The sequence below is a fragment of the Diadema antillarum genome, unplaced genomic scaffold (assembly GCF_040938485.1).
Source record: "Diadema antillarum isolate AM-2024a unplaced genomic scaffold, OU_Dant_1.0 seq00000550_RagTag, whole genome shotgun sequence".
In the NCBI taxonomy this organism is placed as follows: domain Eukaryota; kingdom Metazoa; phylum Echinodermata; class Echinoidea; order Diadematoida; family Diadematidae; genus Diadema; species Diadema antillarum.
In genome coordinates, this window is record NW_027271495.1 from 3555514 (window position 1) to 3627602 (window position 72089).

A 72089-nucleotide genomic window follows, 5' to 3' on the forward strand; every position below is an offset into this window, starting at 1 on the left:
ATATTCTTGCGCATGCATGCAGATATATTCTTATTCAAAATACATGTACTAATGTACCATCCAACGGTGTAGTATTAAGAATTCCACCATGAACTGCAAAGACGCCAAAAGTGACGAAAAGTAAGAACCTAACAAAACATGTACAACATTGGTGCGTCTACTGCTACGCTACGTCCGAGAACTGCACTAAAGAGTTACAATACTCCAAGGCAGTCGATCTCGTAAGTCACCTGAAGGGGCGGAGCTTTAGCGATGACTGGCGCGTGCGGTGCATAGAATTACTTCGCGGATGTATATTCAACCTCAAACATTAGGGTGATGCGGCGGCGCACGCAATATGTATAACCGGCCAGGCAGCACGTTGAACTTGTATTTACTATTTTAGTTCGTCAGATGGGTCGTGTGAATCGTCCATTCAGTTTTTACCCTCACTAGACTACTCGCGCATATTTTGGTTTGTACAATATTAGTCTACTAGCTTATGTTATTTTCTTTTTCTTTTTTTTTTGGTAATCGTAGGAAGTCTTATCCTTTTAAACGGTATTTTATCAAGAGCATCATCACAACCGTCTAGTTCTGCCGTCGCGACGTTACGTTATCATCTCTCTCTTTGCTCTCTCACGCGGAGTTGGAGGTTAATGTAGACTCGATCCCTCAACGCTGACCGACCGAATACTCCTCCACGTTTGCCCCATCAGCGTATGGTCGAGGATATTTGCTTCGAAGTCAAAAGGATTTATTCTCTTCCTTACCGTTTGATTGTGCGTAGCCCTCTTCCTACATTTTCAGATGATCAACGTAATTGGTAAGTGTTCCCAACATTGTTTGATACTATTCTACACGCCAAAATTTTTATTCGAACTAAATTTAACGTTTGCTTGAAAACGTGTCCAAGGACAAGCAGCGCCTAACGACGTAACGTTTTTATACAACCTGAAGTCAGTGAAGATGTACTAAAATCTCGACACTGATATTGCATAAGTTGGTGTGTCTCCAGTTCATGTTTGACCATTTCTACTGAATGAACTGTAATTTAGATATCTAATGCATTAGAAAATCCACCTGTTCACTCAGTTCAGTACAATCGAATCTGATTTTCCTTTTATTATTATTCATGACTCCTGAAGTTGTAAATTTAATCGAAATCGCACCCTACCCAGACAGCAACGACTTGACTGAAGTTTGAGGTCGATTTGAGAACGACTTCTGAACTTGATTGACAGTCGCCGGTTCAGAAATTTTGTACCCCTAACAATACATGTTGGGTCCTAGAAGACGCTTCACTTGTGTAGAGAGTAAGTTTAGGCCTACTTTCGACGTGGTGATCGACATGGTCAGGATGTGGAATGTCAGCTCATCTTAACTGATTTATCAAAACAATTGATTGAAAACAGATTTGATAAACTCACTCACGTCTAATGTTTGAACGTGAATAAATAACGTAACGTTAGAATCCTTCTTTAGAACCTAGAAAATGCCATGCAGTCAGATAACGACGTGGAGTGCGAGGTCGAAATAGATTCTCAATCTGACAGCCTCCATTTTAACGTGTTCTAGAGACTATTAAAACGTTAGAACGAGGATCTAATGGAGATGATAATCATGCAAGTTGCCTTTTTAGATCTGAATGAATGACTATGAGAACACTCCATTCTGAATCTAATATGTAAAAGAGCCTGCAAAACGCAGAGTAGGCCTATTCGGAACAATGTCGGCCTGGTTCTTCGTGTTTTCCTGTCCCGAGCATCAAGCGTTGACGGATTCCAGTTTCCCGCCTAGCTTTGTCAACGTGCGCTTATATGCCGGTTCTTGTGCGGCAACGGAGCTTTCCCGCTGGCTGTGCTCCGCGGAGTCGGTATGGCTTGTTGAGCTGTGCGGCTCCCACACACATAGTACATCAAGGTGTAACTGTTAGAAGGCCGTGGCTCGTCGCACGACTCGCGAGTCCAGCACGCGTATCGGCGGCACAGCCACGCGAACACGCACTGCCACACTCGCCGTTACATACACGGCATGCGAATGCTGCATGCCAGTGTCGCGTGCCACGGCTTCTGTTTACCCTTCGTGAGATTACCGCTGTGGCTTACGTTATGACTGAGCAGGAAGAAAGGCGACCCTTTCTTCTCTACACCAGTGACCCTTTTTTGTCTGCTCTTTTTTCCTCAAAATTTTCCTGCTGTCTAACTGTTAGAATCTGGGTTAAAATAGTTATTGTGCTCTGACTGCAGGTTTATTGTGCAGTTTCTACTGGGACATTAGGATCTGTGGCAGTCTGTTGGGGCCAATTCTTGCACGCCTAGTGCACTGAATAAGCTTTGTGCTTTATAAAACAGAAAAACTTTGACTTGACAGTTGACTCTTTAAATAGGAAATCATAAAATCATTGTATAATATGTGTAATATTTTATATCTTGCACTTGAACTAGAGTCTAGTAGATTTCTACTAGTTTAGAATATAGACTAACTCACAACTGGTAACTTTTGGTTGACAAAGGTAGATTAGACAACTCTAACTGTTACTTGTTAGTAACTGTGAAGACATCAAATTAGTTTGACTTGGAACATTAAAAAAAAAGCAAGCAACCAATAATTCAACCATATATAACGCTGTCCAAAATTTAACCGCCGACTACATGTAACACCTATGCTTTTGCGCATGGTTGAATTTTGGCATGGGAGGTCAAAAACCTTGGTGCATTTTTTTTTTTTTTAAATTGCTGGAGATGGAATAAATGCAATATGGGAATTTGCTACTTTATGCTAGGCAAGTTTTGCAGATGTGCTAACTCGAAATTTATTGCTAACTAACAATGATACAAGTCCGAGATATCTAATGTTGAGTATAATTTGGCAATGACACTGTCCAAATTCAGCCCCTTGCTACATGTAGAAATTTGTGCATTTGCATGTGGTTGAAATTTGGCATGGGAGGTTGAACCCTAGTGCAGGTTTTTTTAATGTATGTAGATGCAGAGGCTATAATCATCCAGCACAGCTCTTGGGCCAACAACGACCAAATCAAACTTGGGATTCCATTTGATTTAGTCACCACCCCCTCGTACTCGACAGCTTCAGAAATGGATTGTCAAATTGATTTCCAATCAAGATTGCAAGAGATGTAGTGTTACCATGTCTTGTACTGTTCAATGATCTAATTGTTGAATGAATCTATTAAAAATGAAACGTCAATAGTTCATATTGGAATAAGATTCACATTGCTTCATGATAAGAAAATTCTAGAAGGTAGAAGTACAATTGTATGTGATAGTTAACACTGGAGAAAACAAAATATTAAACAGGATGTTTCAAAGGTTTAGCATCGACAAGATACAGGCTCGAAACGGAGGATCCTTTACACTGTTGAACTGAACTATTTGGTAGTTGTAAACCTGTTAATCCGATATACATTTTAGACTTGACTACAAAAGTTTGCAAAACTATGCAGATTTCTCAATAAGGGAACTTGATTTCTTTGTACTCCACATATAAAATTTGCATAAGCAAAATGTAATCTGCTGCTGCATACATCCTTTGTCAGTATCTATGGCGGGGTAAGCTTCACATGTGAAACATGCTATGAGGAAACTCTTTGCATGAAAGTTATTCCCGACCAGTGTGTCCCAGGGGAAATTAAGTAGGTAATTGCACTGTCGACATGGATATGTTTAAACATGCCTGAAATGTGTTCCTTGCATGCAATTACTGGACTGTGCATTGTCCCTCTTTTCACAACAAACTGTCAGAATGAGATAACACAGAATTACCTCAATACAATTGGGAGATGATAATGAGATACACTGCTTGATGCTTCCCATAGTATTCATATGTATAAATTGAATATGGTCTATTGGGACACGAAGTCCAGGTAATATTTCACATTTATTGGACTGATTTAGTCGTAACAGTGTGGTAGTGAGAATCATTTAGACAATTTGTGAAAGGGAAATGGGCAAACTACTACGCATATTTACTGTATTTCATGGCTGGTGGTAGAATGGCTACTTCTGGTATAGGACGTGGACAATTTTGTGTTATTGAACAAAAAATGGTACAATTCTGTTTAAAAACTTCTATGCCCAATGCTGCAAGACTTGTGTGGTTATGCTATGTGTTAGGGGTGTGTGTGTGTGGGGGGGGGGGGGGGGGGGGGAGATGGGGGAATGGCAGGGGTGATGGGGTGGGGGAGTGGTTCATATCAACCAAGACCTACTTGCAGTTTTCTCGAGACTAGATGAATCACTTTAGACATGAGGGAAAGAGTGCTGCTGTCCTGTAGTACAAGCCTACCAGCAAATGGGGACCAGTTTTCCGGCTACATGTAGATCATGTTACACATGTGCCCAATTTGCTGGTGGGATCTGTGTCAGATCTAGGGTTTCCCCCTTTAGACCCAGTCTTGTTTTCATTCGGATAGCACCATCTTAATTCCCCACATTAAAACTCAAGCCATGACGGCACTAAAAGTTTATTATATCTATGGCATTTGTAAAATGATATCAAAGCAGTTGGGGTCGACAAAAGGATGCAATTGAATGCTTTCTGGAGCAGCATTGCAACTGCAGTACCTCAATGTAACATTTAGAAACTTCCCAAGTAGCCTTTCAATTAGAAGTGCCTGACGCGAGTAGGCCTCCGGATATTTTAATCTGAATGACATACACGTGTCCATGGTGCTAAAATATAATCTTGCAAGGTTTTCAGAAACAAGGGCATTTTCCCAAAGATATTTCTACACCATGGGCAAGTCTCCTGTTGGGAGGACATGTGTAACTTGAGCTGGTGTTTGGAAAAACTGTTATCACAAATAGCTAAAAGCAGGGCGACTGTACAAACAACATGTGGTTGCAGCGGTAGTGTTAACAATAGGCAACCCCAAATATGTCTCTACTAAACCTTCCACGTACGAGACAAAGAACGAGTCTTACTTTAGCCCCCATCCCCATCCCCCCCCCCCCCCCCCCGAATTCTATCCATTTCCGAGTGTGCAATGTCATGGCTGCTTTTAGCAAGTTCGTGTATTCCAAACCCAAGGCACGCTCATGCCCACATTGGGTAAGCATGAACGTATTATGATTAGCCCCCAAGCACTCATGTAAAGAATAGCAGGTGCCTTTCAAGTTTGTAGGGATCAAACATGGCATCATTGCAAGCTTACTGAGAATGGCTGAGAAGTAAATTCGTTTCTGCACATGTCTAAACTGTAGCCCTGAACTGGTTATTCCAGAGACTTTCCACCATCCCACCAAGTAACGAATGGATATTTTGCTGTAACTAATTGACATTTCATTAATTTGGGTATTTTGCTATAGGCCTAGAGCACATTTTCTGACGAATAAAAAAGATTTATGACCCCTGAAGGCTCAACTGAAAGACACATTTTCTGTTTTTCTTTGTTATACTGCAGAATATTAGACTTGAAATACATGTATGTTCATGTTTGAAGGAATTCAGTACACACAGAACAAAAGTCAGCACTTTTTATTTGCTAGCAAAAGCTATATGATTTTATACTGGAATCTCTGGAGAGATTTTATATGAATACCCAGATCTTGTGCATGCTCATCAATTTAGAGAATTTGCGCCAAGTGTGTCATATCAAAGCCGAAATTTGGGATCTTAATATTCGCCTTGGTTTTAGAATTACTCCCGTTCTATCTTAATATTACTAAAACTCTTTTCACATTATGGCATTTACTTAGCCTGGCAAACTTTGGTACAGTGCACTCCTGTCATAACGAACACGGTTATAGCAGAATTCCAGTTACAACGAAATAGAAATTCAGGCTGCAACAATTATCCTCTTTTCTTATTCTTTATTTGTTTGGTTACAGCAAAATTTCAATATAATGAAAGAAAACTGCCGGTCCCAAGGACTTCATTATAATGGGAATGCACTGTGCAGTGTAATTGTGAAAACCTTTTTGAGAGAAGCGTGTATGATGCCAACATTGGCAGGGTGGTACACACTGCATTACTTATTTATAAAATCTTGTGAAACATATAAAAAATATCAGCTCTTTTAACCTGACTCAAAGCAGAAAAATCAAATCTTCCTTAGATGTAAACACATTATATGAAGGTAGATTAACTGGAGTCAGATGTATTTCTTGTGGCATAGGATACTGTATCCAACAGGGATGAAATGTAGAATGACATCACTATACACTTTTAATTATGTCGGCGAGGTGCAAAAGATGTGTAAAACCAGTGTTTATGTTGTGTGCATGAAGAACGCTTCGCTCGGGATGTGCCCTGCATTACTGATGCATGTAGATGTTGAGATGTAAGATTCCTTCTTGGTTGGGGCAATTTCCATTGTTGGCCACATCTCCTTCCACACACGACATCTGCCCATCCTCCATCTCTGATCACAATCGCCTCGACTACACAATAAATCATTGGGGCCAGACATATGTGGCAGACCGAGGAAGCTACTGTTGGCTGTGTATGCCTTCTTGACCTCCTGCCATTGCCGTCAATCTATTGTTGGGTGCTCCTTGAATAGGAATGGTGAGAATATACAGGGAATGGAGCCTACATTCAGTCTACAATAGACACTTGTGTACATGAAAATTGTATGATGCTAGACAGATGTTCCTTTTCACTTGTACGAATAAGAGCAACTTTGCTGCTTTCCCCAAAGAAGTTGGTTGTCGGCTTTTCCATTGCAGCATCAATTAGGTAGTATGTAGTACACTGGACAAAAGACACTTAAGCAGAGGTGTTTGAAAATGGTACTAATGTAAATAACATAGTCTTTGTCTTGTCTGATATGCAACGAGCTTACTGGAAACGTGTTGTAAGCCATGTGTAATGAATAAAATATGCTACACAAATTGGCAATACTTGCTAGAAGTGCAGCTAATAAAGCTGTGGGTGTGCACACGTATCGCCATCATACATCAGACGTTCGGGTGTAGTGGGGCAGAAACTATGCAGGCTGGTATGTTGGCGTGGTTCATGACCTACATAGGTGTCTGGTGAAGAAGGGGGGAGAATTGGCGATGGTGGACACGAAGGCGTGAATGCACACAGGGCAAACGATCAATAAGAAATGCTGTAGAAGAAGACTAGGGTAGAGGTAGGGCTGACAGACGCAGCGTGATTCCATTTCTGTCATCTGTGCAAGTGGCATTACTTGAATAATGAAACAATTTCTCTCTCAACTGGGATTACTCATCCCAGAGCAATTTGACGGTCAAATTTCCGAGATTGGGAAGTAGGTTTTATCTCTGATCAAACTATCCCTTGATGTGATTAGCAGAGGTTCAGATAGATAATTACTCAAATGTTTATGTAATGTTTACACAATCCCTACACGACTTTTCATAGTAATACTGTACCTGGTACATTGTTCTGTTGAATTTAGATATCATCAATTTTCTTTGCGCCTTTGAAATGTAGATATTGAAATTCGGGGAATAAAATATTTCTAAGCAAGTATCTTTTTTCCTATATTTTGATTTCATGATATGCTAACTTGACATTCTAGATAAACAGTTTGCATAACGCCATTGCACAATTCAGGTAAAATTGCACTAGACTAAATCCTGCCATGCACATTCACTCCCTTTATATCCAGACCTTCTCCATAGCGACACATTACTCGCATGTCATCTTGCATTTTCCTCCAGACATAGCAGGAATTGGCCTCTCTCACTCGATGTTATCTCCGAAGTCTGCCATCTCATCCCCCCCCCCCCTGCAAGATTTATTGCATCCAATATGTCCCTTTTGTGTCTAACACAGATTTACTTGCACGTGTCCACCATGTTTGTATGGTGCACAATTGGGGGTTTTCTACAGGAAGAGTCTCGTAACAAAAGCAGTGTTGTATAACATGGTCAATAGAACATGTTTATGCCCCCCCTCCCCCCCCCCCCCCCCCTATTGGGGGATTTTTCTTGAACATTAAAAATATTGTTGGTCAGCAGGCTCTCCTGCTGCAAGCAACATTGTGTTCAAGGGGAAGTAAATCTGAAAATGAACTATATAAACTGCAAATTGCTACAAATATTCAATTTACTGTCAAGTTCATGAAATATCTTGGACAAAAAATAGATTATTCGAATTGCAAGTATTTGCCTTTTTGGTTTGTCAATTCTAAGGACATGTATGTTTACATGATTTCTCAAAGCACCCCACTTGTAAACGGAACACTGTTTGGTTTTGCGGGTGTTGAAGTGTAAATAGAAAATATTGATTTTTGTTTTGATCCATCTACAGCAGCTGTAGCCCATAATCAAACGTGCCATGGCATGTGCACTTCTGCACACTGGGCATTTTTTTTTTTCCTACCAGGATGGGTGGCCCTGGATAAAAATCAATCTGGAAAGTCGTTAGATAATTGTAGCAACATAATTGGCTTCAGTTATTGAAATATCAACCATTGAATGGCATGTTGATATGAAAAGTAATGGAGCGTTACTGTGATGTAAGCCAAGTAAAAGTACTTTTTTGTCCCCTTGCACATCCAATTTTGGCAATCCATCCAACTTTTCTATTTACTATTTTCAAAGTGCTGATGAAAATACACAGTCTCGCATCCCTCTCTGCATCCTTTTTGAGTTGCCACATCAACTTTTTTGAATTTTTCTACTTTTGGACAGAAAAAAAGGAAATTCACATCTAAGGCCTACTGATTGTAATGTTGTCCATGCATTGCATTGGAATCTCCTGATAGTGTGTTTACACTATTGTACTCCGCAAAAATGAGAAAACAGCCCTGTTACAATGTACAAATGTATGTAGTGTGCTACTGTGCACTGGACAATGTTGAGAACATCAGCACTGGTACTCTGTAGGTAGTGAAGGGACAAGTTGTCTCTACATTGTATACATTCATGTTCATTGTATGCACATTATGAGCCGGGCTTGGTTTCAAAGAATATTCACATGTACATGTTGTACTAGGGTCCGCTAGGACGTTATAATGTGGTTTCGCACTGCCCCATACGCGATTTTCAAACGTGTCCAAACTCGCCCTAAATATTTCAAAACCTAACACTTGCATCGGAGTCTGCAAGGGAGTATGCAAAGTCTGGTGGAAGACACTAAGATACTTTTACATATTACGGAATAACTTGATTGCTCGACTTGAAGTTCTGCTGGCTATACTTGGCAGTCGGTCATGGTATGATACCTGCAAGGTAACGCAGCCATCGGTACGATATATGTACAAGTTACACAGCAGCATTGTAAAGTCATCCCAAAATTGTTTATAGTGTAAAGTAACGGCAAATATTCAACTTTTACTTGACTTTGGAGAATTGGATGCAAGTATTTTGGGCTGTGAAATGTTTAGCATTTATGCACGATTGAAAATCATTGTGCAGGCGGTGCCTAACTACACCAGTGCTTTGCGCTAGCTTGCAATTGCACATGGGTGCAGTGGCTTCTGATCAATATAGTAAGATAGCAATACGGTACTGTATTTGCTAGATATTTCGCGAGGTTTTCGTTTTCACAGATTTTGCGAGTCGGGTGCTTTTTGCAAACAGAAATAACGCAAAAATATTAACTCTATTCCCAACATGAATGTGACATGCATGCATACATTTCTCCGTTCAATACTATACTCCACAATCGCAAATTTAATCGCTTGGGAAATTGTCAGGAAGTTGCGATTCACGAAAAATTAGACTTGTCAAATATAAGGCGTATATAGTAGCAAAGACCTCCATCTCCTCTCTCTTGGCAAATCCGGATGAGAAACTACTGGTACTTTCTTTTTTTAATACTGGCCACATTTTTTTTTTTTTGAAATCGCAATGTTTTTGTAAAGGGGGGAGGGTGGGTATGAACTTGTATGTTGTGAATGAACGAACATCTTTACCAAATGAAGAGCATTATATTATAGTATTTCCGTTTTCTTCTATTTACTGCAGACAACATGGAAGCTCAGACTGTCCAGCCTGCGATGCAAAATGGTGGGATCATGAAGCCGGTAGTGACAAACGTTCCTGACGAAGACAGCAAGACGAATCTCATCGTCAACTACTTGCCACAGAACATGGCCCAGGATGAGATGAAGTCTCTGTTTGGGAAGTTTGGGGAGATTGAATCCTGCAAACTTGTGCGCGACAAGCTGACAGGTGAGTGACCAGCTAAATTTCTAACTTCCCAGACTGCCAATCAGTCCACTGAATTGTGAAATCATAAACATATCTGGCCAAGCGTAAATGGTTCGGTCTTTTGTTTTAAGTTGATTATCCAAGTTTATCAAATTTGCTGGTCAAGTAGGGTACGGAGGAATTTGTCTGTAAATTTCTTTGTTTTTGTATTGGTTCAGGTCTCGCACTAAAATGTCTTTAGAGAAAATACTTTTCAGGGGTACCTTTACTTTACCATGAAAAGTGTTTTTTGTGTTTTTTTTTTTGCCTTGGAGTGCAAAATAATTTCTAAATGTTTCACACCCAAAGGGGAGTTCTCCCATGTCAGTCGTGACACCTGAAAGGAACCATTTAATACCACAGCAACTGCATCTCTACTGTGCAGCCTTGCTTTGGTAATGATTGGAGGAAATCTGTTGGAGCTTTCCCTTCAAACTGGCATCTTCAGCCCCCTATGATTACAACGCAATGGGACATGTATACTTTCTGTGTCATTGTTTGCTTGATGAACGAGGCATGCCAGCCTCATGTCATGCTTCATAAACTTATCTGCATGAGAGCACCCTTACCCATTTCACATCACAAACTAATTGCACAATTACTAATTGCTTGTGAAAAGGATGATATGTCATTTTCCCATTCTAGACTTCTGGATGCCTAGATGAGTATGCCTGATCCAGTAATGGGGGTGGGGGATTAGAAATTGGAAGCATACGGTTGGTCGTATATATTTGATCGTACTGTGTATGCCCATCATACACTTGTACATTTCATTAACGGTCAGCAACAGAAGCAGTTCATAGAACCACATGCATTTGACATTCGTAGGTATGACAGAATTTGATGCATGTTTACATCAAGATAACTTGCACAATAAACAAAATTCATGTATTCTACAATCGACACTTATTCATAAAAGATACATACACAGTGTGTAATGTATCATGTACATGTACAATGCATCAGGCATGCTTCGCGTTAAATGTCAAACCAAATGACTCCTTTTGTATTTCAGTTGTTTCAAACAAGTGAACAGTACTGTGGTTGAATTGATGAAACGAGGCTTCTCGCTGAAGCATCTATATGCAGGTGATATTGCCATACAATGTACATGTGCTAGTGGTGCAGAGTGCGTGTCCCCTGTATATCATGCATGCAGGGATTAGGAGTCGAAGCGAGTGCTTCTGTCGGACTGTAATGAATCCACAGCCAAAAAGGCACAACTGCTCCTGTGTGCACTTGACTTCTATGCCCATCTACTTCCCGACGTCTCGTGTCCTTCATTTTGGGAATTTATGAAGGGGTTTATCTAGTTTGTACTACGTCAATATACATGATTTATGGAACTGGCAAACTGTTTCATTTTCCAATGCTAGAAAATACCAGTCATAGAAGTGATGAAATTGTGCTGTACATGAAAACATTTATATAGAAACAAAAAAAGTGAAATAAAACGCAACAAACAAATTGGTGGGGGGGGGGGGGGATGGGGAGGGACGGGGAGATGGTTTTCTGAGAAGAATATTTCAAGCATTGTAGCACGCAAATGCGATAAAGTTTCATCTTTTTAATACACAAAAACTATTTACCATTCATTGGCAGAGTAAATCTTTTAAAAGATCCATGTACAATTAAACAGTAAAACAAATAAATGCCAATGAGATTGTTTGAAGGGATCATCTTATAGGGATCAAGATTCCCCCTTGGTAGATGAAAATGTATTTTAGTCTCCAGGAATTTACTTTCTCTTTAGAATGGATTGATCAAATTGCTGATCACCTCCTGTTCATGAGATGCCTCCTTTATGTGATTTTTAGATTATTCCATTAGCTGGAAGGCAGGTCCAAAAAGGCAGCAGGCAGTATGACAGACATTTGGACAATAGTTGCAATGGTTCAAGATGCCTCCTGTGCTTAAAGTGATTTATGTGATGTTTTGATGAAAAGACAGCAGGGAATTCGAGCAGAATTCAAGTAGGTGGTTGGACATGTGCAGCATTGCTCCGTGAATGCTTGGGCACCGTCACATGCGATATGGATCCTGCATATCAGACTTGGCATATTTACCAAAACAAGAAAATTGGCTGATGGATATTCATAATCACCATATCCTGGTGTGGCCGAGAGAGAAAGGAATGTAGGCATTGTGTGCGTTTGCATTTGTATTTTTGTCGTACAGCTACCCGTCAAAGAGCCATTATCATAATTGATCCACAAATGGAGTGCTTGTATACTTGTAAGATACAGATGCATCCACTGTCAACTTGCTGTGAACAGAGAAGCATGTATTTATAACCTCAACCCTCCGTGACCTTATTTTGGACTGCCGAGGACTGGCTGCTATTTAATTAAAATGGCTACAAAATTTGTCGAGGCAAACCCTTGCTATAATCTTGATACACTACACTGGTGTCTGACCTGATGTTGATAGTGCACCAGGTTACAAGTATTGTGAGCATTTTGGTTTTGAATAATCTTATGCACAAGGGTGTTTGAATCTGCTAATATGCCAGGGTAAACCAAAACATTGGAGGTAAATGTTTTTGCCATTCAAACTAGCGGTAAATGTATCACACTTTGCATAAAGAATTTACCATTTCTCTGTAAACAAAGAAGCATGAATTGTGCAAATCTGAGAAACTTGTACAAAAATATGAGAACAATGCAACAACTACAAAATGTAAAACCATTACAAGTGTGTACCAAATGTAGAACATACTGCACTTGTAAATTTTGATAAAATCAGATGGGACAAAATGAGAATCAGATGGCAGTTCTTCAACATAACCAGAAACCTTGCGCTATATTAAATTTCAGATGCATATCATATGCAGCTGCAGGAGCATGCAACAATGTACATTATACGTGTACATGGTATGCATGCTACAAATACACCTAAGCTGTCCTGTGCTTGCAGTCTGCGGGACAAGAGGTCTCGATTGATCTCCATGCATAACTGATGCAGATGCACATGTAAAATGTCCTGCTTGTAGTATGCAGTTATCCGTTTCCCTTCAAATCTCCCTTTCAACATGATTGATGCTATGCTCTGGCCAGAAAGAGGAGAAAGAAGTGAGGGAAAAGGGAAGAGAAGAGAATGGCAAAGTGCAAGCATTACCGCATTAGAGAGCACAGATGTCACATTTTCTGATTTTACTCGTTGTCTGACTGCGCTTGCAGGGACATCCCGTCTACTCTATCGCCGAGATAATAAAAGCGAGCTTGAGTTACTATAAGGAGCAAGCAACATGTAGCGGAGGATGTCATTTTGTATGCAACTGTTCATCGGTATAAAGCAACGAGAAAGGGCAAAAGGTGTATACAGTGGATGGAAATGCCAAGCTGTTTATCCTTTTCACTCAATGTGCCACAGATTTTTTGACAGCTGTGCAATATGACACAAAATTCAGAAAATGACATGAATAAAATAAAGATGTGCAAAAGACTGTACTACTTTATATGATACACATACAATTCTTAACAGATCATTAAAATGGCAACGACATTGTGGCTATTCACAAATATCTAAGATCGTCAAGTTGAACTTTGGCACGAATGCATAGTAGAGTAATTCTGATGGGCATGTGGATTTTCAATTTGACCTGGCATGGCTGGAAATTGCGTCTCCTTTCAATGACAATTCCATTGAAAAATTCCCTTAAGTGATAAACATGTCTTATAGTAACTGGCACTGATGGTTTGAGAACACAGCAGATTTCTATCAGGGGGAAAATGGCTGTGTAACTATGAAGGAAATTTTCCAGGTGTGATGAATCTCTACATTTCACACATGTAGGACCCACTTACATTGGCATATGGCGTGCTTTATAAACAAAAGGAAATGGGTCTTGTTCTCAAATTGATTGCATAAGGGATCAAAATAAGAATATTAACTCGTTTATTGCACCAATGGTAGTTCTTAGAGTATGGCACACACTAACCCTCTCTGTTCCCCATTACATTCAGCATGCAGTTATGCTTAATCATCTGCAGTGGAGATGGTTGTTGAATAAAATTGTCATGAAAGTGAGGGCCAAATGTAAATTTACTTTACTATCTGAAGATGAACAACCTGTACAATTTATTTGCTATATTACACCGATCCACGATGAACATTCCAGCTGGATGTAAATGGATTTGCTCATAGTCGAAGTAAAGCTGTATGCACAAAACAAATGATCCAGACATAGGGGACTTTGTGCATTGCCACCCTTTCACTGATGTGCTTTGGTGCAATTGATTCTTTGTTTTAGGCCTTTTACCTAGTGTGCGATATTAGAGGCAGGTCATATGATTAGCCACTTCCTGCTGTGCACGTGTGTTGCTGCTTGATAATGATCCAAGGGGAAAAGAAAAATTGACCCAATAGTGGTGGTAAACATGTACATGTATACATGGTATGAATAATCAAACACATTTTGCTTTGTAGAACACACTACACTCCTATAAAGCACTTGAAGGCATTTCCACTTGCTGTTGCATTAAAACCTTGTAACCCTTTTGAGGACTATCCCAATCTGGGATATGAAACTGGTAATTGTTTGAGTATTGAAATTTTGAATGTACCTTGTATGCAACCTCAGTGTCACTTTCTGTGCGACTGAAAATGAGTTTATATATCTCTACAGGCAAAATGTAGACATTTCTTCATGTTTAGAACAAAGGACTTCATACAGTGTACGGGTATCTTAGAATCCAAATCCTCCTTACACTGAAAATGAAGTGGAGGAAGCAAACTACACTGTATAGGTGTCATCTGTCCAATGTATACAGCAGTGCTACTGTCTCTGACCACATCCAATGTGTTTACCTCCACTGAATGTTACACCATATGCTTCTGAATGATTTTGGTGATTGAACCAGGGAAATCCCATGAAAGACTTGAGACTGTCGGAGAAAAGCTCCAATTTTCGGAATGACAAAACGGCTTAAGTACAGTATGTTGACTGGAAGTAGATTTTCAGTATTAATTTCTGTCTTTTATGCTATCGAAATGTATTTTGAAAGGTTAAAGAATGATCCAAAGCTGATGTGCCTTGTTTGATAGAATTGCTTTTAATATACCAAAATTAAATGGGGCCTGTAATTGTCTGTGTTTCGTGGATAGTGAACTTTATACACATGTATGGCACAGGGGAGGCTTACAAATTCGCCGAGCAGCAGCACAGTACCAACACTTGTTCCCCAAATGGATATTCTTTGAACAGTTTTAGTGATAGCTACTTTTAGAATATTGGTAACAAAATCATCAGAGTGGGTTGAATTATTTGAACTATTTGCAGAGAGTCACTTTCTACCTCAAATTTGGGTAGCAATTTGTGCAGATGAATAATAGTTCAAATGGTATCCTGTATACCTCTAGTAAAGGAAACTGCTTCTGCAGCAGTGGTATGAGAAATGTATCTAGCAATTTGATACCAGGAAAAATTTTCCCCGATTTGTACACGCGAGATACTTTTGATTAAAAAAAAAAAAATCTGTATGAAATGATTTATTTGTATGATAATTGTTTGTATTGGGACAATTTATGAACAATATATTGCAACAACATTTCTACTTGCCTACATTGGAACATAAACACGACTGTTGTAGCAAACGGGTGCCACAATGCTAGGGTGTGTATTGATAGTACAGTGAAAGAGGTACATTGTAATGTCATTTCACACAGATTGCCATCAGTGCCATAGTCTGTAGTAAAGTGTGAGCCAGTAATGAACTAATGTTTACATAATTTTACTAACATTGCCATTGATATTTATTTTGTATGTTTTGTATGTTTGCAATTCTGTAGTTTCTAGATGATCTATGATTTATGTCCATGACATGTATATAGATATTAGTCTTGGCCCTATTATTTATCATTTCTATTTCTTTTTGATTTATTTTACATTTTACAGGCCAGTCCCTTGGTTATGGTTTCGTAAATTATCTGAAACCTGCTGATGCTCTGAAGGCCGTCAAAACGTTAAATGGTCTTAGACTGCAGTGTAAGACCATAAAGGTACTTATAACTATTTTTTAATTTACTTTGTTTTGTTTGTTTGCATGCCAGTGCCACTTTATTTTGAGTGTTCAGTTTTTAACATTTTAATGTTTTATCTTAACATTTGGTGTGCTGCTCCTCTGCCTATTTGTATGATCTATATGCACAGGTCATCTTGCGTGGCCAACACTTGCAACGATGCGGACAAGCTGTCTGAAGAGTTTTTTTATTTCCCTGTTTAAGACAACTATTTTTTATGCAATCCCCTGCAGTGTCTGAAAAAAGGTGTTTGTTGTGCATCATTATTAGTTTTTGCTTAAATTGAACTGCAGATATCCATGTAATCTTTGTTTTATATGGGATGGCTCAAGCAAGTGGCAACATTTTGCTTTCCAAAAATATGTTCAAAATTTACCATGCATCCACACAGGCTTACCAGAGGGACCTTGAATGCATGATTACAAAATTTTGTACACTATGGAGTTGCATCAAGCAATTTTTCATAGACTTGTTTATAAATGAAGTCCAAGTGGCAGGAAAGTAATTGATAAAAAAGATGTTGCTTACATTATAATATGGATGGATTAAAATCATTTATATAGACAAAGATTGAACCTGCAAAGTTGAACCTGCAAAATCTATGCAATATCCTCTCATCCTATTTATGTGTGCTTTCACAATTACATTTTCCTTTAGAATTGCTACAAGAATTGAGCACCATTTTGGTTGTGATTCGGTTCTTTTATTTTTCTTTGTACTGTATCACAAATGTACACCACTTGCAAGCTTTTCTGCATCTGGTTTTTCTTGTCAAAAATCCTTGTTTCTCTTGGCTCATATAGGAAAGTTCAGGAGAAAGTTTCAAAAGACAATTTCCCTTTTTGATAATCGTCATTACAAATGACAAAATCTGTGCTATATAAGTCAGCTGTGTAGATACATGAAGTGTGCCACGAATCTTCTGGCCATTATCAAAGCCAATTCCTCACATTCAGTCTTTGTACACAACCATATTCAATTTTGTACAGGCTGTGGCAATCGAATATCGACTTCAAATTGAGACATGTAAGATCCCCCCCCCCCCCTTCCCAACAATATAGAAATCTACCCATGTTATGAAAAAAAGATCAATAGACACTCTATGAAAGTGCCAAGAGTACAAATATTTCTAAATCCTTGTCAATTGGAAATTCCAAATTATATTCTTGACCTTCAACTTGGAACATCTTGTGCTTTAATGTGGTCTCCTTTTCCCTCCCTAATGCCCTAATGCACAAGACGGGTCGACTGTAGAAACACCGCATGCATTTATGTGAGACTGTAGCATTTAGGAGGGGTTGAAAGGATGTCTAATATGAATGTCTGAAAAATTGCATTACTCACCAAACCACATGGGAAGGAGCACTAGATTTAATTTCCTGCAGCTTTCGGGACCTCCATTTTCTTTTAATAGAATATGTTGCAGATGTTATTATTTGTAGCATTTGTGCCTATGTATCCCTGTGTTTGTGTGTGTGTGTCTGTGTGTATGCGTACAGCTGTATGTGTGCTCATACATACTTCCATATGACAAAGTGAATAAGGAGTAACGAGACTAGACATCCATCTTCAAAATAGGTGGTAGAACACATTTCTCAGATTTTTAGAGCTGTTCTAGTAATAAATTAATGGAATCGGACATTTGTCTCTACAGTGGTGAGGTGGTGAAACATTTTCCTTTAAGCATCGATGTGTTATACATGAGCATATTTGCAGTGACAAAAATAAGGGGAAAATATGTCTAGAGGTTTTTGCTCACAGGAAGATTACAAAGATGACTAGATATCTAGATGATACATTGCCTAAGCATACTCGGGACAGACAGCTCATGCATGTGGTGTTTTTGCAACAACTACCCAAGTGAACTGGAAAGCAGGAAGGAATAGGCTATTGCTCAATATTTGGGGGCATGTCAACTCTGAATTTGACTTCCTCTAAGGAATGGTACCCAGCACCCAGATAAGAGTGAGAGATAAAATAAGAAAGGTAATTGGCAGCATACAGGTTCTGCAGCTGTTCCAGTCTTCAGACTGATCCCCTCAGGTGATGACTGAGCCTTTCTTCCCTCCTGTAATCGGAGATAGCAAAGTGCTTCGGCGAGAATTGTCTGCAAACACGGCAGATCTGAAAGGGAAATCTAGTGTAGCATTTGCAACATATTCTTACACATTGGTAGTGGGATGTGTTGACAATGCCTGCTATGTTTGGTCTTGATGCTTATGAAGTGGGTTTTCAGTATCGTCCCATATGTACAATCCTTTCTGCACTGGGATTATGGATTTTCAAATGACTTGGTTGGTCAGATGCATTAATGCATGTACTTTGATCTAATATAAATAGCATGCACACCAACACCTATGATGTGTAATGGCTCCAAGTTTTCTTTGTAGTGTATACTATACTTGAGAATAATTTCCTCACCACTCCCCCCCCCAAAAAAAAAAAAAAGAATAAAATTGAGTAGAGAACAGGATGTTATATTCACATGAACAGTGTTTCATCATCTTCAGAAGATAAAAGACCACATCTAATTATAAAGTACATCTTCCTAGTCAATGGAATACACCATCTACAATGCATTTTCGTGGCAGCACCAACCAGCCTACTTTATGAATTAGTCATGAATAAGCCCCTCGCCTACTTATGATAGCCAACACTGTTTATTGATGCACGCTCTGTCTATAAACACAGGAGGAAGGAAATTGGCTCCCTTCCTGTATAATCTCTGGGTGTACATGATTATTCACCATCCTATGACTGTGTTCTGTGGCTAATTCAAAGGAAGCTCTTTGTTTCGAGTGACGCAAGCTTTCTCCAAGACCATGTGGCTTACAGGTGCTTTCGTAGTAGTGTGTAGGATATTTGAAGTAGAGGAAATGTATTGTTTACATATCCATCGACTTCATAATTTCAAACATAGCATATAGAACGGAAACAGGAACTTGCAAAGATTTGAGTTAAAGCTTCAATTCCTATAGCAGGATTATAATGCAAGCCTCTGATAGCATTGCTATGTCTAATAAGTTAAAATCTGTTTTTATGAAGTGTCTGTACATGACACATTGCAGGTATTGCTACAGTCTGATTACCATCAAAATTTGTTTCTTATATTTCACCATCAAATGAACCTCATCTGGTGGCTCACATCCAATCTCCACCTCCCAGACAATTTTTCTGCTGATCGCCACACTGCCTTTGCTTTGTGAGCCATAAAAATGGCAGGCGGGAAGTCTCGACCGATCTGCCATTGTTTGGCTGCACATTTGAGATTGCGGGGAGAGGTGCTTCAAAACTGCAATATGCGGTGGATTTGGTCGGGGTTGATTGCCAGACGTGTTGATGTATTGGAATTGGAGGAAGAAGGCTTGCTTTGCTGCTTTATACTTTTGCCTGCATCTGTTCAAATAAACTGTCAATCTGAATTGGACCATTCAATCAACTCTTGTACCCAGTGACTGAGTGCTAGGGATTTGCTGTCAAGCTGCACAAGGACACTCGCCATGATTGTTTCAAAATAAGTCGTCAGTAGATGGTTGTAAAATTCCATTCCATGCTCCTGTTAATTAATTTTCTCGATTGCTTGCACTTCTTCGGTCTGCAAGATTGGTCAAAAGGTTTAGGTGTGTTACATTAATGTATTGAGCCTGGATGTTTTGATATTTGCTGGAAATCGGTGATTTTGTTGGTTTTGCTGTGCAAGGAAACTACCATTCATTTTTTTCATAAAGTGTAACAAATGATTTCCTTTATGATGTAAATGATATAACAACACTGCTTTTAGAAATCAAAGCTATTTGGAAACTTTGTATTCCAAATGCCGTCATTTCCTCATCTGCATGAGCTGTCTGTATGCTTTTTGTCACCGCAGATTAATGTAGCTATTACAGAGGACATACCACAAGGCATAATCAGTATGCTTACATGCACATTTGTTTTACAAGACCATAAAAATGGCTCAGATGACCATGCGCTGAAAACTATGATCAATTTAAAAAAAAAAAATCAGTGTCAAGATTGTAAATTGTTGACACTTAAAGTGTAATATATCAAGTCTTTCACTCGAAAAGATATAAGAAGCATTATGTATTTGAAGCTACACATAATCTTATCAAACTGTCTCCGCTTATATACTGAACCTGTAAACGCCTAGAATTGACCAACTCGTAACTACCAAATATTCATTGTGACAGATTATTTTTCTAGTGTTTGACCTTGATGTAATTTTTCTCCCATTTTTGCAGGTTTCCTTTGCCAGACCTTCCAGTCAGGCCATCAAGGATGCTAATCTGTACATCAGTGGCATACCAAAACACTACACACAGTGCGATTTGGACAACTTGTTCACATCTTATGGCCGCATCATTTGTTCGCGCCTCCTTCTGGACCATGAGTGTGGTGAGCATTATTGTCTTGTCTGACCTTTTAAACTCTTGTTCAGATAACAAGGCCAACATGAAAAATCTTTAGCCTGTATGTTATTGTTTTAAGACCTATATAGATGTAAACATATTAGTTACACAATTTGTCAAGTGTCCATTGCAAATATAGTTGGCAGCCAGTACTGTAAACATAAGGCACACACCGACTTTGGACATTGGGTGAAAAAAACAAAAAAACAAACATAGACATGGTACTCGCATTTGTGGATAACGCGCACCCCCAACTTTGGATATTTTTCAGGACACGCACAGAAAAAATGTGTGCCTTGTTCATGTGTTTATGTTAGCTTGTTCATGGTTTGATTCCTGCCCGTTAGACAGGAGTCAAACATTGATCAACTTAGATTTTATAATGTAAAAGCTGTTTGATATTTTCATGTACAGATATTTTCGCAAATAGGTCAGACATTTTTGCGAGATGTTTTTCATGATTTCACACTGAGGTTTTTGTTCGCTCCACAACTTTCCTGTACATGGCAATATTTTTTTTTTTGTGTTAAATTCTTGGTTTAACAGCGATTCCTTAAATTCATGAAAATGAAACCCTTGCAAAAATAACGGCTTTTACCAGTATATTCAAGGCATAAAAGGAAATGAAAATCTACATCCAGTGAACTATGATGCGAGGTGAATTTCATGTAAACAAATCCATTGTCCAAAAAACAGCTTTGCAAATCGATGCATTACAGAAATCTTGGTAAATCCTATCACACGTGTGGTTAGTTCGTGAACATGCTAGAGTCAAATTTCAGTGACTTTCCTATTTTCCTGGGAAAATCGGAGCACATGTGGCAAGAGGCTGCTGGGCACAGCATGCTGCTGCTCTCCACAGCAGCATCACAAAGCAAGTCGCACAATGCAATTATGAATGGTCTATTAGAGCTACACAGCAGCACTAATGCTGATGTGATCAGAGGAACATTATATACTTCACTGCTGTCAAGATGCTCGGGCTAGAGTCGAGCAGAGGTTGGAAACTTGTCATTGATATTTTGATGGGCAGTTGGCATGACCTAGAATTTGATTTACCTTTTTTCTTTGAAAGTTGATTGGACAATTAGCTTCTTGTGCTATATAAAGATTACAAATACTTCCCAAGTTTTCATCTCTTGCTGACAAGGGTATGAAACACTTTGTTTCCACCTGCACAGGACGCCCCCGTGGTGTTGGATTTGTTCGTTTCGACAGGCGCACAGAGGCTGAGAAGGCTATCGAAGGCCTGAATGGTACCGTTCCACATGGGGGAAAAGACCCTCTTGTTGTTAAATTCGCGAACAATCCTGGACAGCACTACCAAAAGTGTTTACAGCAGATGTACCAGCAGATGCCCATTATCTCCCCTACACTCTCCCCTCGGCGGGTTGGAGGTGCTTCAACAGCGGGGACCCAAAACTTCATTGGACCAATGAGACACATGGCTCACTGCTTCCGGTAAGACAAATTCTGTCAAAATATCCTTTCTATTCCTTACATGTATTTCAAGGAATGCCAGATTGGAATGTATCACTGCCATTTATTTTTTCTTTCCTTCACCTGATGGTGTGGAGTGTGACTATCTGAATATCTCCGCCGGTCTATTGTCGGTCATCGCTGATGCATGCAATTTACCGTGCGGAATATTTTCCGTCTTGATGTAGCGACTGTACTCCCAGTTGCTGCAAGGGTGTTGTGAACAAAAAGGTGCATTATCTTTCGAATAATCCAATGTGTGATTTACGTTTGGGAGTTAAAAATCAATAATATTTGGACTGGAATTATATCGCCAATGTTTCACTGGAGGAGCAAATTCATTACCTGGTTGAAGTATTCCCAGAAGACTCACATCTGTATGCATAACAAACGGGCTTGCTTATTTTTATTTTTTCGTTTTTTCTAACAATTTGCAAAATGCATCCAGTGCACACCGATGGTGTATTTGTGCACAGCGAGCAGTGTGCAATATCCCCATCCAGACATTGTTTAGAATACACCTGACAGAGTGTTTACCGTCCCATTAGCATGCGGTGCAGACGTGAAGCAGGCCATCGGTAGTTTCAATGGATGGTGTAACGGATCTCTCAGCCTTACCATGGTTGTCTTGGATACATTTTCTGATGCAATTTAGCAGGTTTCGGGCATCCTGTGCTGTTGGTAGGGAAAAACATGTGAATAGAGCAGCATAATAGTATATGCGGCGTTTGATCATTGCATATCACAACCTGCATTGTGACAGTGAAATTCCAGTTTGCTAAAATAGGTTTTTTAAAAAAGGATCTTTAGTAAAGGTGCATTTGTATCTAAACCTTTTCTATATAATATGTAAGAACCTTGTAAACAGTTTACTAGCAAGGTGATTGCTGCAGTTTAGTTCTCGTCCATCTACATTGTACAATGTACACTGAAATAGAAAATGTTCATGGGTTTCACTTCATAACCAAGAATGGACTACCTGTTGGTGGCAGATGATGCATAAATCTTGTATGACCCATTTTCCAAATGACCGCCATTTTTTCATCCTGACTTTTAGATATCTTGACAACAGGAGAAACCCCAAAATCAACAAAATATAATTTCTGGCATGGTTACAAGCAATATCCAAACAATTTCCATTTGAGAAGAAACTAGAGAGATATTAGATATTGAAAGCTGCCTTTGACTTTTATACTAACATTGTAGACATTTCCATTTGTTCGTCAGTGAAATTATGTCCGCGTTACCAACATGTACATGTATTAAAACTACTATGCTCGATTGCATTTTATCAAACTTTGGAAAGCCAGATATAATCCAACCAGCGCAATCACATGTCTTGTTTCACTGGATCCAGTGATAGCTCACTTCAAATGGCTTTCGTCAAAGCTTTACACTGGCATCGCATCAAAAGAAAAAAAAAAATACTACCATGCGAGCTGTATGAGATAAGATCATCAAGCAAAAGAAAAGCCTGCACAAACAACACTTTGTGAAGACATTTCTCTCTCTCTCTCTTTTTTTTTTTTTTTTTTTTTGGGGGGGGGGGGGGGGTAAATTGGGAGTTGGTGACTCTTGATCACCCAGTGGCAACTAGTTTGCAGTTTTCACATGTGTGCAAACTACATCACCATAGTGATTACCTGTACATCTTTGGCAATGGGTCTTCGTAGTCGTTGATGTCTCTTTAGGAACATATGGTCAGGTTTTTGTCTTGCCTCGGATCATGTTCAAGGAACTTGTGCAAGTGTGTCTTCAAAAAAGATAACCCAGTGCTTTACTTCCAAGAAGCCTCTATTCGAAAGACTTTATTCGTACAACAGTCCCCCAAGTTAAAAACAAAAACAAAAAATTCAAGCAAAAACCAAGAAAAAAGCCAAATATCCTTTCACCTCCAGTCCATTCCCTTGTGTGTCTGTCCTTTCAATTTGTGTGTTTACTTTGACAACTGGGTGATATGCAGTTCTGATAATCATTGACATGCGAGAGGTGTGGTGTGCTTTGTTGTCATCAAGTTCTTTGAAGTGTGTGAGCAGCTCTTGAACAGAAAAGGAATCAAGTTTTAGAAAGCAATTTACTGTGCAAAGAAATTCCAACTCCCCCAACTTTGTATTTAGGTGGCAGCAAATGGGTACCAAGATGCAGGGCTTGATTGGCAAACTTTTGCCAAAGAACTTCATGTGAGTACTCCAGTTATTGAACACAACAGAACAAAACGAAAATGTTTTCAACGTTGAGTTTTACGTTCACCGTTTTCCAACAGCCTTGTGTATCATTGGCTGGTTTGTTGTGTGCATGTTCATATTACAAAGATGGAAAAAAGCCCTTTTTAAGTTTTGATGCCTTTCAGTTCCTTGAGCCATGCTGTATTTGTAAGTTTATTTCAATTGTTTGATAGTTGTGTTTTGAGTTGTGTGTTTTATGTGAGTGCAAGCTGAAGGACATGTAAAATAGTCTTGAGCAAATTGATCCGTTGCCAAATAAAACATCCTGTGAATTGTGAAATATTACAGTAATACTCTTGATTTGCTAACAGAAATGGTGTGTACTAACAAATCTACCTGTTTGGAAGTATCCTTATTCCCAAAACTGGATGTGTAATCACTGTAGATAAAATGTCCTACCTTGTTTTCAAATAATTCTTTGCTCTGTTACCATGGTATTCCTGCATTGTGTCTGCATCCATTTTCCTTTTATAATTTTGTTGTCTGCCAAGACACTGGCAGGTGAAAGGATATATTAGTAACCCAATTACATACATTTGTTGATTTCCACCTCCATCTATACTTTACATATGTATTTTATTTTTGAAGCAAACACACTCATTGTCTAAACTTCTGGTTGTGACTGTTTTGATGTTTATACATGTATAGTATTTTTTTAACAGTTCCTTTGCAGCATCACTGTGACCTGTACATCTTTGCAATTATGTTTTCATTTATTTCAGGTTTTTCTGCTTCCCTGTTACATGTACTAATGCATTGATGATTAGATTTCAACATCTGTTTACAATTTTGTTCCTATGTCTCAGTTCAATGTTGAATATATATGTACTGCCAAGACTTGCAACCAAACTGCTGGTTTTTCAATCTTTGAACCGAGTATGAATAGGTTTTGAGATCCTTAAACTTTAAGGTAGATACACATTTTTATACATATTCCAATATGAATGCAAGTCGTGATAAAGAAACCTGATGAAAGACGTAGACTATGCCCAGTTTTGTCTTTTTTTTTCTTTTCTTTTTTTTCGTGTGTGAGGGGAATCCTAATGTATCCATTTTATCTTGGCTCTAGGTTCAACCCACTGACCAGCACAGATGTCATCTCCCACATGAACCTGCAAGCCATGACAAACAATGGCCAGGGATGGTGCATCTTTGTGTACAACCTTCCAGCTGACTGCGAGGATGGTCTGCTGTGGCAGTTATTCGGGCCGTATGGCGCTGTCACCAATGTCAAAGTTGTCCGAGACCAGCCAAACCAGAGGTGCAAAGGCTATGGATTTGTCAACATGCTCAACTATGACGAGGCACTGAGTGCCATTCAGGCGCTGAATGGATATCAGCTGAATGGCAAGCGTACACTGCAAGTCAGTTTCAAAAGCAACAAGCAGAAGTCATAGACTCTTGATTTGGCGGAAGGAAGATGTTGGCATATGAAGAAAAGAGCCTGCAACAACTTGGGCATTGTAAGGGACGTTGAACAAGCTGCAAGGATTTTTTTTTAAATCCTGGAGAGTGATATCTTCTGATATGATTGCTTTTATGTATTTGATGATAGATTTTTAAAGTCAGTTAAGATGCAAGTTGAGATTTACATGTTTGCATCACTACAGTTAAATTGTTTCTAGACTAGACAAATGTATCTTCTAGACATTTATTGATGTTTTATTCTTTTCAAAATCATTATTGGTGTTTGCATGTTTTTAAAACACAACTGTTGCGTTAATTATTAAGTAGAAAAGTTGTAGGATGGTAGTCTGTTTTTAAGACATTTATTGATTCTTCATATCACAATTTGATTTAAGGAGATGAATTGTTCATTTGTAGTAGAGTAAGTTGATTTCAAAAGCAAGGTAAAAGAACTTTAACCTTGTACATTGACATTGATTTGAATTTCTTTGTGGATTTGTGAATTTGGTTGCTTATGTATCTTTCTTTTCTCTCAAGAAATCATTCCATACAAAATTAGCAAAGGCAGGGTATGCCAGATATGCTTCAATTATTGAATAGAAAATATTATGTCTATTAATATATTGACATTAACATTGTGCAATGGGAACACATTGCACATGAAGAAAATATTTGATTGTAAAATAATGCAGAGTGATTGAGAGAAAAAAAGGTATTGTATAGAGAATATAACAAAAAATGCTATATGATAGCCAATGAGCAATGCGAACTTCATAGATTCTCATAAAAAAGAAAACTTCCTTTCTTCCTAAAACAACTTGTTTGAAAAATGTTCAGAATCGACAATATCCAATTGAGCTTTCAATTGATCTGGATATAGGCTCTATGTAATTTGTATATTTATGGTCCCAACTAAGATTGTCAGTGTAAATATCCAACTGAGGAGTTGCGTGTGTGATATTGTGAACTTGGAAAAAAAAAGAAAACTTAATGTCAATTGGAAAAGTTAAGTTATTGACGGATGAAATATCAAGAGTATTTGATATTCTCTTGAGATTATCATTTCACTTAGTACATTTCAGTTCAAGACAACGTTGATAAAAGGCTGAGTTTTAAGGTACAAGAACATAATTTGAAGTTTTGACATTTGTGTTTAATATGTTCTGTGATGTTTGTGTTTCCACAATGCTGTGTTTTAGATTTTAACTGTTGCAATATGTAGTAAACGGGTGCTACAATGAAACTGTTATTGGTAGTACTTTTTTTGTTTTACATTCAAGGTTAAGACAAATTGCAAACTTGTGGTGCAGTATCTTAAAATGTTGCTTTCTTCAAACTGCAAAGAAGTATGTACAATTGTTGTCATGCATGTTAGACTACATGTACAAGATTAACAAAAAGTTATTTATAGAACAGCTAGCATCTGTAGCACCTGTAGGGCATTTCTTTGGCGAGGCAGATTTGCTGAAAAGGGAGTTGATTTATTGCAAGAAGTGCAAATGATTTGACGTTTCAGTGTCTCTTTGTGTTAGGTTCCAGTTAAATACACACCACTTCAACAATTATTAAATTCTTTTTTGGCTTCAAGTTACAAAAGCATTGAGCAGCAGTTGAAATTAAGTGTGTACAGTGTTTGTAAACAGTCATTCTTGAGGAAAATGCCTGCAGATTTGTCAAAGTGTACTGTGATTACTGACATCCAATTTCCAAAGGTGCATTTTTATAAGTAAAAAAGAGACTGGTGAAAACTTTGATAACAAGTGTGGTTTGTAAACATGTACAACTAGGAAACTGTCTAATGTCCGTCTTGTGGCTCTTTGAACTGAGTAAGATGCAAGGCTTCGTAAGTAAGTTCATTTCTACATACTTCCCACTATGCAACAGCACCACTCTGCTGCCATCAAAGTCTCCCCAATTTTCTTGATCATGGTCAGTTTCTCTGGCCACAAACGACCAATGCCTTGACATTCGTGTGTACAGAAAAAGACGGATAGATGTATGAAATCTTGTATAAATAACTAAAACCATCTATTGAACAATTTTTCTAAGAAAAGAATTTACAGAGACCGTGATGGTACTTAAACTAAGAAACCTTTCCCCAATCTGCAGCTATAGAAGAGCTTTTGATCTACCGAGTATTTGTATGTGAGGTATTTTGTACAAAAGATTTGTACATAAGAGCTAAAGATTCAGTGTCTACAATTGTGCCACTCATGGTACAAATGTAGTATCTAGATTCACTTGAACAAATGGATCAAATCATTGTAGTAATTCAGGGGAAGTATGCATGTGTGGCTTCTTCCAATCAAACTTGAAAATGGAGGTGAAACCTCCTCTAGACCTTAAACCCCCTGAATTTTTCATTTAAAGAGTTAAATAAATACAACAAAAGGTTGCATTAGGTTAAGTAGAATGGTTTGACATAGGATTGTTGTCATCCAACATATTTCTTTCTTTTTGTTTTTCCTTCGGACACTTTTCTGTAAACTTTAAAAAGTGACAGAATTTGAACCATGTAGATGCAATTCACTGCAACCTTATTGCGTTGAAATTGATGGCTCTGGTGCCTGCTGTTTTCACATAAAAAAAGGTGTGTTTTAACTGGAGCAGCAAGGCAAACTTTGCAAAGGATGTCCACAAAGCTATTGGGACCAAAAAGGAGGATGGAAATATCTGCAAAAAGAAAAAAAGAAAAAAAAAAACAGATCAAAGGAAAAGAGCGTTATTACTTTGATTTCCTTTCTAGATCTTTTAGGTTCAAGTATGGCATGTTGAAAGTTTAACATGAGGACATCTCAGTGTTATTTGTCTGAAAGACAAGGTTTTGATAAAAAGACAAAATGGAGTAACTTATATATTGCTACATTCATTGCTTGTTTGTGAAGCTAAAATTTTACATGTTGTCTATTAAAAGGAAAGTAAAAAATTCAACTTCATGCTTGCAATATTCTGTCTACCTGTGTCTTCAATACCAGATATTAACAGACTTGTACTTGTACTGATATCTAAATTGCCAAATTTGTCATGCTGGAATTAACATTTGTGGCTATCCAAGACTTGATGTTCAAATGTGCACCAATTGTGCAATGATACTACATGTACAAGGTTAATCTCTGGATGTATTGTTGTACAGAGTATGTATGGTAAAAACAATTGTGCATTGCTAGATGAATCAGTGTTTGTAATTGTGGATGCATGTGGCAATTGGGTATGTGCCTCGAGTATGATGAATCGCACATTTGAGTGAAATGGAACCTGCAATATGAACTTGTGTGAATAAAATCTTGATGGGTGTTAAGATTAGGAAGATAATGGAAATGTTTGCCACAAGATAAATCTTGCAAAAGTTACAGGATTGTGCACGCCATCCTGCTTTTCTAATACACGTGTTTTGGTTAAACAATACTTGTGACAATAATGACTATTTGATAATGACCTAGTTTTACACCACATTCACTTTTCATATCATTGTTACAAGCAGTTGATAACTGCAGGTATTCCAATGTACCATTGTTTTGACCATCAATACCACAGCCTAGGAAAAAAAAAAATGACATCAGAAAATGGCTCCAGAAACAAACTGCAAAGATTCAACTTGCCCTGTTCCAGTTTGATATACTGTTGGTTTGGAAGCAGAAAGAGCTAAATCCACATTGTTTCTACACTGTACTACTACTGGTTTGAAGTCATGACCCAAACTGAAAATGGGTATATGGCAGCTAGGTGTCTGTAATATAACTTCAGTTACTGTGCAGATCTTCATATTATATCCAAGGTACAGTAAGGACAATCCCTTGTGCTCAGGAAGCCCAGTGTTTTACACAGAAGGCGGTTTTAATGTGATGTGCTACATTATAAGAACCCTGATTTCTTTAATCCTCTCCTCCATTTGTCCCTCTCTTCCCAAGGGTAGCTACCTCCCCTCATCCTCGTGCATCAAGTGCACAAGCACGCAAATATCTTCCACCATGCAGAGCCAAAGCACTCCCTATACACACCACAATGGCAAGCTGCATTGGACATTTATCACATAGCATTGCATTACACTGCTCTGGCCGGTCTGCAGCAGCCAGACAAGAGTATACCTTCAGATTGCCGTTTCAGTGGGCTGTGTATCTTGCAACAGACACAGCACCCACAGAGCTGTGTACATGCTCACCCCGGACACGATAATAAGCTGCGTCCTGTTCCCGTCATGTGATTTTATGACCACACTTCCTGTTGCCTGGGATCGTTAGGCATAAAGCCCTTTGCGTAATGCAATACTGCACACCTTGTGGATGCAGAGCATCGGCTGCATAAGCTCAGACCTTTTCTCTCGCTTTGCGGTCTTTTCCCTATACTAAACCTCACATGTTCCTCCACTTATTATTTCTTTTCCTGTAAGAATTTCGAGACTGGCATACAAGATTTACATTGCCACCTGATTTGAATTCATATTTCTCAGAAGTGATTTTAAAATGACTTGATCTGTGCCTGCTGAATTCAGTGTTCATGAAGGCATGCATACAAGAGAAATCTTGACTATGGAATAATAAAGGTGTGTGAGAGAGAGAGAAAAAACAGCTGTCCTTCACATTCTCAAAACTATCATCTGAGCTTGTGCTGTTCTTGCTTCTGAACGCAAAAGAACATTTTAATACAGGAAATTACTTTTTTTTTTAATTGCACAATTCTAGATACATCCAAAGAGATTCTCCTTGGAGCAATAGGACTTATTATCTTAGGCTTGTGATCTTAACCCTTTATGTGCCAATCAGCACAAAGAATACACAAATAATCGATTTAGATATTTGAGAGAAATAATCATGAGATTTCAACTATTTCTTTGTTTTCAATCTCATACATTAAAAAAAAAAAAAATCTGAATATCATATGTAATCTTGAATCTCATAAGCATAGATACTGGATGTGGTATTTAAAAAGGAAACAATACAGGGTAGAACTGGCAAATGTAATTTTGATCACATACACTTTGTGTAAACTCAAAAGAAAAGGGATTTTTTATGGATGCATATATTTGAAATGTAAGAATCAAATTTCTTCTAGTATGGTGCATTTCTAACAAAGAACTACCCAATATACTGTGCATGTAATTTGACCACATTACCAAGAGACTGCAGAGTTGAGGTGACAAAGTAGGGAAGGGCGCAGAAAGGTTGAATATAAAAAGATGCACACATGTAAGGAAACGTGCCCCATTGGCATCTGTCTTGTAGTGTCGTGATATCCAATATATCACAAGGAAATAGCAATACATTTTATAAGGAGGAATTGCTGGTTAGAAAAAAAAAACAAATGCAGATTGGTCTTTCAAAATGGGCAATCCTGGTGATTATGCTTCGATCATTCCCGTCAGTAATAATTCTAGGCTCTTAAGTGCATCAACTCTCTGAAAAATTTGACTTCACACTTCACAAGTGTGTGGAGGTTCTATTGCTCACAAGTAACAGAGAATGGTGCCTGATTACAGTGTGTGAGAAAGATGAAAAGATGAATTGTGTACAGTGAATAGTAAGTAATCTGCAGCTTCTAAGATGCTCATATTTTCCAATGTGAGTGCATGTGTGTTGTGTGGTTGTGTATGTGTCTGCATATGTGTGTGTGTGTATTCTGTAATGCTATGGGACTGTAGTATACACATGATATGAGAAGTGAGTTGCGGCAACAAGTTGGTATGATGCCAGTCAAACAGGAAATATTGGACAGGAAGGCTGGTGGGTCAAACCCTGTGTTCTGGTGAACAACTGTAGTTTTACTTTGCCACAAACAGATATAGAAAAGAGAAAAAAACAACACACACACACACACACACACACACACACACACACACACACACACACACATGCAAAAGGAAAAACAAGAATGGAATTTCATGTGCATTAAAGTGACACATCAAGAATTCATTTCTGTGAAATTTCATCAGCTGGCTGTGTCATGATTTTTCACACACATTTCATTAGTGTTTTCTCAAAGCATACACAACACAAAAGATGAAGAATGAGAGGATTCACTTTAAGAAAATGGCAAAAATAATGTACAAAAAGTTTCAGTACAATCTACGCACTTCCTTTTATGAAGGTGAGACTTATTTGTTTTCGTTTCTTCATATGACAGGATGAGATTCAGTTATACTGAACTTTTGCCCCTTGAACCAATCTACAGAAACCTTAAAACTTATTGATTGTCCTCTGGTGAATCTAATATCATGAAAAATGCAACAACACAGGGAAAGAAAAACAGTTGCGCCACTCACACACTCCACTCATAGTTGTGACTTACGTACTCTGAAACTTGCCTGTTTGAATACAAAGTATTCCATTTTCTCCTTGTTGTGATGGTACAAATTCTCCTGTGAATATTGTAAATACGTTATATAATACGATGATCTATATCGTTGAAAGGACTGGCCTTGACTAGCCTGCACGCTATTGCCAGTTCTTTTTTGCCAAACTATATCTTAACTATTAATTGTTGTGACTTTGTTGACGATGTTTGGTAAATAAATCTCATTTCAAATCTCATTTCATGGTGGTTCATTACCAAACCTAGAATTATCATATTGTATTTGAGTAATTTTTGATTAGAGATGTTATGCAGGATAATAACTCCATACTACGAACATTGGTATTGCTGTGGTTTATTGGATCATTTCATTCATAAGGTCCTCAATTTATACAGGGGGAAAAAAGAAAAACAACATGGAAGACCTGTGTAAATCTTATTTTTATAACTTTTTTTTAAATCCAAAGGATAACAATAACATTCATGATCAATACCATATATATAACATTGCTCCACTGAAATGAAGTATTGTAACTTTTTGTGTGATATTGACGGGTGTCTTTAATTCTGGACAGGTGTCCACTCAAGTGTTGATTGAACTTCGGTCCCCTAAACTACCATGGATATGTCAATAATTGAACCAGGTAAAATCCCCAGAATCATATAACTGTTTCAATATGTCAGAATCCTGACCATGTGATTACAAAGGACACATGTCTAAAGCAGTAACATCATATATTGCAAAAGCTCAGTAGTAAAACAGGCTTATACTATTCCAAGCTTTTTATACAGAATATAAACCCAGTCTGCATGCTCATGGCATAATAAAGACATATGTGCAAACTTGTTTAATCATCCTGACAGCGTGCGGGAGATTTTGATCTATATTCTTTGATCGATATGGTGTATTTCTCTCACCACTGGATAAGACTTGTTTAATAATTGCCAATGTAAATGCTATGTTTATAGCCAAAGCACCCATAACATGAATGATTCTGAAGTACAAGACAACTAAACTGTAAGTGCTGTATAGATATTACCATAAGTGCTGTATAGATATCACTTTTACCTTCAGGGATATAATGAGCTGTGATATTTTGATCACACGGTTTTACACCATTCTCCCTCCTTTCTCTCTCTCTTCCCTCTCTCTTTCATATCCTGTCTTTTTCTTTCCCTAAAGTTCAAGCACAATATCCCATCGCAACAGTATGCTGACACCGACATTCTCATCCATGTTGATTTGTAGTCTGTCTGTGTGTACACAGAGATGGTGTCAGCTCCAACTATTTTTCTATTTGTTTCCCACTGAGACGAGTGTCTTCCTAGCTTTGTGTCTTTGTGAGCTGAATACAAACCAAATCATGAGCTACTGCCTAAATTACCTAGCAACTGCATAAGCAGTGTGATATCCATAGCAACTTGCACTCACGAGCCCTCTACACTGGCACATTTGCAATCACGTAAAAAGCACGATCAATTCTGGAATACAACAAAAATAAGGACGGATCAAGTAGACATGCAAAATTTGACCTCTCCTTCATTTTTTTATTTTCTTCAGAAAGCATGCATTATTTATCAGTATGATTCCAGGTGTTTTACTATTATGGCTATGATTTGTTTCTACAGTGAACATTTTGATGTTATACATGTGTCTTCATGTCAGACAGAATCTAGGGTACATGTGTCATTTAGAGTGCCTAAAAATACCCACCAGGATATTACTGGTTTCATTTCATAGTTGATTTTAGTCAATGCAAATTTATGTCTAGAATATCATTGTGTGATCCAGCAGTGCTACTAGAACAGTGATAGAGGACAACAACACTGAAATATTTGTGCCATTTACACTGAGCTTTTACATTACTTTTGTATAAAATCTTCTGGGTCTTCTACTAGTTCCATTACACAGTTGATTTGAGTAAATATGCACATTTTTGTCTAGAATATAATTTTGTGAACCAGCAGTGCTAGTAGAACAATGACAGAGGACAATAACATTGAGATATTGGTGCCATTTACACAAAGCTTTTACATTACTTTCATATGCAATCTTCTTTACAATTACAAGGTGAAAGTTTGACTTTACAGAAAGAATCATTTGCTCATTTTGGGGATTGCATTTACGGTTGAGAATATAATTACAGTGAGACACATGCAGTAGTCACATCAAGGTACACATCATGGAAAATGGCATGTAGACACTCTATCGTCACTATTAAAGAAAACTATGCATACAATTTCTTTGCTTGGTGCAATTATTCTAAGTGCTGTCAGAGTGGAAATTTGCATAATATTTACTGCTCAAACCCGATCAAGTAATACTAAGCGGTTGAGGACGGGCTGATTTTGCTACAACATGCATTTCTCACAGACCCCTGCCCGATTATACTCAGGACTTGTCCTGAACGGGTTAAAGTCTTGCAATTTTGATACATTAGTTGTAATAGTGTAAATTATTGTGGATAAGATAAAGCGAACAAACCATTGTACTTATTAATTTTGCATGGCTTATGCAGTGTGGAATAATGTCCCCACCTCACCAAATATTCCATGAGTAGCATGCAGAAAACCATATGGAACCAAAACAGAATAGTTACGTTGACCAAACAAATATTAGAATCCATTAAAGGTACTACCACAAAACCGAAACATATTGATATACACTAATATGATAAGGGTAGTGACAAAGAAAAAACAGCAACGAAAATCTTATAAATGAACATGATGAACTGCATAGTAATAATTAATCTGATCTGAGAACTGATCGAGACAAATGGAAACTCGTATATGAATATTCAATATTTAGAGTAATGATCACTGTGGGCCCTCATTTGAAGTTCAAAGAAAACAAAAATCATATCCTGGATGTCAGAGAAAAGCTCAAGATTAGTTGAAGAGAGTCACTGCACAAAATCTGAATCCACTCAGCCAGACAGAGGGAAGCAAGATGAGTATTAAGTGTGGTTTGGGGAGCATGACCTTGTCTCTACAAGCATTGACCTTTCGTGCTCCTTTTTCCTGTATAAGGTATATTTATCATGCTAAGAGGAAACACCCTCTTTCTTTCTCTGTCTCTCTCTCCCCGGCTTTCCTCTTGTTGTTTTTCTGTGAACCTGCTCACTCTTTTAAAGGCCATGTAAAGTGTTAGTAATCTCACTGTCAGTGATAAAATTGTCAATTCAAGTTTACAAACTTCATTTTTGAACTATTGTCTGGATCTGCAAATGTGAAAATTCATATGGGTGGGGGGGGGGGGGGGGGGGGAGAGATAATGCCACATGAAAACATGCACCAATACTTTCATTGATGTGGACAATTTGAAATAGGACAGGGAAATCACTGATCCTGTATTTGTCAAAACAATAGATACATGTTTCTTCTCTCTGAGTCAAAACACACTTTCATATATTCTAAATGATTTCATCTTTTACATGATTGTGGAACAGAAACACTCAAGGAGTCTGAATTCATTGATAAAGTAGTTGTGTAGAGAGATTTGATGCTTTAAACAATCTAGTGATGACATGTTTTGTATGTTATGCACACTCCCAACTCAATTTCCATTTCATTTTTTCATCATTTGCATCTTATTCTTATATATTTGCTTTATGAATAACAGTAAAATTGACACGAGAAGCATTTGTCATTAAGAAAAAATAATAATGTATACCTCCTCCTGCTATCCATTACCCAATCCCGTGGGGTGAAAAACAAAACAAACACAAAAACAAAATGTTGGGTATCTGATGGTTTCCAAGGGCAACAGCACCAGAAAGTGAAAAATATATCTTCTCTTAATAATATTTCCTTTACTGATATATTCAATCTGCTTATTCCTAGACTTTCATGTAGATCATCACAAAAATGAAAGTGGACCCAAACTTCCCACACATTTTGTGCATACTTGATTATCTATACTTCCTCTATACTGTACTGTACTGTACCATATGATGTATTGTTTTTGCCAAATCCTAGAGTGCAAGTAATAACACGCTATCTGTAAATAAACTGATACTTACATCTCTCACACTCTTCACAACATTGCTTCACGATCTAAAATTGAAAGACATTCACTCCTATTTAGATAGTTGAAACTTTCATTGGCAAGGGAATATGCTTCTTAAATAAGAAATCACACTAATGCACATCTAGGACTTCCTGCAATACCTCATGAAAGCTATGCCAAATCAAAATGTGCCTATGTAGTATATGTAGACATATATATATATGTAAGTCGATAGACATAACAAAATTAACTACGCATAAAACTTAAATAATTTGTTACTCAGTATCTTTATAGTATCATTCACCACTAAACATGTGACCACAATGCGTAGTAAGTTTGTACTCCCACACAACTGCAACCTGCTTTTACTTCCTTTCATTTTTCAATTCAAAGCAATTTCTGAAATTTGGCTTTCAAATTTCTGTAGATATAAACATCTTCACCTGATGGTATGCTGCTCAAATATTGACTAAAGATATTGAAATGGTCAACAACAACCTGAAAAAAAAAAAAAATGAAATGGAAATTGGTTCATGATGACATTATCAGATGGTCTATTCCTTAATCTTATGTATAAAAATGCATAAAATGAAATACAATTTCAAAGGCTAAGACAGAGATGGTGATTGAATGTATCAACATTTCTTTAATTATACCAAACACTCTCAGGTTGTTAGGGATGATAGATTCCGACCTATGATGTTGCTATGGCTTTTGCAAATCCCCTGATACTGTATGCTCCCATTACCGTGCTACTTCTACTCCTTTACCAGCATTACTTCTACCATAATTACTATACACAATATTATTGCCACCACTCCATAATATCTATTGTTACTAATACAACCAGCACTACTACTACTGCTGATATCACTTATACAAACTTTTCTAGTATGACTGGTCAGCAGCTTTGACAGATTACAAATGCATTAATGCAAAATATACTATTACACATCAACTGCACAGAAATAATATAAGGACTGGTGAGAAACCAAACAACTCTTTTCATTTCCAACTAATGAGCTACCAACTACATAATGCATTTCAATTCTCATTGCAGTTGTTTTATAATTCAAAGACCTTCTTCATGATGAGGCTTTCAACTGCTGTAGGCCTATCCGGATACAGTGTATGTTGCAATCATTGAAGTTTCTGTTGCAGCAACTCATGTACTCACACCTGATTGGTTGTTTTCTGGCTGGTGCCAGTGGTAGTAATTGCAACAAACATTACATAGCATTTGCAAACCTCCTCTTGAAATGGACCTCAGTTCTACAGCAAATAACCTCCATTTCTATTCCAACTTGTCACTTGCATCAGGTCATGAATTTTAAAGAAGAAATACACCCCAGAATTTTATCAATTTTATACAAAAGATAGAAAAAAATCCCTGCAGAACAGTGCAAAAATGATAAAAAAACGGATAAGAAATAAGGAAGTTGTGACATTCTGAAATTTGTTGAAAAGCACTTCTTGACAAGTCATTATGAATATTCAAATCATCAAGTTGATGATGTCATGCTCTCACAATTTCTAATTCATTTCATATACAGAAATGACAACAATAAATTTTTTTTTAGCTGTATACGTATAAAACTTGCCTTAAAACCATCCAAAATAAAAAGAAACATATGTTAACTGTGAGATATTTTGGCATGGGAACATACTTCTACCTGTAAGCCTATAAGCTAAAAAATATAAATGTTTCTGAATTTCATCTGTAACATATGTGAAAAATTGTGAGGGCATGTCATCACCAACTGGTTGAGAAACTTTCCTGAAAAAATTTGAAATTTCAAAATATCATATCTTAAGCCTTATCTTCTTATCCAATATTTGTTACTTTTTGGAATATTTGTAGGGATTTTTTTCTCTTTCCTTTAAAGTTTACTTACCTTTAAAGTTTATTTACCTTTTTTGGGGGGTGGATTTCCTGTTAATGTTACTGTAAGATAAATAGTGTTATTGGAGCTTTCTTTCTTGATCAGGTCTACTCCTTACATGCCCCATCACTTTTGTGACGGTTATTCCTGCGCTGCCCCTGGATGATCTTCACTTCCATTTTGGCATTCCACCCTTTCCATCTTCATGTTATCATTGTCTCATCTTCAACTTACCTCTTTTTGAAAGGAACGGTGGAATTCACAGTGACTGCAACTGGGCTCTACTCCTGCTGACACCCTGGAGATGGCATGGCCTGGAATAAAACTCCCCGGACACCGGCGTTGCCTGGGTCGCCCGCAGTCTTACTTAGCATGGTTTCTCTGGGTTAGGCTCAGTTCAATATCCACCATTACCCTCCATACAGGATATCACTTGCACATTGTTGCCATCTCTCGATGCTGCACTTTTTTCTCGTCTGTGTGTACATGTGTGAATAATTGAATACCTTGGTATGTATTCAAGAAGGATATTAGAGCCCTGTCTAGGTGAAAGGTCTTTGCATAACCTACATATCACCTCAGTCAGTTTTGCCCAGTCATACTGGCACAACCAGCAACAGGGATATTCATGGACTGAACATGAAACAGAATTTCTCGATTGATCGCATTGTTTCACTTCATTCAATTTCATGTTGGCAATTACCATTTTGAACAAAATATAATATTATGGAGAAAGAAAAGATCAAGCATCCTTGGAATCAATTCTATAACAGTCATAATTCAGACAAAAAGGCACAAAAAACATTAAAGCAAAGAGCGTAACAAGCATGGAAGATGTAACGAGATATAGAGAGACATTGACATTTTACTTGGATTTGAACATGTTATTTTTTGGTCATTCCTCAGCCCGTTGAAGACGGTTTGATTTTGCTACAACTCGGGACTCGTCCTTAATGGGTTACATACATGACATTGTAGCCTATACAAAAGTACAACCTGTATTGTCTAAACTATGTTTATTTCATAAATAGTAAAGGCATTTCAAGGAATTTAAGGAAAAGCCCCTCTGGATCATTAATGAAGTTGTGACACCCACAATTTCTGAATTTGCTATTGAAGAGGGTTTCACTAATTCTTTAAATGAATGCATTATAATACCTTCTGTTATTACATTTGATATATAAAACTCTATGTCTGCGGCTGTGATACTCATGGGTAGAATGCATTGTTGTTGGGGTTTTTTTAAGATCATATCGGGTATATCAATGAAAATCATCATTAGATGGGATCTTGTAACCAAATAATGATGATTAGTTCTCCTTTTACAAGCCCTTCTTATTTGGACCAGGTTTGATCACAGATGGAATTTGTTGATCAAAAGAGAAAGTGTCAAGGTTAGCTGAATTTGCCATTCAAGATTCATAGCAATGGAAAAAGAAACAGTAAAAATTATAATTTTCTGTAAGGCCAAATTAGCAAATTTCCACCTTTCGGATGATGTACATTGATTGCTTTTGAGTTTTGGGAGGCAATATTTTGGCAAGTTGTTAATTCCCTAAATTTCAGTGTACTTGTAAATTAGTAAAAATAAAACCAATGCCAAGTACATAGTGTGAGTAGTATTTTACTTCCAGTTTTGCTATACTTACCTCATCAGGCAAAGAGAAAAATGAAGAGAGGAAAAAATGCCTTTTCCACATTGGGTCCTGGAGATATCCTTGTATACTCTCTTGCTGAGATAGGAGTTATATTTCTTGTCCAATAAAGCATCCTAATATGCAAATGTCAGACAACGAAACACAGAAATGTGGCAGAGATTGCATGTTACAATGGTTTGATACAGAACAATCTCTTACAACAGAGAACAATGCAAGAATCTTGAGTTTAAGAGTACATGATTTGTTGAAGGGAAGAGCACTGCATGCTGGTAAATGATGGCAAGTGAAACTACTGGATAATAAGAATTAAATTGACATTATTATTTTGAGATCATATACCTCACATTGTGATTTACCAGTTTCATACATGCAACACTATCAAAATTGTCCATCTCTTTAATAAATTTTGTCAATACAGATTTCATGCCCACAAGACATTCATTTTTTGCAATCGCATATTCAAACGGGAATAGAAACAGCTACAAAAAAAGTGCATATAACTGCAATGTGCTACATTTACGTTTTAAGCTGGTGGTGTAAGCACACTGCATACAAAGCAGTTCATTTCTGTATTCAGTTTTACGATGCAGCCTGGAAAATCACTTCCCTATGGCTGTGCGTGACTGCTTGGCACGCCCTAAACGTAATCTTTGGGACATACACAAAACACTTTTATTTCAGAAAATAGAAATGAGGAAGAGCACTTCCTGGTTTTCCTGCTTGTGCCATCTCTGCATGCCCAGAAGAAGAAGAAGAAGAAGAAGAAAAAAAAAAAATGGAAGACACTGCCAGAAGCAGGTCAGAAGAACAAGGGTTTTTTTATGTACTTCTTTTTTTTTTCTGCTGGTAGGATTTGGCTGTGCTCTCACAGGCACATCAACTGATCCTCACTGCAAAACAATTGTAGAGGGTCCGTAACATCTTGATGGACTAACGACGCATGGAAATGAGACAGAAACCTAACCCATACTAGAGACTTTAATATGAAAGCTATAGCCTGTCCTTAGAGTACTAACACCGTAATGCTAGAACAAAAACAGTCATGAAATATTCAGAGAAGGAAAGGAAGGAGGTGAGGTGGGTGGTGTAGGAAAAGAGCTGCAAAAGTTAATAGGAGCACTGAAAATTAGAATAATGCACATTGAAATACTAGCTCTACATAAAAGAAGTCTCTCCATATTTCAGTGGCATTCTGTTTCTCCTGAAAATGTCCTCTCATATTAGTTTTTGGTCCCATGATGGCTATACATATTTCAGAAAATGTCAATAATGAAATTTGTTGGGATGGTTCCGAGTATTTGATTTCCCTATTTTCATAATCAGTAACTGAATATTCTATATTACATTGACTGTGCATTTTCCATAGCTGCACTCTTACTTTATATTATCACTTTACTTTTGCTTACCTACTTTCATCACTCCAGTTTGTGCTATACTGCAACTGATTAACTACAATCATCACCAAGTCTTCTACTATGAATATAACTACAACTACCACTGTGACTACAATAACATCATGTTGTCATTACTTCTGCAACACATAGTTTTACAAATGCCAAATCAACTATCATTTCTACTGCTACTGCTGCAAGTACTGTACCAATATTTCTACTGCTACTTTACTGCTTGTTGTATCACTACTACTACTACTACTATTAATGATAATCTGGATTAGGGTTAGAATAACGTTTAGAATTATGGTTAGGGGAAGGGGAAGGGGAAGGGGAAGGGGTAATTGTCCTAGAACCATTAAGGAGAGTAGACAAGCAAGATGTACAGCAAGGTATTGATGGTAAAATATCAGTCTTTCACTACTTCTACTACGCCTACTACTATGACTACTACTAGTACTTTTACTACCACAACTATTACTATCAAATGCTATTCCCACTGCTTTAACTACTATGACTATGACTGGTGCTATGGGAGCTGTTTACAATTGCCGAACAAATGCAATAACATCTGTGCCCACACTAGCAGTTAAAATCAACGATATCTTACTTTCAATTCTATGTCTTTGTCCCATTAACATCTTAGACTTCAGCTTTCATGTATTAGAAAATATGTAGCTTTTTCCATACTATTAATTTTCATTGCTGCAAGAAACCAAAACGTTTTTGCTTAAATGTGAGCTCCAAAGCTTTGATTGCAGTGAAGCATATCAAAATGATGGATACTATTTTTGACAAAGGTAGGTACTATCTAGTTTCTTATGACAGTTTATGATCTCTCACTCTCTCTCTCTCTCTCTCTCTCTCTCTCTCTCTCTCTCTCCCCTAAATCCTCAGTCAAAAGAAAAAGAAAAAGCAACAACAATAACCCGACATAAATTGAAGGAATGAAGAAAATGGGGAAATAAACTTGTGATACTTATTCATCAATTTTTGGAAAGAAAAGAGGCTGGTTTTGTAAACCAACTGTGCATCACTTTCCTAATCGCCATGAACCCATATCGGTTGAAAAAAAAAATGTATATAATGAAGATGATAATAGTCTCTTCAATATAAGCTGTGTAAGCAATTTCTATCACCTGCACCAACATTTCAACCATGCAGTCACAGTATGTGTAGGCAATTAGAGTTTAAGGCAAACTGACGAAAGTTTCCCTGACATTTCTGTAATTGTTCAACATCAGACAAATGCACCTGCTCTGGTAGATGACATTTCTGGGCGTAGCTTGGATGTAATTCACCCGACTCTCCCTGGTCTCACCAGCAAAGCTGCACAGGAGGATCCGATCTGAACTGCAAGTGGCCAAATTCCCGTGAGACGCAGGTGGAAACGATTGTCTTGAAAACATCAGAAAAGTGGAGGGGACAGATGTGTATGAGCCGCTACAGCTGTGGATGGGGTTTTTTGTTCTTTTTTGGTGTTCTATGACTTCCACATTCATGGCCTACTAGCCAATTTGAAACTGGAGATAGTTATGAGTTCTACCTCTGATTTCCCTGGGTTCCAATAAATTACCTCTCATCTCAGCTTCCCTTTTAACATGTACAAGGTGTAGGAACATCAGCTCACCACTGAAGGCCACCACAATGCCATGATGCTACGCAAACAATTACTTATCTGAAAATTAATGAGGAAGATTTCAGAACACACACAAAAAGTACAGTTCTGTTGAACTTTAATCATGTCTGAAAGTTATCATTTTTCTCACATTCACATTGTGTATGATAAGGCCTATGACACAAAAAATGAAATTCTTGAAATAAAAAGTTAATGTAATATGCACATAATATCCAAGCTCTCATCCTAATTCTGAGGAATTTGCCCTCATTATCTCATTTTGCCAGGAAAAGAAACCAGCCTGTGGAAGTAAATTACCGCTTTATTACTAAATAAATAAATAGATAAATAAATAAATAAATGAATGAATGAATGAATGAATGAATGAATGAATGAATGAATGAATGAATGAATGAATGAATGAATGAATACATAAATAAATAAATCAATCAACTAATAAAGAACAAATAAATGAATAAATAAATAGATAAATAAATGCAGTTGAACTTCTATGCCATTACATGATAGCATATAAAAGTAGAATAAACTATGAAGCTGATATTTAGCTGGGTCAAATGTATATTGTAGCTACTATACAGCATCATGACACCATAAACAGCATACAAACATTTCTGTAAATTTATCACTTTGAACGTCAGTCTTATATCACAACATGAAAAAAGTAAAAGAGGTACTCAAAAAGGCTTGCTCTTTACTTCACACCCTTTTTTTGTTGTTTGCATAAGAATATTCTCATGGGCTAAATTGCTAGCTATATCACAAGATTTGCGCCATAGAATCCTGTGGCTCTCTCATGGAATTTTACTTTTTGATGCGCCACGTTTGCACACTCGACTCAGTAGACTGTGTGCCAAGTTCGCATATTCTACTCAAATGCACAAACCCGCCCAAACCGATTGATAAATCACCAAATGCCACAGTACAATGAAAGCGTTTCTCGCGATTCCATTCCTGTCACACAGAGCGTGCACCTTATGTGGTGATTGACTATCAAGCATTGTTACCTACTGGATTTGTCAGTAAATTCTGAGTTTCTGCCACTGTTTTGTGTGCAAAAATCATGCCTCCACAATGATATAGCTACTGAAAAACAATCTTTGATTTGTCATACAATTTACTTCAAAGCAAAGCTTGGCATTTACTCTACAACTTTGCCCATTACATGTCCAGGCTAACAAAAATGTATAAAAGTTACATAGATTTGAAAAACATAATGTACTCCCAACACATGACTACATTGCTGTCTCAGAATAATGTGGCACACAGGGGGTTTACACCGTGGTGCATAAAGAGTTAATGACAGACAGTAATTAGTCATTCAGATCAATGCATATTGTGCAGAGGACTATAATACAATGTAAAACCCTTCCCGCCATCTTTGTCTTTGTAATACAGACAAACACTTGGACATCGGAGCTCAATGCTATGAATAAATATCTCGAAACTGAAAGGCTTTCTGATCTCTTCAGGACCATTGGAAAGTGAGAGTGGTAATTGTGCATAACCTCGTGAAGGATCCAACCAGGCTTTCAATGTGGACATATGATAGTCAGATACCACAGAGTCTTGAGTGCCATTACTGGACTTGGACAAAGCATGCATGCACACAGGGACTATAGGAAGACGATGAAAACTGAACGAAGGGCACGGTGACTGGGACACTGCAGGCACTGGCTATTGATTAATTGTCTGCTAGATGGATTTATGCCAAGACTTGAGAGAACTAGGTACCAGGTCATGGATAGAAACAAGGAAATGCTGTGTGATATAACAAGAACTTGACACTGGCATATTCTTGGAAGGGTATTTGTGCATGTCTCATCACTTGAAGTGCTATTCTACACCATTTTCAAGTTGATTTGAATGAATATAGCGAAATCAGGCAAAAAAGATGGTAGAAATTTGCACAAAACATGGACATACAGTTGGAAAGATATATGGACCGCTAATGAATTCCCTTGTTTTTACCAAACTAATCATAATGGTCACAAACATATATGAAAACTATAGCAAAGATAATGGCATCATTGCCTCGCAACTCTTTTTTGTTGTTGGTGTATTTATGCAAATATAATAGAAGGAAAAAGAAGACTATGAAATTCTAATTTTGGATGATATTCTAGAAATACGGACCTCTCACTTGGAAAGTTAGGATCATCATCTAAATGTAACATAATGAAAACTTTAATTTGAAGGACAATTAGTTTCTATTTTTTGATGTCATGTCAAACAGAATTTGGGTGAAAATTTGTATGTAGGTCAGTGAAAGACTTTTTGATGATAACAATATCCCTTCCTCTACCATCATTTTTATTCATTTATGTGTTTAAACATGCTTTAATTTGACATGCATCAATTCTGCAGTTTACACGTTAATTCATTTTTAGACCAAATAATTGGACAATGACAAATTAATTCCAATTAGTGCCCAGAATATCCAACATATTCAGCTGAAATGAACTGGGGGAAGCTACATCTGGAACACATTTATGACCTCTTTACCTGTACAGAATATCTGTATTACATCATTACATCTATCCAGGAGTTACAAGGTTAATACATATTTTTTGCATCTTCAAATATAACACTAAATCTGATGTTACACTCTAATGAAATAAAAAGTCCCACTATAATGCACAATATGCAAATTCACAAACAGAATTGTAGAATGTGCACTGCATGGAATACTGCAAAATCACAAAGATTCGCAGGATGAAACTTTCACAATTTTTTGGCCAATGGCCATTTCTGTGGCATGAAAATTTTGTGATTGCCAGTGGCATTCAATGCATAGTGTAGAAAACAAACAAATTTTTGTGTGCATTTTACTTCCATAAATCTTGCCTCCTTGTGAAATTTGCAAAAGTTTCATGACTGCAAAAATGTCTGGTTTTACACTATCAAGAAACTACAGATATCTATGTCATACACAGTTTGATGACTAATCAGAGTAGAAGGACATAAGTCCATCTGTAGTGACATACTGCCTTTTTTCTTCTTTGAATGAACATACACCATTCCAGTGTCACATAGCATTTGCAGTTCCTTGTGTCCATTAAGATGTTGTTTACATGCTAACAGGATATTCTCCAGACCAAACAAAAGCAAAAGTTTCAGAATTCCACGTAGTTTAACAAGGACCTAAAATAGCATAAAACCTGTGTTGTATCCACATGTACATCGATGACATGCAATTCACTCTTTGGGTGTTATGTGAACCTTTTTCGTTTGACAAGAATGAACCAATATCTATCTATCTATACTTGAGAGAAATCTGGGCTTGGTGACTAGATGAGTTTGTGGATAGGTATGCTAAAGAATATTTTGACTTTAGCCACAAGGTATTTCACTCATTGCATTTCATTTTGGATCATTCTACATTGGATCCCAGAGGGTTAAGTTCATTTAAAGAAGGAAAAACCAAAACTGTCACAAAATGAATTCATCATTTTGTTCTCTATGCTGAACCCTGGAATCTGCATGAGTTAAAGTAACGACAAATGTGGGTTTTCAATTAACTGGACGACGAAATCGTTGCATTTTTGGTCTGTTCATGTTACATACACTCCCATTAACTCTAGAAATGGTATAAAATACTCTGATCTAATAAAATGATAGGATTTTTTATATCTTTCCTAATCACTATCAGGCCATTCAGTTGGAAAAAACAACAACAACAATTTTTTCATTGAACATTAATTATTTTACCTCATAGCTATGGTAGTATACAATGGTGGTATGTAGATTTCTGTCCAGTGTATCATAGGGCCTACAATCCTCTAACATTTTTGTTAGGGCAAAAATTCTCACAGATTTCGTGTCTTGAAGCAATGTGTGGAGAAAAAAATTGTCTCTCATTCAAGCATTCTAAAGATTGTATCGTATGGAGTGTGTGTGTGGGGGGGGGGGGGGGGAGGGGCGGGTAGGTATGCACATTGGAAACATTTACCCGGACTCCCTGGAAAGTTCCTTTTCCCCCCTATGGAAAAACCCATACACTTACTTCTTATCTCGCTCTCCTCTCTCTCTCTCTCTCTCTCTCTCATCTCCATTCAAAAAGAATTTTTGAAGATAAAATCACAACAGAACATATATATTAGATAATGAACTAATTCTGCAGCATATATGTGTCAGCTTTATCTTAACATAAAGTGTTATGTGGCCCTACAGTCCCTTGGAATACAGTACCATCTATTCTATGCAAATTTACTATATTTTAGATAGCCTGAGAACCGACGCAATGAAAGTGACACTCAGCAAATACAATCCAGCAGCATGGAAATATATACCTTACTAGAGAAAGAGAGTAATGATTTCTGCTTCAAGGAAGTTAATTTACAGCTGATTGAGAAGAGGATCAGACGCAGTTGGAGATCCTCTGCATGAATGTTCAGCTGATAAGGCAGAGGCAACTCTTAAAGCACAACCCAACAAACAATATGAGAGCTATCTCATGAATAGGAGGAGTACCACACAAATTTAATCATTTTAGAAATACATGTGTAAATATGTATATATTATACAAATAGGGCATGCTCTACCGTGCACTATACTGGATTGTAGAACGACAAATACTAAATCATCCCGAGCGCTGTTTTGTTTCACTGAGACCGCAGGCCGAGTTGAATAGAACTGCACGAGGGATAATTTAGTATTTGGAGTTCTACAGTCCAGTACTGGTGCATCAGTAGAACATGCCCTAATTGTTATAGTAAATAGGTCCCCCTAGATCTGCATTTTCCATAGGCCTAGGCCCTAAATCGAACATTAGACTCACTGTACTGATTTCTTGCACGCAGAGTTAACCGCAACCTTGTTTACGTACAGTGCGACGCTAGTACAGCCGCATGCAGACTCGCGTATAATAATATATATATATATATATATATATATATATATATATATATATATATATATATATATACATATGTATATATATATATATATATATATATATATATACATATACATAGAGAGATAAATATATCTATCCATCTATCTATCTATCTATCTATTTATCTATCTATATCTAACAACAGTTTACATAATACAATGTATGCATGCGTATGACATATATCAACTCTTATGTGTTCAAGCACTTACTGTATATGCCAAATATTTTGCGAGGTTTTTATTTTCGCGAATTTCGCAAATTGGGTGCACTAGCGAATTCAAAAACATGCAAAAATATCAACTCTGCCCCCGACATGAATGTAACATTCACACATACATTTTTCTGCTCGTTACTGTGGTCCGCAATTGAAAATTTAACCACTTGCAAAATTGTCTGAAAGTCTCGATTAGCAAAAAAATTACACTAGCTAAATATATGGCATACTATACAGTAGCCTAACTTGTCAGGCTTTTTCATCAGCAGTGATCCATCAAAAGTAGCTGTAGAATTTGTAAAGTTGTGAAGCTCAAAGAGAATTCCACAAACTTTTATTTTTTTTTTTAAATGAAAAGGACACATGTCACTCCCTTGACATGTTACTGACATATATGTTATCAGTGATATCATTCCCCTTGCTGTCTGAAAGGGGTATGTCAAGTTCTCTTTAATTGTGCTAGAAAAGTGCAAAAAATGCTGAATTTTATTCATATTTTCTTTATGTCATTGTACATGCATGACATCATGAACTGTAGTAGTCTTTACATCCAGTGATGGTGGCACAAAAATGTGAACAAATTCATAACTTTTTAATGGATTGTGCAATTTTCCTCAAACTTTGCTAATATGTTCTACTAATTGCTGCATTCCTTCACATACACCTTTAGATTTTATTCTCCTTTGATTATATAAGACAATGAATTACTCCTAGTTCATTCAGTTTTCTCCTTGCAGTCAATGATAACAGAATTTGAAAGCATTCTTTTATCTATCATAATTCTCCAATTAGATTTGTTTTCATGTATCAAGTTTTGTTGTAGCCCTACTTGCATTTGCCCATTCCTCTTGTTTATAACATGATGCACAAAAGTGTATTGTTGATAGGATAACTGAGCATATACATTAGAAGCCTGGATTGTATCACAACCAACTAATTGACCTTTGCAAAGATGACAGCGCGACCTTTGATGGGACCATGAACATGATCCGATATTGTCTCTTATCCACTGCCAGCAAAGTTTTTATGTGAGCATTGATGGTTTAGATGCAGATTGGCCCAGCAAAACAACCTCCTGCAGTTATCATTGCTGGAAATCTGATCCTGTGCAAGCAGCGCTAGGACATGTGCCGAAAAGCAAGAATGGCAAACAGAACTCCAAACAGATGGAGTTACAACCTTTTGAAAATCAACAAGACTTGAAACCATATCCTACAGCTATTTTGAATTGACGGTTTGTTCATATGCCACTCTTGCCATTTACCATGATGAAGTACTGGTCTGTTCTGTCGATAATTACCCACATGACCGCAGTTACAAGCATAAATATTCCAAACAAGTTGCATTGTGAAAAAGCAGACTGGAGGAGGGTTTATCATGGGGATGAGTGGAATTTTGCTTGAGGTATAAACTTCCAACCATCACACTACTCTATTGGTTTGTATATATAGTATCTTTCTTTTGGGACTTTTTATGTCCTTACAGCACAAATATTCCTTATAAAAGTTATGTTGTTGCTGTGTTATTCCATTATACTAACAATTGATCTGCCTCTAACCTAAACTGTTGAGCTTTCAATATCAAAATCGGTTTTTATGATACTTTCCTGAATATTCCCCATTGCATGTGTATACATGCTTATATAATGCACACACACATATGCACACACATACATGAATGTTTATTACTATATACAAAAGTACTACTAAAAGTTGCATAATACATGAATGTGTGTATGTAAAATGACTATACCAGTGTGCCTGAAAATGCTTGTATGATGAATATTATCCCATCATTACATCATGTTCTTCTATGTCTCTGTAATAGCTATCTTTTTAAACTACATCAAATACTATCATGTCATTGCTTGAGAAATAGCCCTGTGTTTCCTTTTTTCCTGGTATTCCTATTTTTTCCACACGGGAAGCTGTAATTCTCATAAAATTGGAACTGAAAGCTGTATAGCAGCTTGTTTCCTGTTTGCTCATTTGGAGACAACATAGATCTTTTGGCAAGCATATAGCTAATGTTTTTGCATGTGAAGACGGATATGCGCAACATGAAGCTTGTCTACTTACAAAAGTTACACACATACTTGCTGTGCAAGACATGTGTTATATTCATGTATAAAACGTGACACTATACATTAACGCTCTTTCTATAATCATATATCACCTGTGCATGCACATACTTTCACAACTTCCTTATGCAAAGAAGGATGGAAATTTGTTTGCCAAGATGCATAGCACTATCTCGAAGCACTCAGGTGGAGAACAGGTGCATACTGAGTAGTCTAATCATCCCAGCTATCCGTGTCTAACTAATCAACATTGATTTAGCAATGGCCATTGGCATCTAATTGTGTTATTTTCAGGGTTACCTTATGCTCTCTGCCTCCTCTTCATTATGCTGCTGAAAAAAAAAATCAAACCATCCTGTAACAACACATCCAGGAATACTTGAGCTCCTTGTCTGATTATGAATTCAAATGCTGGTTGCAGCAGCAAAATGAAGTAGAAAGCTGTATGATGTATAAAGCTTTCAAACAGTCTGGTCTTACATTGACATCCAATGGGAGGGATAGGTCCTACTGTCCACTCAACACATAGCACTTTAATTCTTTCTTAAATACATATTCTTTTCATTAGTAATTTGTCATGTCAACTAGATGACATTCAGCTCAGAATTAGTTGAAGGTTAATGTGTCGACAACCTTGTCCTACTGTAGCGTAAAGATTATCATGAACACATTTTGTACATATCGTGTAATTGTATATTATGAAATAATATCAATAAACGTGATTGAAGGATAGGGATAAAATGAATCTTTACTAATAGGACTTTGTCCAGTTACTGACTATATTTTGTTTGTAGATGACATGAAAATCAAAATATTTTTTGATGCTGCATTACATGAATGTGAATTGCGCCCCCACGATATCCAGGAGCAGATACAGGGATTTGTGTAAAGTATCCATCTATACAGAAGCAATGTAAGCATAATATTTGGAAAATGCAAGATGGGCAGGAAGAAAGTATCAGGTATAACTGTCTATAGTCAGAATGATATTCAGAGTTAAAAAAAAAACACTTAATAAGTTTTGTGCCTTGCAATCATCCATATCATCACAAACAATGTTTCCCTATTATCTGACATCAAAATCCATACTTTTTTTATGGTGGACAAATGTAAACAAAAATGTTCACTCTCCTGAAAATGCAAGAGTTTTTTTCCCGTCTTCTTAAGATATGAGGTCTTGCCGCCCAAGAGACGATATATACATGATTTGTTAGGGCTTTGACTGTATTTATTCATCCTGACCGAGTAATAATAAAAAAGAGAGAAAAGAAGAACACAAAGGGCAAAAGAAAGGAAGGAAAGGTGAGTCAATGATATGAATGGACATTGACATTCAGAAGTGGCATTTTGTCTACTGTAAAAGTGGAAATGTTCGCAGTGTTGAAATTTGCGTGCATTTCGCGCAACCAGAAGCTAGCGCAAAAATAAAAGCATCCGAATATTTTTGCTTGCCACGATGTTCCCATAGTTAATATCTTGATTCTGTAAAAATGAAAACATGCAAAACTCTTCTCAACTGGCCGAGCGCAAAAAAATTAGTCTCGCAAAAATATCCACTTTTACAGTATTTGATTGTGGATATGTGATACAACAATTCAGAGTGCTCAGTGCAATCCTGCATTAACCCCTTCCATACTGAATTCTGAAATCCCCATAGACTTTAATTCACAGGCCACCAGGTTCCTGTATGGAACAGGTTAATACAGTAAAGATGTTTGAATGTGGATGCTGAATATTCAATGAAGACCCTATTAGAGTCATACTAGTTGAATGTGATGCGTTGCTCCTGTTCTATGCCTATTTAATTCTATTATCATAAAATGTAAACATCCCTAATTCTACATCCTCTCTCTCCATCTCAAAAAACCCCCCCACACAAACAAACAAACAAAATGAAACAAAACAAAAACATCACACACTTTATGACTTTACTAATCAAGAACTTGAATAACATTATGTAGTACATGTAACAACCCCAGCATTATTATAACCACAACAGCTATGTCAGATGTCTCACCTATATCAAAATTGTCATGGTATCCATAAAACAACGTTGTTTGGGCTAAATTGTTGCTCATCTCTAGTTTTAAAATAATTTTGCTATTTTCAAGAAAAAAAACCCACATAAACCAAAAACTCACTCAAGTGGTGACCTGCTCTTTACACTATCTCTACCTCACCCCATCTTGATATATGTATGTAAAATAATGCATGTGTTGCAATTCTGTCTTTACAAAATGCCAAGAACTTTTGTGATATACTTTCAAATGCTTGATACTAAGTATGCAGGCTTGATCAAACATAAATCTTATGCAATTTAGAATAAACGTCTTCAATAAAAAACCAAAAAAAAAAAAATGCATATTTAAAGCATGAGGCCTAAGAAATTCACTCCCATTTTCTTCACAACAAATGATGAAGAAAAGTGGTTAAATTTCTTAATTCATCTTTACAGCTTCTACACATCAGATAGAGGATGGCTGTACATGGCTACTTCGGGTCAATGAAATACCACTATGTCAAACCTGTCTTTTTTTTTTGAGCTTTTCTGAAAACACTTTTAGTTTGGCATTCAAAAAAGAAAATAACATTAAGAGCTTTCTGACTTTATCACTCAAGCTTATCTGCATAACTAAAGCATAATATCCATCCAAGTTTTAAACTTTTATCTCATAAAGACCTTGCTACATGAAGATGATAAATAACTACACGAGACAGATACAAAAAAAAGTAATGAGTAAAATAGAATACAGCTTTACTGTAACTGAGACCCTTTTGATGTGCTACTGTATCCATGTACACAATCTATCAAGGTAGATTTGAGAATCTTATATGGGGAACAGGTGGTGAGAAAATAGGCTTACGTTTGCCTCAAATGGAATGATAATCAGTTGCAATTGAAAGGCTTCCCACGGAAAGTGCTGGACATGCAAGGCTAACTTTTGAAGTGCAGTCGCGTGCCGAGCTGTCATGTCAAAAGCAAGAAGGAGGCTGTAAGCTAGTGCAGATTCTGTCAAAATATTCTGAAACTCATGGCTATGAAACCTTCAAAGAGCACAAGTAATTTCCCTTCAGGATGCAAATAGAAATAAAAAAAAAACCTCCTGTAAATTCTACAAACCCCACAGAAATACAGGCATATGGTAAGCAAGCACACAAAGACAATTTTGTTGTGTTTTGATAGTGAGAAAGTGTCATGTACTTCCTTCCTCCATTGCACACTGCCAAATGAATTGTTGTTCATTACAACAAATATGTAGTATTGAGCAGTTAGATTGTAGCAACAAGTGACAGTGTTACAGTTATAGTAAAAATGGCATAAAAGTAAGATATGACATGATAAATCTGTAAAATTACATCATTTAACCTGTTGAGAATGGACTGATTTTGCTACTACACACATTTCCCATAGACACCTGCCCGAGTATACGTCGGACTCGTCCTCAACGGTTTAAGTTCCTCTGGTAATTTTCTTCAGTGGGGCAAAACGAACAAGGAAGCTGAAGCAAAAGGAACACTTTGTGTGCAAACTCATGAAAAGTAATATGGGTCATAAAGTGGATTCTTGATTCCTGCACTGATCGAAGCATTGGTGGAAAACCAAGCCAAATTTGTGCCCACCTATATGTAACATAATGGGTACAATCATTATAGTAACACTCACAGTAAGCAAATTTTGACATTCACAAAGACTTTGTAGGCAAGTGTGCCATGAGATTAGATATTCTAAACTGGATTCAAGTCTACCTATGAACTTTGTGTGAAGCTTGGTTTCATGATTTGTGGCTAAGCCCACTGTAAGAAAAGCGAATAAAACAAATAAGTGAAAAAATAAAATGTATCGCTATGCATGCATGTTAACATACTCACACATTTCAGTCAACTATTCTCACCCATTGTATAAAGTACTCCCATGTGCTCATGCAAAATGTGAATTTTAGCATGCTTATAGAGCTATAGTCTAACTATGTAATAACTACAGATGCGTGCGGCCTGCCAAGCTATTCGCAAAGTATATTATGGTAGCAAAATTCATGAATTTTCTCAAATGTGGACATATTTCATGAAAACATAAAGACTAAAACTTAACAGATTTTATAAGAGCAATATTTCCAGGTGAGAATGGGTTCTGAATGACAATAAGACACTTTGATAACAACCCCTGAGTGGGCCAGTTGATGGTAATCTTAAAGATACCTATCAGAGTATACTGTGGGCTGGAGTGTGTGATAACCAATGACAGTAAGTCAAGTGAAACAGAGTTTGACGACTGAGAGTCATTTTGTAAGAAGCTCAGTTGTAGAAAAAATGTAAATGTTTCCGGAAATATCATGGAATGTCTTCACCTCAGGGTTTGAAATGCTATTTCAGGAAGGTGATAAGTTCCTTGACCGTCTTCTGGGAGTCGCAACCTCCCACCATCTGATGAAGACCATTTCACATCTTGTGTCAGATACATTAGTGATATTTCCCTCCTCCCATGCCAGTTAGCATTTTGATGTTATTTGGAGGAGTTTTGTTTGTCCCCAAAGCACTTGTGAGAGGGCGTGGGGATTAGATGGACAGGCTGTGGGCCAGAAATAAGTTAGGAGTAGCCTACACAGGCTGGAAAATAAACCTAGTCATGGTGAGCACATGGAGGTAGGATTGCCCTCCAAATATAAATGCAAAGCTACAGAGTTGGTGAGGGTGTTTAAGTCATTACCCACATGTGACACACCCTTTCAAATGTTCACAATACTTCCCCTCAAATAGCAATTGGCACTCACCATCTGTTAAGTTTAAGAGCAAACAGCCTTACAGAGGAAACCATTTTACTCAGTTTCCTTCCACTTTGTCGCTTAAGGTCAAAATATTGTGGAAGTGGTTCTTGAACAAAATTTGGCCAATTGAAACCTCAAGTTCATCTTCTGTAATAGACATTTAATGCCCAAAATATGATTTTCATCTCATAGCCACACTTCCTTTCTCTTGATGCTGGGAAGAAACCCTACATGCAGGAAAATTAGATTTATGATTTACTTTGGTTTTAAAGTATAGAATTTCTTTTATAATAAAAAGAGAACATCAGACCGGTTCTTTCCTTGTCAATATTCTACCCAAATTCTCATGATGTCATAATTATGCTGTTTCATGACATATTTTCAGGAAAATGTAAAATCTCCCTATGATTTTCAATCGATGTCCACTTGAATTAAACAAAGCTAAACACATTTGACAGACGAGAACATTCATTAGGAATTACAAACCTGAGATTGTGTTGCAACTGGGTCATAAACTCAAATATCTTGAGAACAGATAATTACAGGAATAATTACTTGTCACTGTTTTTCTTCAGCCAGTAAAGTTTGCTTCTAAAAATTGATGTGTTAGTGTCTAATCAGTCCTCAGTTTTAAGTGCAAAATGCTCCAAAAAGTATAATGACTCATTACAATGAGCTCTGAGTGAAACCTTTAACTTGATAGTGGATGTAACAGTTGTATCCTCTTCCGGTCTAAATGTACACATATAGAATTAAAGATTGAAGCCATGTTTTCCCTGAAAGTATATTACGCATACTGAGCATAAGTTCAAAAAAATAACAAATAAAAAAAATAGAATAAAAGATTCATAGATTTAAAAAAATAAGTAAACAAAGAGAGAGAAAAACCTTGTTTACATCCTGGACTTCACACCGACAGAAATTATTTCTCTATCTGCTATACTTTAGTAAGTCAAGTTTTACTGATGAAACTACATTTCTGAATGAAAATGTCTAGATATTTAAATAATTTGTATGGCCAGTGTCACGCATTTATACATACCATGAATTTTGTGTGATAACAAGAAGTGAATAAACCTACAGAACATTATATGCGAAGAGAACATTGATGCGGGTATGTGACATTTTGAATTCAAGTGCGGTTGTTGGCTATGAAAAGTAGTCATGCCAGTAGAAAAGAATCACAATTTTCATTATCACAGGTTTTCATCTTTTCCAAACTTCAAGCATTATTCCAGGCTTGTGGTCACATGACTGTGAAATAAACTGTTGTCAACACATAAAGTTCTATGGTAATTTTGCTGCATAGTTGCCATCTTGTCCTTATTAAATGGGAAATTCTGAATTTTACTTCATATCCTAAAATGGTAACAGATTTATTAGAACTGGTTAAGTTCAATAAATCCACACTAAATCAGAAAAGAAATAGACGATAAGTTGCCAATTTCAGACAAAGAACATTGACTTTCATATTTAAAAAGATATTACCCATTCAAGGTTCAATTACAGATTTAGAGATTTGATTTTTTTCTATAATTCTGCAAGTGAACAGAATCAAACTATATGACCAAAACAGAGTTGAAAAGAAACAGATATACTTTTTTATTCCAACAAATGATTTTCTTGCAATAAGCAATAAAGCAATGAAATAAAACAGTATAGCATCAATCCAATAATGCATATTCTTGGACTTTATAAACACATTTTCCCATGGTTCCCATATCATGTGCTTCCCACTATGCCATCCAAGAGTAACATATCAACTCAAGCATTGCTATATGAAGATCCAGTTTCATTGAATTTTGTTGTAAAAGCACATGGAACATACTAGCAACCACGGGGAAATAAACACTAAGTGATCCTTGACTGATCGTAGCTTTGTTTGATAAGGCTAACAAAGAAATGTTTGAGGTATTTGAGCCCAAGTAGAAGAAAAACAAAATCCTACCTGAACAGCATGTTATCCTTTAATTTGGGGACAGCAATAGCATGGATGTGTTTTATCTGTGAATCAGTTTAATCAGAGTTACCAAATGAGTAGTCTATACAACAGTAATTAGAACATTAACATTAGACAGTGCATACTTTATCTATACCAACAGGTGATGTTGATGAGTTGTTGTTATGCTCCTTAACAGCAGGCCTGTCTGATACGCAATAGCCTATGCAGTAACAAATTATCAGTTACATCAAAGGGTGAAGTCACCTGAGCAAAAGCTGTCTGTAAGACCGCAGCATTCAGGTCATGACACCTGTCTGTCTCTTATACTTTGTTGGCAAAAGGTAACATGTAATCGAACTCAGAGCTTTGAGGAAGTCCACAATTACAGTTCATTGGCCCATTCAATCAGTATTATTGTCATTATGAATTTTGGCATTACCTTGCATTTATCCAGGCTGCATGCAAAATGAACAGAGATATGAATGATTGTGACTGTATGATGATGTTTGAGTGTTTATTGTCTGTTAATTTGTGATAACAGATACTTGTTCTTCACTAGTACACAATGAAAAATACATTGTCCAAGTATTATCATATAAACTTACATACAATATAAATGGGTGGGAAAATGATACCTTAATGCTGTCACACGTAGCTTTGCCTTGAGATGGACATAAATCTACCTTAGATATTATCTCTTTCAAGGGACACACTATCCAACAGTAAGACCATAATGACATGGGGGGGGGGGGGGGCACAGCCCCATTTACATAGCGTGTAGTTGCATGTGATGCATTAGTACTTAATGCATAATTACACACAGCCCCTATTTGGGCCTCAAAATTGTACCTAAACTGTAGCTAAAACTAGATTTTCAAACATACAAATGCAAAAAATTTCCCCTCCCTGTGGAAAGGATATTCCTTCCCCCATTTTACGAACTGCCTGCACCCCCAGAAAAATTCCAGTTACAGGCCGATGCCACCTCACAGAAACTACCCAAGCTTACACCATGACAGTTGAGATGTACTTATGTCACAGGGAGAGGTTTCTTTACTGCATTGTCTACTTTGTGATTGTAAAACTTATGTCAACTCAAGGATAATGAATATATCTTATCCAGCTTTTGTTAATGTGATTACCCAGTTTTGAAAGCATTGAATTCATGAGATCTCAGCAAGAAGGACTCACTCATAACTGACACTCCAGGCCTATGCAAGGATATACTTCACAAAATAAAATACATCATGCCATATCCTTAAAATGCCAACATTTGAAAATATATGTGTACATCTACAGTGTAACTGCAACCTTATGTGAGACACATGCATATGGAAGCTGAAGTTACTGTAAAGACCAGACATTTTTGTGTGCATGAAACTTTTGTGAATTTCGCGAGGAGCTAAGATCCTGGAAAGTTCAACAAATCTTTTTTTTACTGGTACAATGTAGTACATTCTTGGTTTCCTATGCTCGGCAATTCACAAAAGATTTTATAATGCAACATGGAAGTCAGTGTTTTCTTTTTTTTGTGTGTGTGTTCTTTTTTTTTTTTTTTGGTCACTATTCATTAGGTTCTATGGGCATTAAAGTGAAAGGCATTATCCATTGAATGTCCAAAGCACCATTCTGCTTTCTTATATTTTTTTTGCACAATATGTATTTACCACAAATCTGGTAACTACTATGCAAATCATATGATTTGATAACAAACATAAGGATATTAAGATATTGATAAAAAAAGACAAAGATGATATGACGTTTCACAATTGTCAATATGTTTTTGATTCAATGAGCTAAAGTCCTGAGCTTTTCATTATATGCGAAACATTTACAAAGAAATTTTACTACCATAAAAAATTCATTACAATAAAGTGATTTCTGCAACAACATTTCTACACACACACACACACACACACACATACACACACACACACACACACACACACACAAACACAATGAAGATATCAAATTAAAAAAATACAATAATCTCTGCAGAATGAGTGCATGGAAATGATCGCAAGTTTCAGTCTGTGATGGACTAATCGGATTTAAAGAAAAACCACTGCATACGGTGATAATCCTCTAAAGAGGCGGAGGTTAGAGATCTATACAATAATGACCCCAGCTCTCTCCCTCCTTCTCTTCATTGTTTGCTGCCAGCGTCTTCCTATTGATTTTCAATTGCTCCTCCAGATGACTTTCAATATGGGACAGCGTCGGTCAGTGACAGTGTTTTAATTACACTTACATCGCTCAATGACTGCGATCACACACACACACACACATACACACACACACAAACAAGCTCATGAATGTTTTGGCGCATTTTCTTCCGGGAAAGAAAAACAAAACAACAAAACAAATCTCCATGCATGCATTTGGGCTCAGTTTGTGTGGGTAATTCTGCAGACAGTGTGTAATCCTATTACCTACCTTTTGTCAGACTTATTAGGGATGCAGACATGTTTTGTGGCTGCAAGGACAGAATGGTTGCCTTTAAAGACAACAGACGGCAGGTATTCATGGCACATTACTTTGACAAAATACATTGCAAGGAATGCTCACACACTGATTAATTTGTCGCAGGGTATTATGCACAGATATCAAATGAAGCTTTGTGTTCAGTACATCATTTACTTGAAAAAAAAAAATCAGTTGATAAAATAAGAAGCATGGCTTTATGTTGAAGGTGTGCATGGAAAGAGCTACAGTAAACCAAGGTAAGAATGCTTTGACATTCTATCGATTGTCAATTGAGAAGTTTTTAAACATTTTCGTCAAAAACAAAAATCAAAATAAGAAAATGAGAAAAAATATAAGGAAATGCCAAGTTTTACATTGTGATACAAGGAACCATGTATTTGCATGCTTTGTGTAGTCACGAAATATATGAAAAAGACAGATCTGAGCTCAACCTATTGCCTTTGAGATACTGCAATTTCTCCCTGGGTTTATACATAGCAAAACTACTTCCCATAAACAATGGGTTAAGTGAAATTATCGGTGAGATAAAGAATATATACAACAATACCATCAGTCAATGCTTCTATTTCTTGGTTATCACTACTAATGTAAACTTGTTGTATCTTTCAGATTGTATGTAATTCTGGAAAGCACAAAACAAGAATAAATCAAAGATCACTTATCATAACAAATAAACAGTATTGATTGTCTCTCTTGTTCCATATTACGGGCAATTAATGAGGGAATTGTGGCATTGTGGCTGCTTCCCATCCATGGCTGTACAAAGTGGAAAACAGTGATGATAATGCACATGGCAGTAAACACAATAATGATGAAGTGATTACATGGATGTTGATGCCATCATTACTGTCATGGTCCCACTCTAGTGGGTATGAGACTTGTTGTAATGGTAGACCTGTGTCTTGTGCTCATATACTGTTCAAGTCTAATTGCAATGGTAGCCAAGCTCTCTGTTATACCTTCTGAGCATCATCCATGGTTATGTAATACCATACATGAAAAGTGTCCTTCAGCATTACTTTCCATCACTCAAATCCTTATTCTTATCATGATCATAACTTTTTTTTTTAGCTGATGTTCAGCTAATATATCATATCCCCTTGACCTTTTTATCGTTGTAGAGCCATAACCGCAGGAAAAAACAAAAATGCCCCTAGAGCTTTGTTTTGTATTGTCTCTTTCTTGCTCTTAGTCCTTGAAGAAATACTAATCTATAAAATAGGTAGAAGACATGCAAGATTGCTCATTCAACTTTGTGTATTTTCTGAGGGTCCCATATCGTACAAGCTTTGCTTCTTAGTGGGACCCTCCACTTCCATCCTCATCCTTAGTTGACTTGTATTATACGCTTTATGTATTTAAAAAAGATGTAATCACATCTACTTTTCATTTTCATAATTATCTTATGTACCTTTTCAAATTTTGTTCTGTATCACAAATATCCCGTGTATATGCAATGTACATAATTTCTTTGTTCATTTTGATGGAGGTGAAAATAAAATTGAACTTGAATTTGAACTTGAACTTGAACTTGAATATCCAAGTTAATCAGTGGTAACAACTATGTTCACAAAAGCAGTCTCATTTTTTCCCCTCATAACCATCATAAGAAAATTCTATTGTACGTTTTTTTTTTCACTTTTAATGACTGATTTTTAAATGTCTATGCAAAAGTTACCATGGCTCTTTTCTAGACGAGATAAGAGAAAAAATCTGTAAAAAACACTTGCTAACTCTCTAGCATTCCAGATTTAGCAATTCAGTGTAGCATAAGAGATGTCCATGCTATCTCATGGCTCATTTGGAGAGCAGTGCTGAATGCTAACACTGAGAATATAAATGACTTTGTGTAAGTGGTGAAAATTACAAACATACTCAGAGCTGTGAAACTAAAATCTTGAAAAAGTATTGCAATAAAATGAGTCCGTCAGGACATTTCCATAAATTCCGTTTGTGTATTTTTTTTTCTGTATCTCTACCATAGTTTTTCATCTGTATACTTCCTGTGTACAAAGAACATGTTTAATTTTGTCATTTATTTCAATCTTTAACAAAATAGTCACATACATCAATCTATTTTGTACAGCAAAAACAAGAGATATGAACACTATACAGATAGACTTTAAAAACATGTCCGTGATTAGATATAGAACAACAACAATGAGGAATAATACAGATTTGTAAGGAAAGACCTGAGGGGGCCCCTAAAGGCTGAGCAATTGAGGTGTAGCCCTGTGAAAATAAACAGAAGTATAACATTAATGCCAAAACTGCAATAATATCTACAAATAATAATTCCATGCATTCACTGATGTTGACTAGTGGTTATTTTCCTATATATCCCTGCAAAGTATTTTGCTTATTTTTCTCTTTGATAATTCTACTTTGACTATGTGTCACTTCTGTACACATTACAATATATTTTTTCTCTGTCCCTCTCTCACAAATTCCTAGGGAGATGCAACTTTCAAGCTTCTCAACAAACAGCATGTTTAAAGTACACTGTTAAACAAGAAATGTTTGCATACATTTTAATTTCGCAAATTTCATGAAAGCAAAAATTTGCACAGTTAAAATACATGGAAAAGTTCTCATCTACACTATGCATTGAATGCCAGTGCCCATTTGCAAAAATTTCATGGCGCGAAAAAGGCCGTTGGCTCCAATTCACAAAAATTCCATGCCGCGAAAATATCTTACTTTACAGTAATATATCTTTTGTTTATAATGATTTCCAAATGTCTTAGAGTGGGAGTAAATGATTATATTTGAATAAAGAGTAAATGATTCAATTTGAATAAAGAAAAGTGAGAAAGTTTCACTAGTCAAAAATGCTTCAACACAATTAAATCATTTTGACACTTACAAAATAATCTAAAATCTTTCACTCATCCTATAAAATCACCAGCAATATTTTCAAATATTGTGTAAAATCATTTCAAAGCACAACAACGACACAGGTCTGCACAGCATGCAATGTCTTCGGTGGTTAATTGGTATATCTATATGCAATTTCACGAAGCCACTTTTGTGATGTCAAAATCAACTTGGAGGTTGGGACAAACATTTTGTCGAGACGGGAAATTGTAGCAATGCCCAATGAAGGGCATGCAGAGACAAGACACAAGCCAATTCCACAGAAGATCAGCAGTAATATATTTGATAATGCAATGTCATATAATGTATTCAACTAATGGCAGAACATAAACAAGCACAAACACATAAGACATCACAATGTCTACAGAGACACTTCTACCTGTCTGTCTTTATTTCAGTCAACTCACTTTGACTGTCTGATGCACTGATGTTAAGAGTTCTCCTCCTGGCCAGCAGCATTCCTATGAAGCATCACCTTTAAAGCTAAGACGTGATTTTCAGAAGGGCTCAAAATTCGTCTTCCACCATTTGGAATTTGCTTGCAATATATTGGAAAGGGTCTACCAAGAAACTTGTTTAGCTTATGCAATTTGTCAGGATTATGAGTTGTTTCAGAGTATTTTCAGATCAAAAGTGTCAAATAATTGTGATCGTATTACACAACTCTTATTCCTGCATTGCACTTCCCATTCAGCAGTGGGTTGGAAGAACATTACTTATCGTGCCCTAGCTGTAGTAGTGGATGGCATGCAGTTAGCAGGCTGCTGCATGCTAATCACGCGACAGATACTACTATGGTTTAATACAGTTAACCTTGCCTGAGTCAAATCTATTTGGACAGAAGAAATAGCTTTGACTTAGAGAAAATTTGACTTACTAGAGATTAAAATCAATAGAATATAAAGAGAAGAGGACTTGAAAAGACCTTTGACTTAGGTGATTATTTGACTTATGCGAGGTTGACTTAAGCAAGGTTGACTGTAGGCCCTATATTGTAATCAATGTAATCAAATACAAAACATCAAGTAGTGACCACGATCATGTATAACTATGCTCTGAGACTACAATGCTTCTGGTTTACCTTTTTGGGTAATATTTACTTGTGAATCTACACAAAAGTTATGCTTTCACAGCATTATTTCACACATTTTTTTTTAATGCATGTGTCTTTATTTTTGCACAAAATTCATCAGTTTGCAGGCATATGAGAACTATGTTTTGCCTTTAACCTGTCACCTACAGGAGACTGGAGTAGGTATACAGAGTCTATGGAAATTTGACAATTTCAAAGGGCATAGGTTAACAATGATCTCTGGTCTGACAACACGACTCAATCTCCTTATCGTCTCTTTTGCTCTATTTATATGTTTAATTCATCGATTCAAACCCCTCTCAGTAAATATCTCTACTGCCTTGTGTGCCGAATGTAGTCTTATCACATTTCTGTTGTTTTATTCTATCTGCTTTCCAGTTACATTCTAATCTGCTTTTTAGGATTCCATGAACAATGCAAAGCTCTCATGTAACAGATTATGAAGTGCAAAATGGACATTAAAAACTTTTGCAATCTTTTATATCAAGTCTCCCTAAAAACACATTTTATATGGGATACATTTTTATATATTAACAGATTGCACACATACAGTTTTCAGCAATCTTCATCATCATCTAGGGACTTACACAAGCTTTGCTTTTTAGTAGGTCCCTCCCATTTCATGCTTGTAAAATTGTCTTCTCTTTTAATTACGGCAATTATGTCTAGTCTTATGTTCTATCGATTGCATCATACTATTTATGTTTGAGATGTGGAACAACAAATCAAATCAAATCAAATCAAATCAAAATGAAATCATCCATGTGAAAACACCAAAAGAGGCATAGGGATACACTGATCATAATAGTAAAGCACATTATATGTATCATAAAACGTTGGAGGAAATATGAGCCTTTCATTGCAGTTTCTTATGGAAACAATTTTCTTCCTCATCCAAAGTGAGAACAAACTGAAACTTGACCTCGTAATTGCTATCATGTGAATGAGAAACTTAAGCTTTGTTTTGATTAGACTCCAGTAAGGCCCAGACATTGTCTGTACTGTAGTTTGATGTATGTTATGGGAATGCGTTGTCCATTGTGTAGACCATTAAAAAATGCAACATATACTTGTGAAGCATAGAATATGCATTGCAGGCAGATCTATTGTCTAATTACTGAACACTGGATGAAAGTGTGTGTTGTTTTAAAATTCACTTCACTGCACTTCGGCTGTGCTAAGATCGTATTAAGTTGCACGTTACAATCACAATGATGAGTGTTAAGACAACATCATGCTGTGTGGAGGTGTTCAAAAATATCTATATACAAACAAGGAACTGAGAGAAAGCAGGACAAGCCGTGCTCATTTTTAATGAGCTATTATCAATTGAAAATCCTTCATCATGGTTTCCCTCCTTTATATCATGACAAAGGTGGCTGCAGAAAGTATCATTTAATGATCACATCAGTGGTATCATAAAGGCAGTATCTAAACCAAATTGCAGTTAACTCCATACTGCATGGACATGTTACAGTTTTCTTGAAAACAAAAGCGGGCTTACAGATAGAGTATTAAGAAATTGCAGAAGTCATTCCCATCTTTCTTGTTGCAGTGGTAATACAAGAAAATATTCAAAGAAGATATGACTACATTCTTAGCATATCTTAAAATAATCTCATAAATCTTAACACAATTAATCATATGATTATCACATGGAAAGCATTATACATGTATATGTATGTATAAATAATTTTCATACACATATTATTTATAAAGAGAGAGAGAGACAAAAAATGTACATGTCTGTTTGTGTGTACGTACATGTAAACACACATATAAACATATATTTTTATATATGTATGTATACAACATACACATATATATCGAGAGAGAGAGAGAGAGAGAGAGAGAGAGAGATGGGGGGGGGGGGAGGCATACAGCTCATTTCATCATCTTTACCCTCAGAAAATTCAGGCAATCATTACGTTTTTTTGTCTGGTCCCCTGAAAAGATTTGGTATTGTGCTAGTAATCGTGCTACGTGTCTCCATGTTTCTGATGAATTTCCGTTTGTTTCCGATACTGCAAACATTGCAGGGAAACTCAGCTGACTAATACAGTAACCAATGACAGTTCAAATTTGTAGAGGCAGCTCTGGCTGCCCGCTAATTTTGAGTCACCGATGCGGAGGTTAAAGGAACGGCTGGGTAGGGATTGACGAGCACATGCATGACATTGCCAAGCAAAGTACTCTCCTATGTGAGGCACCAATCACTGATGAATTCTATTCAAGTGAGAACTTGAAACAAATTTACCATGACACTGTCACACTGTAAAGAAAAAACCAAGCCACAAGTGTGGCATTTTTAAACACTCTCTTCATGCCTCCTTAAACACACAGACACCTGTGAACCCTTAAGTACCTTGTTCAAACCACAGACATGGAAAGAGCTACATAGCGGCCATCAAGCCACAGGTTAGTCATGTAATGACTATGTCAGAGTCTGATGAGACATGCTGTTCCCAACATACATGTAAGGCTATGTTGTTTCAATGTAACCAGCACAGAATTCTCCTCCACTCAAGTGTATAGTTGACACATAATTGTCATGCAAGAGCCTGGTGATGTGTACACTGCAAAAAGTCCGGTGTTAAATAGTGAACACCGAGCTGGTGTTAAATTTTCGGTGCTCATTTATGGTGTTAAATTAACACCTGTGGGTGTCATTTCCAAATTTTAAACTGTTTTTTGAAGAGTTTCTTAGTAACTGCACTTCTTGTTGATTTTTAATTTAAACAAGACGATCAAGAATTTTACATTAAAATACTAGATTTTTGAAAAAATGTGAAAATAAATTTACACCAAAGTAACACCAGCTGGTGTGGTCTCTTATTGAAGCTGAACGGGTGTTAAACAACTGATATTAACACCAACAAATATCAAATCAACACCATGTGGTGTCATTTTTGAATTAACACCAGTACAGTGTCAAAATAACACCAGGTACAGTGTCAAATTAACACCACGAAGTGTCAGGTGAACACTTTTCAACACCATCACAGTGCATTTTCAACACCTGTGGGTGTGGTCCTTTATTGAAGTTTGATCGGTGTTAGATTTAACAGTGCATGAACAACATTCTCTGACTGCTAATTCTAAACACTTCCACACCTAGCTCCATGAAAGTATCTAATTAAAGCTTCAAAATACACTGAAATAGGTCAAAATTGCATCAAAAATGCCAGAGTGGTGATAGTAGATCTTTTGTAAATTATTTGGAGAGACACACAGGCCACACATACAATCTCACAACGCAATTTTGTATAGTATCAAGTATTACCATAAGATGTCATGTTTAGTGCTAATACTGTAAATGAAAAGTGTTTTAATTGTGTTAGAATTTCTTTTCATTTTGCACAGTATGAAATGATGAATAGACTAATGTGTGCTAAAATTTCATTTTTGCCACTTTTGGGTTTGGTTTTTTTTTGTGTGTGTGTGTGTAAGAATAAATGCATAAGCATACACTGCATGTGCAGGATTCCTATGATACACAGTATAAATATGCACATTCCTTTGTTTTGCTGCACTCAAATCTGATCTGATTATGTCAGTAACTTACTGCTGATTTTTTGTATTTTGAAATTCCTCCAGTAAGTTCCCTAAATATGCAAATGATTAGAAGCATAATTTTGGATCTTATGAATACTATCCCATTGAAAACTAGTCACGAGTATACTCGGGCAGGTGTCTATGGGAGATGTGTGTTATAGCAAAATCAGCCTATCCTCAGCGGGTTAATGAAGCACAGATCAAGGGGACTGTGCGATGCACTGCCTACACAGTCATATGGAAGATGTAAGACTTGTACCAAATGTTATGTAATATATCCAATTTCAACCCTCCTGAGGCATGTCGGTATATAGACAAAGATGACGATATGAAGTCATGTAAGACGTACTGGAGAGATCACTGGAGGAGATTTCTATCCTCAGAAACATGGAACTCAAAGAAGTACAAAATCATCATTATTTGAATTTTAAATTACACAATAATATTAGTTAACATAAGAATGATAAACAGCAATATATATATATATATATATATATATATATATATATATATATATATATATATTACTTAAACAACATACGTATGTAACACATTTGTATCATATCATCTTCTTATCTTTTTTATTTTTTTTTTTTGAGGGGAGGGTTTTCTTCTCCTAATACCTTATTATTCCCCTTTTTGACATACATTTTCACACACACACACACACACAAAAAAACAAACAAACACAAAACAACTTTGAGTGTCCGTGACGATTGTCCAATAAGGAGAGTATGAAGACCTTTCAGTACAGGCCCTGTCTCAGCTGCATGCCTTTCGTGTCTTCTGTCCTTGGTCAACAGCAAAACCAAGAGGTTTTGAAGGAGAAGAAGAATGAAAAAAAAAAGGAAGGAAAAATACAACAAATCCTCTGTAAGAGATGTGATTGCTTATTGATTCTGGGTGAGTCTCATTTTTCTGAGAAGGTCAAGTGAAAAAGAGTGATGACATCAACCAGCTCGAGACATTCACGCAAATTGTCCCCTACTCTCCTTACCCTTTTTTTTTTCCTTCTCTCGCTCCCTTTTCTCTCTATTTCTTGTCTGAGCCTATGTAGACCAGATTGACAGTGCGCAGCTGCTAATTTGAGAGTGTGAATACCCTGCTATCTCCAATCAGGTATAATCTGCTTAATATTTAGGTTATAAAATCATGACTGAACCACACACAGTCACACACATGCACAATGCACACAAACACACAAACCCCCCACACACATATGCATATGTAGGCCTACATACACACACACAAAGCTTGCCTGTACATTTTGCACATATTTATTGCCCTACAATTTGCAGTTTCCTAACTTGCTATGAATAGATGATATGATGCAGCAAAAGATGAATTGGGGACAAGTGATTATGTAAGAGTTGTTAAACAAGGTAAAAACATAAAACATTCCACAGATGCTGCAGAGGCATTCCATTGCCTTTGTAATAATTGGCAATGTTTTAGGGATCATCATCAATCAGTACTTCCAATATTAATTTTCATATTTTATGTTCAAAAGTGTTTACAGTATAAAGATGGGGAAAAATGGAAAAGTAATTCTAACAATTTATATGATGACCAGTGATAGTAAATCAAACAGCTTATCAATTTATGATCAAAGTTTATTTTTACCTTCTAACTTTCTTGAACTAAATTTACCTGAGCTGTATTAATGTTCCTTTCAAGATTTAATATCTTGACAAATAGTATGATGAATAGTTTAACATAACACCACCGAAGTGTTTTGTCACAACACTGTGGAAAGTGGAAAAGAGTTTTTAAAAAATGTGGTTGATGTAATCTAGTTAACATTCGGTTCTCAGAAACTCTTCTCTGACACCTGATGAACTTCTATTCACTGATTCAATTAAAGTTCAGCAAATCAAATCTGTGTCCTGTCACATGTGACCAGACAAGGGGGAAAAAAAGAAGGATGTGATGAGCAAAACATTCTTGACACTTGCACACTACTGTTTCTTTATGACTTGTTGTTGTTCACATATCATGATCATAATACGAAGAATGTATTCACTTGTATGTCTGTCCTATGCTGCAAATGCATGCACATGTCTCAGCTGTCATATAAATATCTACATGTATTTTACTCTCACATGATATGGACAGTTCATACTTTTAAAAATGTGTATTTGCAAACTTAAGAAAAGATGTGCCACAAGGAGAGATATACAAATCAAAGGCAAGAAAACAAAAACAAAAGATCACACATGGTCTAACATCAATGGACCAATGTCAAGATAGTTAAATTCATTCAAATTATCCAACATTTAACATGTATTTCAGAAAACTGGCATGGACTTTCTCACATGCTGTAGCTGGCATGCTATTCCTTCATATGTGTTCATTTTTATATTTGTTGTGCATGAGATGTTGATGTTTGACATTTTCTCATTGAAATATTACTAAAGAATATGATCAATAAATGCATCCACATATTTGCTGGAAGAGAAATCTTGCCCCTAGATTATGCAAATGTCAACTGTGTGAATGCACTCAACACATTGCATATGCATAGCGGTCAACTAATGAACATGCACTGACACATGCATGGGCAAGCCCTTATACAAATCTGTAAAGCATGCCTCGCAAGCTTGCCGCAAACTTGCGGATTAGCTTGCCACAAGCTTGCGGGCCAGATCTTGGCAAGCTTGCGGCAAGCTTGCGGCAAGCTTGCGGCAAGCTTGCAGCAAGCTTGCAGGGTTCCAAATATTTAAATGAGCTGCCGAAAATTTGCATACTAGCTTGCTGCAACCTTACAGGGCTAGCTCACATACCTGCAAGCTTGCACAAAGTTTTTAGCTTGCCGCAAGCTTGCCGGCCAGCTCACTGCAAGCTTGCGGGCCAGCCTGTGGCAAGCTTGCAGCAAGCTTGCAGCAAGCTTGCAGGGTTCCAAATATTTAAATGAGCTGCTGCAAATTTGCATACTAGCTTGCTGCAACCTTGCAGGGCTAGCTCACATACCTGCAAGCTTGCACAAAGTTTTTAGCTTGCCGCAAGCTTGCGGGCCAGTCTGTGGCAAGCTTGCGGCAAGCTTGCAGGGTTCCAAATATTCAAATGAGCAGCCGCAACCTAACATGCTAGCTTGCTGCAACCTTCCAGGGCTAGCTGACCTGCAAGCTGGCACAAAGTTTGAAACCTTGCATATTAGCTTGCCGCAACCTTGCAGGGCTACTGGTAGCTGACCTGCAAATTTGCAGTCTTGTGTATTGACTTCTGGCAACCTTGCAGGGCTAGCTGACCTGCAAGCTTGCAGGGAGTTTGCAACCTTGTGTGCTATGCCACCAGTTCGCGGAATGCTTGCTGCTAAGCTTGTCGCAAGCCTTTGCAAGCTTAGTTTTTTAAAGAAATTAAGAAATTTGATTACTATAGAGCGCTCGCACAGGAGACCCGTTCGAGCACTTGAAGAGTTTGTTCGCAAAAACCGATAAGTCCATTTTTGAAGATTTTGAAGTACGGTTTCTGTTATAAAGTACAAATTATACCCTTAAAATGATATATTGGTCCTTACATATAAAGGTACATTTTTGAAGTTACGGTCAAAAGAAGCAAAAATTTCCTTATTATTCTCTTTATTTTTCTTGACCTTTAATCGCAAATATCTCCATTTGGTAAATATGAACTTATCGGTTTTTGCGAACAACTCTTCACATACATTGTATCCCCTGAACCAATCTCCCATTCCCCATCTGGATTACTTTAGGCCAGAATGTTGTATAATATGGCAACTGTCGCAGGATACAATAAAATCTGACAAGAAATGAGGCTGGTATATAGCACATACAAGGAATATAACATGTCATCCTATAAAAGTTTGAACAATGAGAGCACTGGCAATGAACATTTTTGTTACCTAGAATAACTCCCCATAAACCTCAATAGCAAGTTTGAACAAAATTCAACAAGAAATGTGGCTGATAGAGCATGCACAAGAAATGTGACTGGCATCTAAGTTGGAGCACTGAGGGCACCACCACCACAAGCTGTTGTATCCTACATGTACATGTACAATGATCATTCGTTTACCGATCCTTAGCAAGTCTGAATAATTAAATCCCATAAGAATTGAGGTTACATGTAGTACTATACAGCACATACAAGAAATATGACATATCCTTAAAAGTTGGAACAATGAGGACGCTGTCAATGAAAACTTTTGTTACCGGTACCTAGAATAACCCCCCACAAAACCGCCATAGCAAGCCTGAATAAAATCTGACAAGAAATGTCGCTTCTAAATAGCTATGAATAGAGCATATACAAGATATGTGACATGGCCTCCAAGTCGGAACACTGAAGGCGCTGTCACCACAAACTGTTATGTGTCCTTCATGTACAATGTAGATTGACCACCCGCACCTCCTTTAAAATAGCAAGTCTGAGTAAAATCCAGTGAGTAACGATCAAGTCATTGCATAAATATTTAAGCCTTTTTGCAAATTTTGACATGGTCAGGGTGACCTTTGAACCTGTAAAAGCTAGAACAGTGAGGGCAGCATTATCAATACACTGTAGGTATAGGTGTATAGATTTGACTATGATACCTTTACATACCAAATTTGAAAAAAATCAGTCGAGAAACAAGGCCAGCATCACACACACAAGCAGACCCTGTTGAATTTACCTTTTCATGTATAAAGACGGAACAAGCGAGGGCACCACCACCAAAAACAATGGGCACCTTGATTTCACTATGATGCACCTTTTTGCCAAATTTGAAGAAAATCTGATAAGAAATGTGGCTGATAGAGCACACACAAGAAATGTGACATGGCATCCAAGTCGGAACACTGAGGGCGCCATCACCACAAACTGTTGTGTCCTTCATGTAGAATGACCACCCATACACCTCCTTAGCAAGTCTGAATAAAATCCGTTGAGTAACAATCAAGTTATTGCATATATAAGCACATTTGCAAATTTTGACATGATCAGGGTGACCTTTGACCCTGTAAAAGGTGGAACAGTGAGGGCAGCATTATCAATAGGTATACACGTAGGTGTATAGATTTGACTATGATACATTAATACATAGGCCTACCAAATTTGAAAAAAAAAAAATCGGTCAAGAAACAAGGCCAGCGTACGTTGCACACACAAGCAGACCCTGTTAAATTGACCTTATTTTCATGTATAAAGACAGAACAAGCGAGGGCGCCAGCACCAGAAACAACAGACATCTTCGTTGTACCATAATACACCTTCATGCCAAATTTAAAGATGATCTACGAAGAACTGCAGCCAGTAGAGCGCTCTCACAAGAAAATCTCTGTGGCGGACGCAGATGCAGCGGACGCAGCGGTGCAACGAGGCCAAATCCATAGTATCCTCCGAACTCTGTTCGGGGGATACAATTAGGAAATTTAATTGAAATTTGCACAAAAGTGAAACATAAAAAAAAAAGGATGAAGTATAAATAATACACTCAAATCTGTTATACATTCATTTATTTTACTATTGAAAAAAAAAGAGGTATGCAGAATGTACCGGTATTGAGTTATATGTAACAATAAAAATACCTGTTAATACACACACAAATTACAATGGGTGGGACTGTATTGCACATTTAGGGGAAGTTACTATGATTACTTTGTTGAAATGTGTAGATTATTGAGGTTTATGGGGAATGAAAATATGGTGAAGTTATTCAGCATGTTAAT

General features: G+C 37.0%; 1 protein-coding gene across 2 annotated transcripts; it reads left to right on the forward strand.

The window, feature by feature from the left end:
• The first annotated feature begins 398 nt into the window (after window positions 1-398).
• LOC139734919 (ELAV-like protein 3) lies at window positions 399-28370 on the forward strand. Of its 2 annotated transcripts, XM_071645696.1 has the most exons (7): window positions 399-805; window positions 9888-10094; window positions 16009-16112; window positions 20375-20528; window positions 21724-22003; window positions 24139-24201; window positions 25316-28370. In XM_071645696.1, the coding sequence occupies exons 1-7, from the start codon at window positions 790-792 to the stop codon at window positions 25641-25643; spliced, it is 1152 nt and encodes a 383-aa protein (XP_071501797.1). In that variant the 5' UTR covers window positions 399-789; the 3' UTR covers window positions 25644-28370. The 2 variants fall into 2 exon arrangements, with proteins under 2 accessions (XP_071501797.1, XP_071501798.1); XM_071645697.1 differs by lacking the exon at window positions 24139-24201.
• Window positions 28371-72089: the final 43719 nt, after the last annotated feature.

Excerpts from the sequence above, each read along its gene's own strand:
- LOC139734919 (XM_071645696.1), top strand. Across the intron at positions 20,529-21,723 it reads CCTTCTGGACCATGAGTGTG|GACGCCCCCGTGGTGTTGGA; the intron begins GTGAGCATTATT and ends CCACCTGCACAG. Across the intron at positions 24,202-25,315 it reads CTTTTGCCAAAGAACTTCAT|GTTCAACCCACTGACCAGCA; the intron begins GTGAGTACTCCA and ends TCTTGGCTCTAG.